Here is a 72089-nt window from a genome sequence, read left to right as displayed (position 1 = left end):
AAATAAATAAATAAATCCCAAAACAAAAATGAAGTAAGCATGACAGAATGTTCCAGAAGCCGCACATCCTTCAGATCCCGTCGGCTAAGATGGCTGCTCTCTATCCAGCTAAATTTGTGGCCCCTCTGGGATTGAGGGAAATGAGTCCCTGCACACAAAGTGTAATATGTCTGGATGAACTACAATCATATGACACAACATTAAATTACTCCTTCCTCTCGGTTTCCTTTCCCTGAACGGTAATGGATGCCAGAGTACGTCCAGGCAGACAATACTTCTTTTGAGCAAGGGTGGATTGGGTCTGGTACTCAAAGCTGTTCCAGAAGAGGAGGGAATGGGGGAAAGGGGAGGGGGAAAGGAAATTAGGCAATGTTTTTGCAATGCAACCTCAAACCCACTCTGTCTCAAAAAGAGAGAGAGAAAAGTTAAATGGTGGTTCAACATCCTGAGGTTGAGAGGCATTGCATGACCCACCTGGCAAGCAATTCAAAGAAGGGGAGATGAAATGCCACCTCTCGTTTTAAGAAAAGAATTATTTCAGCCCTGTATCTATCACAAGACACAAGTCCACAGGGGAAGTATGATCCAGTGGTTTTCCTTACTTGCTCACTTTTCTCTACTGTCTTCTGGATTGTCCATTAGAGGAGTGTTTCAGTGAGTTGCTTTTGAAAGCACTTGATCTATGCAGTCCTGGTCAGCAAAACAGATCTCATTACCCTGCACAGTTTTGGTGCAAACGAAAATAGGAACACGGGTGTTTTTCACTACTTGGCAATGAAACCCACTGGGGGACCTTGGGGAAGTCACACACTCAGCCTCAGGGGAAGGCAATGGCAAACCTCCTTTAAACAACTCTTGTCAAGAGAAACCCATAATAGGCTCAGGGTCGCCATAAGTTGGAACCAACATGAAGGCACACAAGAACAACAACAACCTTCATACCTATATCAGCTGAGGTAATAGGTGGGCATAGCTCCATGACCCCCACCCCTAAAACAGCCAAACCTCATGGTGGTCACGCTAAAGCCATTAAATGGCTCTGAAAGGGAACATGGTGGATGGGAAGCAAATGAGAAATGGGGACTGCCTCTTGTCCACCTGCATTTCATGCATGAGAAAAGCAGAGGAATGTAGTTGTAATTTTTCCTCTGTCTTTTTCTACCCATATCTTACAGACAGGGGCCCTTTCACACTACACAATTACATTACAGTTGGCCCTTCTTATACATGGATTTTTTATACACGGATTCAAGCATCCATGGTTTGAAAATGTTCCAAAAAAGTATAAATTTCAAGTATCAAATCTTGATTTTCCATTTTTTTTTTAATAAGGGACACCATTTTGCTATGTTATTATATTTAATGGGACTTGAGCATCCATGGATTTTGTTATACAAGGGGGATCTTGGAACCAAACCCCAGTGTATAACAAGGGCCCACTGTATTTTGATTCCATTTTAATTGCCATGGTTATGTCCTATAGAATCCTGGGACCTGCAGTTTAGGGAGATGTATTTAGACTTCTGAGCCACTGAACTCTAGTGTCTTGACAAACTACAAACCCTAGGATCCCAAAGAATGTTCCCATGGTAACTAAAGTGGAATGTATGTGTTATGTACCTTCAAGTCATTTCTGACCTATGGCAATGCTAAAGCAAACCTATCATGTAGTTTTCTTGGCAAGATTTGGTCAGAGGAGGTTTGCCATTGCTGAGGCTGAGAGCATGTAACTTGCACAAGGTCACCCAGTGGGTTTCGTGGCCGAATGGGAATCAAACCCTGGTTTCCAGAGTTGTAGTCCAATGCTCAAACTACTACGTTATGCTGGCTGTCCTATAGAGTGCTATAAAGGTAAAGTGTGAAAGGGCCCAGGATTCCAGCCATAAACGTACTCTTTGGCACTCTTTCACGCTACATAACAGCACTATATTCCATTTTAACTGCCATGGCCATATTCTGTGGAATCCTGGGGTATGTAGTTTGATGTGCAAGTTGTTGTTTTTAGAAAGAAATATAGCATGAACCACAGAAGATGGCTGATCATGGTCCAGAGATCACAGTAGTCATGGGGGAAGACAGAATTGGACCTTTTACTCCTCAACATGAAACTGAAAACCTCAAATGTGAAAAGAAAATAAATTTACATATTGATCCATCCCTATCTGAAAGAGTGGTGTAGTGGTTTGAGCAATGGACTATGACTCTGGAAGACTAGGGATCAAATCCCCTCTGGAGCATAAAAACTGGGTGACACTGGGCAAGTCACACTCTCTCAGCCGCAGGGGATGGTAATGGCAAACCCCCACGGAAGAAACTTGCCAAGGAAACACCATGATAAGGTCACTTTAGGGTTGCCGTAAGTCAGAAACGACTTAGAGATGCACAAGAACAACAACAAGAAGTGCAAATTAGATAAGTTTGCATCGAAATACAAATCAAACAAAATGCTTCTCCATAACTAGCTGAAGCATACAGTCTCTCCCTGGGTTTACAGAAAGTTGCTGAGCACAGGGATGGATTGTGCCTTTTGAACCAAATCTGACAACTTCAACCTGCAGCAAGAGTTCATTTGAGCAGCCAGAGTCTCTCTTGCTGATGTCACTGGAAAGACTAAACTCTCCCTTCTCCCCTCCCTTCCCCTTAGATATGAATCTGTCTTATCCTATGACTGTCAAAGGCTAATGTTTAGTTAAGGAGGGCAAAGGTTAATGTGCAACAGGTGCCTGCATATTTCTAGAGAGAACTGATCTGCTCCAAGCATGCAAGGCTCAAAGTCCAGGGCAAATATTAGTTCTTCACTTGAAAAAGCGGAAGCCCCTCGCTACAACTGAGAAGGGGTGACCAGCTCCAAGACCTCGCGAGCCACATCCATCATCTGTTTCATCTATCATGACACTGGTTTTCTTTCCCTCTTTTGTTGTTGTTATTGTGCTCTTTCAAGTTATTTCTGACTTACGGTGACCCTAAAGTGAACCTATCATGGGATCTTTAAAGCAGAATTTGTTGCCCTTGCTGTCCTCTGAGGCTGAGAGAGTGTGACTTGTTACTTGTCACTCAGTTGGCTTCCATGGCCAAGCGGTGATTTGAACCCTGGTCTCCCAGTGTCCTCAAACCACTCAAGCCACTATACTACGCTGGCTCCTTTGCCTCCTAAGGAGGGTTTTTTCTTTTAAAAATGAAAAAGAAGCTTTTCAGTATTCTTTTTGATCCATGCCCATGTTACAAACTTAAGCAGGGAACAGAACTAACCTAAGATATTTTGGACTTTATCACACCAGCCTGCCCTGCTGCTATCGTGCTAGTTTAATAATGGAAGCATACCGGTTTAGCATCTTTTCTTATCACACTTTTCCTAACAGAATAACATTTGGGTGATCCATGGTTGTGTGATCTGTTTTCTGCACTGCAAAATGCCACCTTCAGCATAATGGGAGTACAAATGATCCTGGCTGCCAACTGCCTCCTGAAGCTGTCTGTTGTGTGAATGTGCATACAGCAGACAGCTTTGAGAAGGCATTGGCACCCACAATTGTTGTGAAGGGGAGGAGGGTGAGGAGCAGACTCATGCTCACTCACACTATGTGACTGCCTGAGAAGTGGAACTGCAGCAGAAGGGACCTATCGCACAAAGGCAGTAACGGAATAGCAGCAAGATTGAGGGCCTATTGACTGGTTTTGCCCATCAATGAAAAGGTGCACTACAGTAACAAATGGAATGCAAGGCAGCAGAAGGATGAACATGATGCCCTGTGATAAGTAAAGTGTTGACACTTTTGTCCTGTTAAAATTCTGCTTTTCCAGCGAATGTGAAAAGGTCCTAGGTACCCCACCATACTACACACCCAAGGATGTCATAATTTTGTGTGTGTGTGTGTTGTGTGCCTTCAAGTAATTTCCAGTTTATGGCAACAGTAAAGTGAACCTGTCATAGAGTTTTCCTGGCAAGATTTGTTCAGAGAAGGTTTGTTGTTGCACTCTCTTGAAGCTGAAAGTATGCCATTTGCCCAAGGTTACCCAGCGGGTTTCATGGCCAAACTGGGAAATGAATCCTGGTCTCCAGAGTCATAGTCCAACACTAAGCCATGTTGGCTCCCCAAAAATTAGCTTTTTCAAACTCTGGCATAATCTGACACCATTAACCATTGTGATCCTCTTAGTATACCAATGTCACCCCCATCACTCAGATACTGAAGGTAATCTCTAGCTCCAGTTTTATGGAACAATGGGCCACATCCAGAGCAGACTGGGAGTACACGCCAGTGAAAGTCTCCAGAGGTCATGCTCCAGCCAGAGATACTAAACCTTGGACATTCCTCTGTGCCAGGCATGGACTTCATTATGGTTATGTGTCCACCTGTCTCCTCTCCCTGTCACCCCCATGGCAGGGAAGTGGGTGCCATGTAGAACCAGTGCACCTGTGTGCAAGGCCATCAACCTGCCCACATCTACCATATGTGAGTAGGCTGCCCCATTTCCTTAGGAAACAGAATACCCTCTCGCCTAGGCATCAGGTGCCACCATCACGCGCTGCCTATGCGAGGCCTGCTTTCAGCAGTATGAGCTCATCTGAGACCTAGCAATGCCCCCTCTTTTGAATCAGATACCTTTGGGGGTGTCAGTGGAACTTTGCACAACAACTCCTAAAAATATTAACATTGCAAAGAGAGAGCACCTTGCCCACCCCAGAGCTTTCATTTCATTGCTCCTCTGTCTGGCCCTTCTTTAATATGATATTACCTCAACTACTAAATCATACTGGGAATAATTTCTAGCCGTGTGTAAGGGGGTCAGGTGGGAGGCGGGAAGGTGAGACCCCCCTTGAGAAATATTAGCCATTTTCCTCCATGAGCCAAGCAGCACTGGCTGAGATCTAGCCTATAGCCCCCATGGAAGAGACAGGAAATTCCTTTCTCGTCCTTCTTTTTTGCAGCTCCACCAGCCGAGGGGCTTCTGTCTGACTCAAACTTGCTCGGGGGTTTTGGAAAAGGATCCCCTCTCCTGCTTTCCTGCCTCCGGACAGCTGCCTTGTGGGTGAGATGTCTGAATCGAGATGAAGCTCTTCACAGTATCCATTGCAATAGCTGAGCAAAGGCAGGTGCAAGTTAAGCTGTATGGTTTCCTTTCCTCACACAGGGGCACATTGTTTTAATTTCTCTATTTAAAAAAAGAAAAGAAATGTAAAGTAAAGTAAAAAGATGCAGTCATAACTTCTCCTTTCCTTCCCCTCAACCTTCCCTCCTAGTGTGACCTGTGTTACAGACTATGCTCCTCTCCCTGAAGGATGCTGAAGGATAGTCCTGTATTTGAAGCTGTCCTTTATTTCAGGAGTGGACAACTTCAGATGTATTTGGACTGCAGTTATGACCCCTAACCAACTTAGCCAAGGTAAAGGAAGCTGTGAATTGCAGTCCAGCTGTATTGGAGGCCCACATGTTGCTCACTTTTGCTCTTTTGGAAGGAATTCTCCACATTTGGGGTTTGAAATAAACAATGTTAGAAGGGGAAGTAGCTCAATACCTTGAAGTGGATGATAGAGCAGATAGAGATGTTGCCTGGTCACAGTCTTCCTCTTTATGGTGAGGTAGATGGGTTACCCTTTTTAAAATTATGGCAATTATTTCCAAGTGAACCAGTATGGCATAGTAGTTTGAGTGTTGGATTAGAACTCTGGAGGTCAGGGTTCAATTCCCAGCTTGGCCATGAAACCCACTGGGTGACCTTGGGCAAGTCACACTCTCTCAGCCTCTGTGGAAGGCAAAGGCAAACCTCCCCTGAACAAATCTTGCCAAGAAAACTCCAAGAAAACTTAGGGTCACCATTAGCCGGAAATGACTTTAAGGCACAAAACAACAACAACAACAACAATTTCCAAATGTGTACATCTATATCAGCCAATATCAATCAATATCTATAATAATAAAAATATAATAATATTTATTTCTTACCCACTTCTCCCCATGGATCAAAGTGGGGAACAGCAACAATTAATAGACAAACATCATCAATTAAAAAGACATCCATTAAAACACACATCAATTTAAAAGGACAAATAAGATGTATAACAAATATTAAAACAATCCACACTAAAATTCATTATTTACAATTCACAATTTAAAATTTTTATCTCAATGTGGGATTATATATATATATATATATATATATATATATATATATATATATCTCAAGCCATTATGTTCATGCATCACGTTCGCTCACATTTTGTTAGCCATGGTCTGTTGCTTCTGTAGTATTTCCGGTTACTTTGGGTGGTTGTGAAAGCTAGACAGTGAGGAAAGCTGATAGGAAGAAAATGAACTGGTTTGAAATGTAGCGCTGGAGGAGAGTTTTGTGGATACTGTGAGCTGCCCAAAAGACAAATAAATGGATCCAAAAGCAAAACAAGCATGAACTCTCCTAAGAAGCCAAAATGACTAAAGTGAGGCTAGTCTACATGTTTCAGAAAAGATTAAATCTGTCGGCAAAGTGGAGTGCAGTAGGATGAACAAATTAAAGGTAGTAGGGCTGTTAATAACAGGGTGCTTGGGAGGTCTCCCATTCACAGGATCACTATAAATCGATATAAACATGATGGCAATTAACAACAACAACAATTGCTATAGCCATGAATTGTGTGCCAGATGACCAAATAAACTCAATGTTTCCCCTGTTCCTTGTCTGTTTCTCCAACTTTGCTTTTGAACCTTATCAGACCCATTTTCTCCATAATTTGAGTTGGCAGGTCAGGAATTGATGATTTGTGTTGTCCCATGGGATGGACCATGTTGTTATAAAGAGTGGACCTTGGTTATGTCATTAAGAGCGATACAGTTAAGATTCAACCACAGATGATCAGAGTATGCCATTCAAATTAAAATATGTACAGTTCGCCCTCAGTATCCATGGATTCAACCATCCAGAACTGGAAAATATTTTTAAATAGATATATTCCAAGAAACAAACCTTGATTTTGCCAGTTTATGTAAGAGACATCATTTCACCATGCCATTGTATTTAATGTGACTTAAACATCCACAGATTTTGATATCCATTGGAAGTCTTCAAACCAAACTGGGGATCCATAAAGATAATGTTGTCCAGAATCCTGTTGGGGATTTACACACAGCAGAAACACTGTAGATTATGGCAGGGGCATCTCTAAGGAATGTGGGCATGTAGACTACACTGGGTGACACCTCAAAGGGGGTTTCTGCCTTTTGATGTGGTGTGAACTTCCAAAAACTTGAGGGTCCTAGGAAGTAACCACACACTGTTCACACACTGGAGTGATAAGGAGACCAACCAGGACACTGTTGGCACACCACAATGAGATCTTGGCTCCCTCTCCTGTTGCCAAATGGTGGCTAGACCCCTTTGGGACTTAGTAACCTGAGAGACAGACAGGCTGGGTGTCCCAGTCCACCAAGCACTGGTAGTGAGTAAACTGGAGCCTTTCTCTTTCATAGCAGCCTGATCTACTCCTGAGGGACCATTGGCCTAGTGGCTGTGAGCCTGAGTTACCACACTGAGGTTACATCAACTCTAGTGACAACACTGGTTTATGCTGCAGTGCAGTGAACCCAGTTCTGATCCTGCCAATTTCCATTTACTGTTGTGATTCATGGGGTTGAGGCCAACAGCCAGTTGCTTCCCAAAAAGAGGAATAAACTCCTGTTGATTGCAGAGGTTGCTTCCTGACAAGTGGGGACTTTCCTGATCCCTATGCAGTTTCTAAACTAAGGTCTATGTAAAAAGTGTGTAACTCTAGCTAGGTTCTGCGTTCGTACCTGACCAACTTGATTTATCTTCATCATCATCACCATAATCTAATAATAATAATAATAATAATAATAATAATAATAATAATAATACCAGCAACAATATTCTGCCTTAGATAGAGTGACATACATAAATAAATCTGCACCCTAAATGTTGATGTTAAGGGAACAGCTGAGTTTACTTAGTTGGGAGGGATAGGTCCCCAAAAAGGTTCACAGCAGGCCCAAAATGAATTTGAGAAAAATTCTCAAGGCTGCTCTCCTGTCTCAAAATTTGCTTGCTAGATTATGTCTTCTGATACCAATTGTGGATACTCTTGGATTTAAACTGAAATGTATAGCCTCTTCTTTTCGGTAAAGGATATGTTTGCATTTAGGACCTTTAGGGGGGAAAAGTCCTTAAAAACACACACCCCCCCCTTAAAACTTGAATTCTGTAACTAGATGTTATTTCCTTAGTGAAGAGTTTGTTTTTAAGTGAAAAATTTTATTTGGATATAAAAAGTTTCAAAGTATTTTTTAAAATGAGTCTGCAGTCTTGCCAGAATTCAAACTGCAATGGAAATTTTTCTTTAGCTGAGAAGCACACTGTTAAAAAAATTTAAGCCTTTCAAATATGCTTGTGTTAAAAAGGGATGAAATGAAGGCTGTGTGTCTTCTTGTACATTAAGGAAGTTCTAATCTCTGCTAGTCACACACATGGAAATAGCAGATGCTCTGGAAAACCACAGCTCTTGGACATGGATGCCGGATTCTGGAGCAGCTCCGTCTCCAGATGTTCACGGGTGCTGTTTGTTGCTTTGCCATCTCTTACACATGCCAGGAAAAAAGAGAGAGAAAAGAAAGAAAAGATGTAATGTAGCACTTGGAAAACAGCATCAGGTTTATAGCACTGGATTTGGGGATGGAATGAACCCAGGAAGAACTTGGCAAAAAAAATCACTTTCCTATCCCAGACACCTCAAGGGGCACAATTCTAGCAGGGAGCAAAAATTTAGCCTGCTCTCTTCTGAAGAAATAAAACTAGGGCTGCATCTGCACGGCAGAAATAATCCAGTTCGACACTGCTTTAACTGCCATGGCTCAATGCTATGGAATTCTTGGAATTATAGTTTTGTGAGACATTTAACCTTTTCTGTCAGGAAGCTCTGGTGCCATGACAAAACTACAGTCCCCAGAATTCTATAGCACTGAGCAATGCTATTTTATATAAATTCTTACAACATTAAAGGAGCCCTTGAAGACTGAACTCACAATGTTGTGGCTGCAGTACTGGCATTTAACCACTGCGTTACCAGGGCTCCTATAGGATGAGAGACATCTGCCTTGACAACAGTACAGGTGAAAGGCATCTAGGAGTCCTAGTAGACCACAGGCTGAACATGAAACAACAGTGTGATGTAGCAGTAAAAAAAAATAAGCCAATGCAAGGGTACATCAATAGAAGTATAGTGTCTAGATTGAGGGAAGGAATATTACCACTCTATTCTGCGTTGGTTAGGCCTCACCAGGAATACTGTGTCCAGTTCTAGGCCCCACAATTAAAAAAAAATGTTGACAAGCTGGAGTGTACTCAGAAGAGCACAACCAAAATGGTGAAAGGCTGGACACTATGCCCTATGAGGAGAGACACAGGGGCTCAACAGACCGCCCCAAAAAGGTGGGCTGAAGCTGTCTGTTTTTCCTCTGGAGGGACACCGCAGCAGCCAAATTGCACATCATCCCTCTGGACCAAAAAGAACCTGGAAAAACTGGGTTCTTTTCAGTCCACACGGCAGATGTCACAAGTGCGCAATTGGCGCACTGTGGTGCCTCTGTGACTCAAGTGTGGCACCAAGATGTGTGGATGCAGTGCTGCATTATGTCATGGACGCACGCCCCGTGCAGTTGTTGCACACTCCAGAACCCTAGAATCGGCACCGGCACGCCCGTTCTCACCCATCTGTCTCAGGCCTTAGGGAGCTGGGTATGTTTAACCTGGGGATGAGAAGGTGAAAAGGTGACAGGATAGTGATGCTTAAATATTTGCAAAGATGTCATACTGAAAATGAAGCAAGCTTGTTTTCTACTGCTCCAGGACCTGGAGCAATGGATTCAAACTACAGGGAAAGAGATTTCACCTAAACATTACGAAGAACTTTCTTATAGTAAGAGCTGTTCGACAGTGGGATAAGCTGCCTTGAAGTGGGATGGAGTCTCCTTCCTTTGAGGTTTTTAAACAGAGGCTGAATGGCCATCTGTTGGGAGTGCTTTGGTTGTGTATCCCGGCATGTCAGGGGGTTGGATTGGATGGCCCTTGAGGTCTCTTCCAACTCTAGTGGCATCACTGGGGGGTGGGGTGGGTGACAACTCCTCCTGCCCTGTCCTTGTGCAAGCACCTACCCCGTGCCATCCTTGTGTCATCCCACATGTGCTCTCACCCCACCATACTGTTCCTGTTCTCCCCTGCGCACTCCCACCCTTTCCTGCCCCCGGAAGCCCCCACACCTACTGGGTGACACTCGGTTCAGGGATGCTTTTCAAACCAAATCCAGAACTGTTAGAATGGCATAGCAGATGAACAGACATTGCTGCATATTGACAAAGATATACTAGATTTCTATTGAAATAAATTGAAGCTCTTTTTCAATTTGCATCTATACCTATGAGCTAGAGTGTACAAATCTGAGGCAACGGATGTCCTCTGGTGATGCTATATATGATCATGCATTAGGAAGCCATGTCTTATGAGGAATGACTTAGGGAACTAGGTATGTTTAGCTTGGAGAAGACTGAGGCATGACATGAAACCTATATTTAAATATCTCAAGGGATATTTTGTAGAAGATTGAGCCAGCTTGTTTTTTGCTGCTTCAGAAAACACAAACAAATGCTTACTTGCTAATTAGCTTATTTGCTGTTCACCGCTATGATCCTTGGAATAGCGGTATATAAATAAAACAAATTATTATTATTATTATTAAATGGATTCAGATTACATTAGAAGACATTCCACCTAAATATTCAGAAAGGTTTCTTGATCCTAGGAGCTGTTCAGTGGAATAAACTACCTCTGAGGGCAGTGGACTCTCTATCTTTGGAGGTCTTTAGCTGGATGGGTATCTTTGAGGGTTGCTATAGTAGTATATTTCTACATGGCAGGGGGTTGGATTAGATAGCCCTTGGGCTCTCTTCCAGCTCTATAACTCTATATGGCAATAACTACTGTGGTAGTCTTTCTCCCTCATCAGAGACTGATTAAGTCTTCCCTCCCTTGTTTGAAATCTGACTTCCTGCCTTTGTCTTTGGTTTGGCCTCATCCCCTTCATAGTTCTTATTCTAGACAGTATTGTTTTGGAACAAAAGCAAGGACTGACTTTCCAAGAACTGAGCTTACAAGCATGGCATGCCTGAAAGCCACTCAATTCCATTCCAAAACAAGCCTAGGAGAAATCGAGCTCTCAGCTCAGGGCATTAGCTCATTTGCAAATTAGCGAAGAGTCCTTTTGCAAGGTCATTTCTATTACCTGAAATCCAAAACCAGCACCTGGGCCAAATCTCAGCTGTTGCCATTGACCGGTGCTGCCAAAAGGAACACAATTCATTTTTTCCCCTCCCTGGCAAATTGGCATGATTCACATTCCAGCCCCCTGGACTGGCTAAATGCCTCATTGTTGTTCCCACTAATGCCATCTCAAAGTCATCACGTCTTGTACTAACTTTATTATATATATGTATATCCATACCTATATCTCTTTTTGGTGGGGGCTGGCTCACAGTCATCATAAATCTGGCACCGGAAAAGTTGGGGTGAGCTATATTTTTCCATAGGAAAAAAAGAGCAATATGTGGTCTGCATTGCTTTGAACTGGAAGTAATTTTCTTCTCCCTCCCCCATCTTTTTCTTTTCTCTTTTTATTCTTTTTTGTGTGGAAACTGTGTGTAACAGTATCCCCATATGATTCAATCAAAGGAGTGAAGCTGAATGCTGCCAGATAAGCATGCATGCATGTGTGTGTTAGTGTGTGTGTAGAATTAAGATTGGGACAATGTATGTGTTTGTGTATAGTGTGTGTGTGTCTATGTAAAACCTATGTGTGAGTCCACATATAGAATGGAATAATCCAGGTTAACACCACTTTACTTGCCATGAGTCAATGCTATGGAATTCTAGGAACTGTAGTTTTGTGAAACATTTAAGCCTTCTCTGTTGAGAGCTCTGGTGCTCTCAAAACTACAATTCCCAGAAATCCATTGCATTGAGCCATGACAGTCAAAGTGGTGTCAACTGGGATTATTTCTGCAGTGTTGATGCAGCCCTAGTTTATATTCTGTAACTTTACACATACTTAGCGGTGTAGCAGAGGTATTAAGGAATGGCACTCCGTAGCTAGTGTTCTGATACACACAGGGTCCCATTCTGCTTTAGTCATGTTGTGCATCAGTCCCAATGCACAACAGTTACTTTGTTGGCTCCCCTGCATGGTAATGTAACAGAAGCCCCTTGCTGAATATAGACAATGCAAATCTGCTCAGTTCTGTTTCCTACAGATGTAAGTCCACTCACATAGACATAAATCCCCAAAGGAATTTTGGCCTTTGTGAAAGAGATGGAGATGGAGATAGTTAGGAGCCAGCATTGCGCAGTGGTTTGAGTGTTGGACTACGACTTTAGAGACCAGGGTTTGATTCTCCACTCAGCCATGGAAACCCACTCGGTGATCTGTGGTGAGTCACATACTCTTAGCCTCTGAAAACCCCATGATAGGTTCACCTTGGAAACTCCATAAGCCGAAAATGTTTTGAAGACACAACAACAACAGATATCTAATGTACATACTCATGTATAAGTCTAGAAATTTAGGTTAAAAAATTGACCAAAAAAATTCTGAGTCGATTTATCCACGGGTCAATATAAGTACTGTACTTTAATTCTTATTTTAAAAAGGAACCATCCCTTGCTGAAAGGCAAGAGTGTAATTTGTACTGGAAGTACTAACCCCTCTCTATTCTCTCAACCATCCAGCCTTTAGGGTCAGCATAAACAGTTACGACTGACGCATCCTTTGGCTCACTTGTTACATGCTCCTAGGCTTTACCCTTGATTTAACCATGGGTCATATCAAAATCCTTAATTTTGACCCCCAAACCTGCCCTTGATTTATACATGAGGTCGACTTATAGTCGAGTATAAATAGTATCTATCTATCTATCTATCTATCTATCTATCTATCTATGGGGCTGAGCATTAAAAGGTCCAGATACTGAATATGCTGATTGCTGCTTAAAGCAGAGAGAGCTTGGAAAAACTGCCTTTTAAAGACTTCAGCTCCCACAGTACATCTTGGAAACTATTGTCTTCCAACAGTAATTTTTCCAGGCCCTGGTCTGGGATGATCAGGGATCACACATAGCTAAGCAGTGGGACTCCAATAAAAGATTTAATGATGAGGAAAAGCCTTTTGGTGCTCTTCAAAAGTGAGCCAGCTTGAGAAGCACAAACAGAGGCCTCCCCCTGGCTTCAGTCCCAGCAGCTTCCATCCTCCCTCCCCTTCCATCACCACATGCAAAATCTCTACAGTCCACCTTTCCTGTTGGATTCCAGATGGATGACATTTTCCTGGCTGGAGACTCCTGGCAGCAGCAATAGTAGTAGAAGCAGTAGCTGTTTTTCCTCTGCATCATCGCTTGAGGACTGACTGACTGACATCTGCAACTCAAAGACTGAGACTTGCACCTCTGGCTGCCGAGTTCCTTTAGAAAACAAAGAAGGTTGCATTTACTGCACTGAGCCTACCTGATTTCCTCTGATTTTGAAAGACTTATTGGAACCCATGGATCCCAGAAAGGGATGGTTAGGGGGCTTGAACCCTACCCAAGAATACTTTTTGGAGAGGCTGAGTCCACCTGAAATTACTTAGCAAAACCACTAAAACTCCTATGTTGTTGAATGTCCTCAGGTACGATTTACCTGAAGTATCCTGAACTATCAGGCACTGCAGAATATTATAACAGTTATTCTTGTTGAACCCTGCCTGGAATTATAAAGGCTGCCTGCTATCTAGCCTTTCTGCACTTACTGTATATACTCATGCATTAGTCTAGAAATTTTAATCAAAAATTGATCCCCAAAACCTGGGTTGACTTATACACGGGTCAGTGTATACAAGTATAAATGTATGTACATACTGTACTTTAACTTTCTCTCTCTCTCTCTTTTTAAGGAACCATCCCATTCTCTGAGTGGCAAAAGGCAAGAGCTTAGTCTGTCTTGAGAGCACCTAAAAGAAGCAATGACTTCCTGCTACTATCTCTTCCATCCAGCCTTTAGAGTGAACACAAACAGTTATGGCTGCCAGAATTTTGCAAGTTCTTTGGTATCATTTCCCTTTACTTCATTGTTTTCATCCTTTGCTACAGGCCCCTAAGTTTTACCCTTGACTTATCCATGGGTCATATCAAAATCCATAATTTTGGCGTGGTACAGACCGCCCCAATGTGCCGTGCTGGTACCGATTTTAGCATGGCATGGTGGCGTCTCATGTACACAGGCACCGCCATTGTGACGTAAGCATTGTGTGACATCCGCAAGGCACCACATGGTGCTTATGTCACGAGTGCGCCATTGGCACACTCATGACGTCTGCCCTGTGGCACAAAAAGAACCTGGTTTTTCCGAGTTCTTTTTCTTCTGGAGGGAAGTCACACAGTTTGGCGGCTGTGGCTTTCCTCCGGAGGGAATTAGGCCGCCGGCAGGATGCCCTTTTGGGGCGGTCTGTCCTACACCTTTGACTCCAAAACCTGCCCTTGACTTATATATGATGAGGATTTATAGTTGAGTATGTACAGTGCATAGGAGTAAGATACAAGGAACACAAGGAGGACACTAGTATGTTATACACTGTGCTTGCAAGAGTCTTCATAATTGTGTGCGTATGTACCTTCATGTTACCCATTGACTTATGGCAACCTCGTCAATTTCATAGGCGGTTTTGCCAGTTCCTTTCTCTGAAATTCTGGGCAGGGTAATTCCTTTGCAACACTTCGGGATATCTGAATACTGGAATGAAATAATCCAAGATTCTCTCTGTTTATTATTTCTCCTGGCAGGGTTTCCAGACTGCTGTTTTTCCACCGAGGAATGAATAGTTGCCTCCTTATTAACAGGTTGCTAATAAACAACTTCTAAGTAGCTGGGCTCTCTAAAAATTTAAAATGAAAGCATGCCTGTAGAACTTCTGTTCCCTGTAATAAATCCCAAGCTGCAACCACAGTGGGAGATGGACCCCTCTCTTATTCCCAGCAAGTCATCTGCTGATTAGTCCATCTGGTCTGTTTTTATAACTCCTTCCAATTCACCCCATGGCCCAGCTCAGCTCAGCAGGCAGGGAGCCTGTTTGTTCAGCTGCTGGCCCAGAGTGGCCATGCCCCCGGGGTCATTCATCATGTTAGGATTTTGCTCTCAAGAGAACAGGAAAAACTCTAGGGAAAACCACCCCTCAGCCATCCATGTATATTCACATGTGTGTGCGCCTTCAAATTGCCTGTCGAGTGGTGACCCCATGAATTTCATAGGAATACTCAGAGGGGTTTTTGCCAGTTCCTTTCACCCGCAGCACCTGGTATTTGTTGGTAATCAGGATTGACCCAGCTTAGCTTCCAAGATCGGATGGGATCTGGTGCCTTTAAGATTTCACAGGTACCTCAGAGTGGCACTCAAAACTAGGGCATAAAGCCTTACAAGAAATGAGTTACTTGCAATTAATCCCTTTCCACAGCATCAAAAGCATAACATAAGTGACATTATGGTTGGAATGTCATGAGGAATAGCTTTTTGTGGTGTAATTCTGTGAGGTAATTATTGTGGTGTGATTTTTATGTTATTTATAAAGCATCAAGGAGTGTGTGGCTTGTTTTGTACCACAGCCCATTGGTCTGTAGCATTCTGATTTTTTAAGTGACTAAACTTAACTGCTTTAGTTACTCTTGAATAAGGGAAAAAAAACTCCTTCTAAAAATTGCAACTGTAAAGTAATTAACATTTGGGGCCTTGGTGCTGTAACTGTAACTAATTGCCATATACTGTATTTTGTATGCACAATTATTTTTAAGTGCAATTAAACAAACTATAGACTTAACATTAATTAAAGGACGGAGGATAAAATTTAATGAGACATCACATCATTAAAAGCCCATGTTAGTCAATGTCAAAGCCTGAGATGGGCTTAGGATAGGAGAGAACTATCCTAACTTCCCCAGGGAGGAAGTTACAAAGTCTGAGAGCAGCCACCAAGGAGGCCCTCTCCTTGTCCCCACCAAACATGCCTGGGATTGGTAAGATTGAGAGGAAGGCTTCCCTTGAAGGCTTTAGAGCTTGAGTGATCTCATATAGGGAGATACAGTCCTTCAAGTAGCTTGGACCCAAGCTGTATAGGGTTTTATAGGGCTAGAAAGGAAGCATCAGATCCTTATTGATACGTATGTACCATTAGGTACATTTAGGTCCCTTACCCATAAATATTTTTACAGACGATCTGATGCCTGCTCCTGTTTCAAATGCTGCCACCTACTGGGAAAGGAACACATTGTCTGTACCATAACACATAATGTGACCCCCTGTCTAAGGAGTTTATCACACTGGGCCTGATTTCAACATAAAAGAGAGATTAAAGCACCTTTAAAGCATCCCACAAATGAAGCAGAAATGATGAGTAATTGCACAAATGATTATCACATGCACACATGAGCAGTTTGCCAGTGGCTATGGTAGTAGTAACAATAATTGTTTGTGCTTTATATTTTCCAAATCCTCCTCTGATCCTACTGATTGCAATCAAACACCCATAAGAATTTATCAAGAATTCAATACTATTTCTTATGGCTTGAACAGAGACTAGAGGTTTTTTTTATCTATGAATCGCAACCTGTTGGTGACATGTGTGCAAGTGTGGCTTATGGACATGTCATCTTGCCTGGAACATAGGACTATTCTCTAGTCCTTTGCACTCTGTCCATAACCAACCCCCAAGCAGGTATCAATCTCCTGAAACTTTGGACTAGAGTCAGCTCTGTCATGAAGCAGAGTCAGGCAGCCACCTCAGGTAGCAGAGTCTGGGGATTATGAGAAGCTGTTGTTGTTGTTGTTGTTATATGCCTTCAATTCAGTTCGTGATTATGGTGTCCTTAAGGTGAATCTATCATGGGGTTTTCTTGGTAAGATTTATTCAGAAAAGGTTTCCCATGCATTCTCTGAGGCTGCAGGAGTGTGATTTGCCCAAGGCTTTCCACAGTGGGGTCTCCAGAGTTATAGTCCAATACTCAGTCCAATACACCATGATGGCTTTCCCATGACAAGGTAGCAATCTGTTATTATTTGTTGTTGAAGTATTTTTACTGCTAGGGAGGAGAGAGGTGGGTTTGGGGTTTTGTTGCCACAGGTACCAAAATAACTTGAGTGACTTGAATACTACAGACCACGAATTTGGGAGGAACAGCTGATATTTGTTGCTTTGTCCCAGGCAGAAAAATATCTTGGGACAGCTCCCCTTGTGGGCACCGAATCTTTCCCATGTAGTTTTAATGACTGGATTGCCCAGAGGACCAAAGATATCACTAGGAGTCTCTTCACTTTGGCATTTGGCTGACGTGTTTCTTCCAGAGAAAGGGAAGAAGGAAAGAGATTGGAAAAATTACGTTTTTGAAAAGCTACCAGTGGCACAATGGCGTGTGTGTGTGTGTGTGTGTGTGTGTAGTTTTTGACATTGCAGTTCAAAAAAAGTAATATTCACAAGTTCTGAGAACTAGAAAAGTCTGCTATCCAGTCCCCTGAGTAGCACTCAAAGGCTTGTGGTTGCTGCTCTTGACTGGCAGGCCAACTGGCATGCTTGCCTTGTGTGTCATGGCACCATCCTTAAGTCATTGACTGATCAAATGCTTTCCCATGAAGCCTCTTTTAAAACTGGGATGGGAACCACTGTGGCAGCTATGGTGTTCACATGGTACAGGTCATCCTGAACCATGAAAGTTTGCTGCATCATAGAGTGAAGATGCATAGTAGCCTACTTTAGTAGATTTATTTTGGCATCTCAGGCAATAAATCTCATAGGTTCCTTCATACCCCTCAACTGTCCCAATTTGGGAAAGTTATCCTCCTCCTGCTCCCTCCCCTCCTTTGTTTCTGACTTATTTCAATTGCTGCAAACTGAGTTCAAAGTGCAAATGTAGGGCCCGAACAGACAGGCCAAAATAAAGCTGTTTCAGGTCACTTTGGAGGTATGCTATTTAAATGATGCCGGAATCTGTGGATACAGGAGGCCCACTGTAACATTATGAAAGGAGTGGTGTTCTCCTTTGTTATGTTAAATGACACATGCATCTGAAGAGGCCGGAAGCCGTGCCAAAGCCATGGTTGCAGCTTTGGCACAGCTTCTGGCCTCTTCAGATCCATGCATCACGTAAACAGCATACCTCCAAAGTGACCCGAAGCAGCTTTATTTTGGCCTGTCTACTTGGCCTGTAGTTTGCAGAAAATTAACTCAGCAGGTGGAGAGAAGATGGGAGATTAGAGTCTTGCCCTTCCCGGTAGGCTCAAGAAAAGGAAAGTGCTGCAGCCTTTCCAAACGTGTGTTTTCCTTCTCATTAATGACTTCTGCCATCTTGACTACACTCTTGCTTGGCCATAAGCATTCCAGTTTTAATTTATGAATTGGTGGGAGGGTTTGGCACCTGTTCCACTTCCTGGCATTGGGGGGAAAAGCCAACAGGGCTTGTGGATATTGTAATGCTTTCAGAACACAACCTGAACTTGCCCTGCTTCTGCCTTCCCAATGATTCCATTCCAGCCTGAATTCTATTCCCTCCTTTCCTCTGAAAAGAGAGCAATGGGAAGCCATAACCATTGGGACAGTGCCCTCTTGTGGGGAAGATCTAGGATTACTGTACCCTGTAGATTCAGTCATGCAGCACATGCATTTGATCATATTTTCTTACTCTCACCTGGACTAGGAAAAGTGGTCAGACAGCCAGGGTGGTTCTGGGAGTCAAAGTCCAAAACATAACAAAGGAGAACATCACTCCTTTCATAGTGTTATAGTTGGTCCTCTGTATCCACAGATTCTTTATCTACAGATTCAACTATACACAGCTTGAAAATACTTAAAAAATACTTAAATCCCCAAAAGCAAACCTCAGTTTTGCTATTTTATATAAGGGACAACATCTTACTATACCATTGTATATAATGGGACTTGAATATCCATGGATTTTGGTAACCACAGGGGCTCCTGGAACCAAACCCCAGTGATTACCAGGGATCCACTGTACAGTTACCCCTCCGTTTTTGTGGGGGATCCGTTCCGGACACTCCTGTAAAAACAGAAACCAATATTCAAGTCCCATTGGCTTGAATGGCAGTGTGCCTCTATGGACACCTGCGGGCACGCACCCTGGGCACGTGCCCCATTTTATGTCCCTCCATTTGCACCTTGTGCATAATCGAGGAATGCGGATTCAAGGTCTGTACACACGGAGGGATGACTGTACTTTTATAATTACAGGGTGGATGGAACCCACTTAGATGTGCTTTGTACTACTGATCAGTGGCTTGTAGCATTTTAAAAAATATATAATTGAAGTAACTATTTTAATGAGTTTTGAATGTCAGAAAGGATTGGGTTATTTCTTTCAAAGTATAATAATCATGGTACCAAGTGAATGAGAGGACCTTGGTGTGTTAAGTAATTTTTGTTGTGGTGGCAGTGTGCCTGGTGCAAGTTAATTCTAACTTATGGCAACCCTATCATGCGGTTTTCTTGGCAAGGTTTGTTCAGAGGAGGTTTGCCATTGCCTTCTCCTGTGGCTGAGAGAGTGTGACTTGCCCAAGGTCACCCAGTGAGTTTCATGGCTGAGCTGGGAATCAAACCTTGGTCTCCAGAGTCATAGTCTAACACACTACACTGTATTGGTTTGTGTCTTGTTGCTAGCCAGCAAAGCCATTAGGAAAGGATAATGGGAACTGCAGCTTTCTTGCAACATCTGCCCATTTCCCCCTTTCATCACAAAAAAGAATTTGGTTCTTTTCACTGTTCAAATTTTACAAAAGTTGTATATTTCTTCATAAATGAAACAGAAAGAACTTAAAACCCAATACCACTGGGTCTGGGAGAAAGTATATTCTGTACAGTACCTCCATAAAAGCAAAGGGGTTTGAGTACTTAGCTCTTAAAAGTCATCACCGATATTCTACATTGGTCTAATCCACACTGCAGAAATAATCAATGTTGACACTACTTTAACTGCCCTAGATCAATGCTAGGAAATTTTAGGAACTGTAGTTTTGTGAGACCTTTAGTCTTCTCTCTCAGAGAGCTCTGGTGGTGTCACAATAAACGACTATTCCCAGGATTCCATAGCACTGAGCCACGGCAGTTAAAGCAGCCACAAACTGGATTATTTCTGCAGTATGTTCTGGACCTAAGTGACCAATGTAGAATATTGGTAATAGACCTTGATGAACTAAGTACTCAGTGCCTTTTGCTCTGATGGCAGTATCTATCACGTTCATTTGTCTGCATCTCCCTGTGTAGATACCTCAGGGTATCTAAACAGTCTTACAGTAAGAATGTGTAGTCTTAATGAATATGGAATAGTTACAGATCTGCAACTCTAAATTAAAAACTGCAGTCCAGAATGCCAACCTATGTATTCAGTGCTGAACATTGATCCCTCATCTTTAAAAGTGCACAACAGCATGTTCCTCTCCATCCTGAGAATCACGACACCTATTAAATACATTCAAGTTCAGATGGCTGAGAATTCTGTTCAGCTCTTTTATAAAGGAGGAATTTACCCAAACTGGCAAGATCTTTATAAAAGGGATAGATAAAACCTTTCAGATTTTTTGTTCAATACGTGCATCAGAGTTGGGGGAAAAACTGGTAGATTTGTCCATCTCCAGCCAAAGTCATGGAATGAGTTGAAAGAACCCCTCAGGCAAGATTGCAGAATGTGTCACCCTTCAGATATTCATGGATTCCAGCTCTCACCATCCCTCACCATTAGCTGTGCTGGCTAGGGATGGTGGGAGTTGTAGTCCAACAACATCTGATTCCCACTCCACTGTTGCACTAAGGGGAGATTTGTGGTTTTCCTGCTGTTGGATTCAGACTCCTTTCAACCCCAGCCTGTGTAGACAATTATCAGGGATTGTGGGAGTTGTAGTACCATAACATCAGGGTGTGACATCCCATATTCCCCATTCCTGCCCTTACAGTATAATTTTATTTAGCCCCCAAAATAATCTTATGCTGCACTTCCTCAAGGGCACTATGGAATGGTCTAGAAATAGGAATGATGCCCTTGTGTGTCATGGCACCATCCTTAAGTCAATGACTGATCAAATGATTTCCCATGAAGCCTCTTTTAAAGCCTCATTCTCGCTTGCCCAGCAGCTGTGCCAGCCCCACCAGTCCAGTCAGTATTTATGCATATATTTATGTATGAATATATATTCATATAATATATGACATTGCTATTTAATCACCTATATATACAGTCAGCCCTTTGTATCTACTGATTCAAGCAATAGTGTCATTGGGAGGTGCGGGGAGTGTGGACTGCACCAAATGATACCCAAGAGGAGGGGTGACACCCAGCCGAGCTCCTTCTCCGCACCTATTTACTTCAAAGTAAACTTCAGAGTAAACTGGTGCATGGCAGAGAGGGAGGGGGCTCTGGACTCTGGGCACTCCTCCCTCCCTGCCGTACGCTGGTTTACTCACGAGTAAAATGGCACGGAAGGGAGGAAAGGGATGTACCCTTTGGCTTTGCCTCCCACCTCCTACACCGGGTGATACCTGCTGGAGGAACACCATTGAATTCAAGTATCCATGGATGGATAATATTTTTAAAAATATATAAATTCCAAAAAAGCAAACCTTGATTTTGACATTTTATATAAAGGACACCATTTTATTGTACCACTGTATGCAATGGGACTTGAGCATCCACAGATTTTGGTATCTACAGGGGTCCAGGAACCAAACCCCAGCAGATACCAAAGGTCCACTGTATATGATAAATAACATATAATATGAAATCTAATATTATTCATATATGAATGTATTTTATTATAATAAGGGCCAGTGTGGTTTAGTGATTTGAGAGTTGGACTATGACCCTGGAGACCAAGGTTCGATTCCCCACTTAGCTATGGAAACCCACAGGGAGACCTTGTGCAAGGCATACACTCTCAGCCCTAGAAAACTCCATGATAGGTTTGCCTTAAGGTTTCCATAAGTCAGAAGGAACTTGATGGCCCACAACAAATTATAACACATACAAAATATTTAATATTTATAATGAATGTATAACATATATAACATAATATACAAATATATATTATATTATATACATAAATCATACATATATTATACTTATATATAATACATATGCTATGTATATAACATAATATATATTCATATGTAAATGAGGTGTATAATGCACGTTGACACCACTTTAACTGCCATGGCTCCATCCCACAGAATCCTGGGATTTGTAGGTTTGTGAGGCACCAACATTCGTTGGCAGAGAAGGGTCAAGACCTTGTAAAACTACAAATCGTAGGATTACATAGAGTGGAGCTACAGCACTTAAAGTGGTGTCAAACGGTATCATTTCTGCAGCGTAGATGTGCCCTTAGCTAGGAATGAAAGATGAGGTAAAGTTGGTGCTCTAAAAGGGGACAGAATAAAAGGAGAGTTGGGAATCTGTAAATTATTTTGGACTATAACTCTCATAATCTCCTGATAGCAGTCATGTTGCTGGCGGTTCTGGAACTTGCAGTCCAAAAGAGTAATTTCTCAGAGTTCTGGGACACCAGCATCTCTTGTGCCATCCATCTTTGTGGCAGAGAGAGTTAAAAGCCTGCTGCACACAAATTCAGTGGCTCCTTTCCAAAAGGAGGTTGCTGTTAAACCAAAGGTCCCCCCACTGTTCACTCTCGTTAATAGATTTTTCCCATTGATTCCTCCCTTTTATTGACTATCACTTCCTTTTTCTGCAGGGGAGCTATTAGCTGGGTCACTGATCCATTGCAACTTAAAAGGCGGCCCCATGATCAGGTTTTATTGGTGGCTCCTCCAAAGCAGGCCGGGAGGGGGGAACTTCACTAGCAACCGACTACTCATGGAGCCTGCCAAGATAATTTTTTCTCCCTACTGGGCTGCCCAGTTATCCTTCTTTAGAGGGGGGCAGTCCTCTAGTAGAAGGGCTGCCAATGCCAGAAAACCTCTGCTTTTGAATGCATATCCTGTTCTAAAGGACTCCCCAGTCTAGATTTGGCTTAAAAACAAAGACATACCCTTCAACATTTCACAGACTAAGAATAGGGATGAGTGTAGGTCCAGCAACCCCAGAGTTTGGTCAAGATGGCACATGTTATTAATGAGGAAGAATGCACAAGCTAGGAGGGGCTGCAGCAGTTTGCTTTTGCCTAAGCTTACTGGGAAGGGCAAGATTCAATCCGCTCCTCTCCTCTCCTCCTTGTTGAGTTAGAAAAGCAGAAACCACTTTTGCACTCAAACTCCATTTGCAGCGATTGAAATACGCTGAGGACAAAGAAAGGAGAAAAGAAGAACTGGGGCATTTTAAAAGCAGTTGGAAATGTTGGATGATAGAGGATTAATTGAGACTCTTTCTGGCAAATCAGGATAGTTGGGAGGTATATAATGACCTAAGAAGGAGTGGACCATGAAGCAGAATATGGGGACACTGAGATCCAAAATATTAGTGGTTTTATAGATGCAATTGCCCCACGCTTCTTATTAGCTAAGAGCTCAGTGATGAAGAGGAGAAAGTGTCACTTTTTTCCTCTTCTGCAGTAGTCAATTCTTGAATCTCCTGCATTGTTGATCTGATACAATCCAACTTTACCTCTGTCATCCATCTTTTCCAGCTGCTTTTAAAATGTCCCACTTTCTCTCTCCTCCTCCCATGTTTCCTCTTTGTCCTCAATTTACATCAATTGCTACAAACTGAGTTAAAAGTATTAAAGTAGCTTGTACTCAATTAACTCAGCAGAGGATGGAATCTTGCCCTTCCCAGGAAGCTTAGGCAGAAGCAAACTGCTGCAGCTTCTCCTAGCTTGTGCTTTCTTCCTCACTAATAGCTTTTGTCATCTTGACAATGCTGTGATGTCGTGTGGTCAAACGTGTCCCAGGTTGCCTCTGTGAAATACTGGAGGGTTTGTCTTTTATTTCATTTCTACCATTGTTGTTGTCTGCCTTCAAATCATTTCCGACTCATGGCAACCCTATCATGGGATTTTCTTGGCAAGTTTCTTCACATTTATAAATATACATATAGAAATATGCTCCATTGAGAATCAGTATGGTCCCTTCACCTAAAAAGGAGTAATAGGTAGAGGGGAAGTAGTAAATCACATCTCTGTAAGTGTGTTGACACTACAGTGTTATAGCAATTTAATACTGAGTTCATTGCCATAGTTTCTGTGGAATCCTGGGATTTCTAGTTTGCTGGAATCCTTAGGTTCCTCTGCTAGTAAGTTCTAGCACTAGCTAGAGTCCCTTGAACTAAATAATTAGAGCCCACTAGCAGAGAATTCCGGACACTAATCAGCCTACAAATCCCAGGATTCCACAGGATGGAGCAAAATCATTTAAACTGGCATGAAACTACTATAATTGTCCACTTTGGGTACAAAGAGTGTCTTGCCTTAGAGATGGGGGGAAATTGTTACTCTGCATTCAATATTTTTAAATGTTTCCCATCCTGAATTTCAAGACATTTGAGAACTTTGCTAAATTCTTCCAAAACAGAGACAAAATTCTCGTCGATTTGACCTGTCCAAATGCAATAGGTATGGCTATGCTATTTCCAGTATGGAACTGTTGTTGTACCTGCCTGCCATAGAGGTGATAAAGATGACAAGCCCCTCAGAAAAAATAATAACAATAAAAGGAGGGGGGAAATGTGTGGGCGGGAGAAAAATCTAGCAGCCTCTTTGAGATTAACTGCTCTGTTGTAGTGTGAGCATTAATCCACTTCTTCAGGTGTACTAATAGAGTGAAATTAAAGCCACAGAATGAAATAGAGATGGCAACCCTAATTCAGTCCCAGCATAGTGCTTCAAACCCAGACTTTTAAGAATGAAAGATTCAAGATCTCAGGTCTGATAGATAGATCCCTGTCTTCTACACTGAAATATGTTTTATTTCTAGTTTTTCCTATTGTATGAAAAAAAGTGAATTTAGAAAATTGCATTTTACACATTTTTGAAAATGTTCATCACCCATGAAAAGAAACAAAAGTCTCACTCAGCTGATGAAACTCTTCATCCCCGAGTGGAATTCTAAACATGTTGCTTATGGTCCTTTGGGTCTGTTAGGATTTCACTGAATTCTACAAATTAAAAAATGGGGCTTGACAATCTGCCACAAATCATCACATCATGTTATTTATGAGACAAACCTTCCTTCCGCCACTTCCTATCCTCACGTTTCAAGAGTAATTTGCAAACCTGCAAGATTGGAAATAAGTGTGTGGAAAAGGCTTACAAGTTGAAAAGAATGGATCTTTTGCCATCCTCCTATGCCCCATCTCCACCAGATGGGCAATGATCCGAGAGGTTATTTTTCTAAAGTTGCCATATTGGTTCAATTTCCTCTTGTCATTAGGCAGTGAGGATCTGGGCAGGGCTTATTTCAGCGGGGCCTCTGCTCAGGAATCCTTAATTTCAACACAAGAGTCATATCACAGTCCTGAAATTGTGTTTTGTTACTAGTTGGAACATTTCCCTCCACCACCAACCCGTCCTAGGCAGATTCTCTTTAAAACTGTTCTATAGCAAGGGATACATTGTTGATGTTGTGTGGCTTCAAGTTGTGTCCAGCTTAGGTGACCCTAAGGACCCTATCATGGGCTTTCTTGGCAAGACTGGTTCAGAGGAGGTTGCCCTGGCCTCCTCTGAGGCTGAGAGCTTGTGATTGGCCAAGGCACTCATGGTTTACATAACCAAGGTGGGGTTCGAAACCTGGTCTCAGGGTTGTAGTCCAACGCTCAAACTGCTGCACCACATTGGGATGCTACTTGGATGTTAAGTTTCTTTGAACAGCAACAGAATAAAGAAAGATTCCTTTCTGGACTTCAGTTCCCGTATCCCCCAGAGATTGTTATCCAGGTCTGGACATTGTGTAACTTCCATGGGAGTAGACCTACACAGAATTGCATTGAAGGCTAAATAATAATCTAATTAAATCGAACAAAGTATGTTGACCTAGAAGGAAGGTACCCTGTCCATATCTCCCAATTGTTCCAATTGGCAGGGCCGATCCCAATTAATTCTCTGTCATCCCATTTTTCAGTTGCACCCTCTCATAGCTTTGCCTGAGCCATCTGGGAAGGCAAGATACCACCTCCTCCTTTCCTTCCTTTCCTCACCGGAGCAACTAAGAGCAAACTGCTTTTGCATTTTGAACTCACTTAAGGACAGAAGTAAGCTGAGGACCGAGGGTCAAGTGAGATAGAGGGAAAGTAGGACATTTTAAAAGCAGCTGAAAAAAGGGTCTACAAGGATTAATTGGGACTGTCCCATCCATATCAGGAGAAGTGAAGCATATGCGTGTGGATCAGAATTCACAGATTGCAAAGAACAATTGCTCAATCTTTTTTGGGGCAGTAGTTTTTTTTTAAACAGACGGCCCCCTCCTCCAGGGTGGACACCCTTTTGGAGACACTGGTGCATCCACACGCCGAAATAATCCAGTTTGGCACCGCTTAATTGCCCTGGCTCAATGCTATGGAATTCTTGGAATTGTAGTTTGTGGTGGCCCCAGAGCGGAGCCCGCTCTGGGGCCACCACAAACTACAATTCCAAGAATCCCATAGCATTGAGCCAGCAATTAAAGTGAGCCAAACTGGATTTTCGGAGTGTAGATGCAGACATTCTCCCACCCTCCTCCCTCCCTCCGCACACACCGCCACCCCAACACCAGTCAGCCAAGCTTTTTCACACTTCCTGAGCCATTGTCATTTACTGCTCCACTGCCACCATCCCCAGTTCAATCTTACAAGATGGCAATCAATTAACTGCGCACTCCATCACAATAAAACCATTGCCCACCCTTAGATAACTCTTTTTAATTGTTTTCTTACATTATAACATTTTGCAGAAACTCCAACAGCCGTAAGTTATGGCATTTAATCTCTCAAAGTGCTAAGACATTTAATGGCTTCCTTCCTGCATGGAAAGTGCCCCACACGACACCCTTCTTTTCCACTCAGGAAAATTATAAGAAAAGGGCTGGTAAGGAATACCAAGAGGTGATGATGATGCCCTCCATGGAAAGGTTTAGGTTGGGTTGGGCAGGAGGCCACAGGATTAGGAAGCAACATGGGCAAACTGAAGTTGTGGGCAAAAAGCTTGCCACCCTTAGGAGTGCCAGCTTTTGTGTGAAGAGTTGTTCCTTGCCTTGACTTGAGGACAGAGGTAAATAGAATTGAAAGAATTTTCAAAAATGTTTTTAAAATGGTCAAAATCATGTTTTTTGACCATTGAGAAACCCTATAAAGAATCCTGGACTGATGAGAAGCTTTGCACTTCGGGATGTAATCTGCAGAAAATTTGCTCATTGCTGTTTTGCAAAGAAAACAGCATTTTCTGAACAGAAAAGAATATTTTAATGCAGAAAATAATACTCCTGTGCAGAAATATAATTTCCTGTGCAGAAAATGCTGCAGAGAGACTGCTGTACTGTAATTATAACTGTGATTTAATCTGCGCAAAATTCGCACATGTTTGATTTGTACAGAAGGAAACTGCATTTGCAGAAAATGCTGTTCTCTGTGCAAAACAACCACATGTGAACTTTGTGCAGAACAAGACCTGATTTGCAAATAAGGTTTGAAAGCTGCATGGTTTCTGAAAAATTCCTCACACCAAGAAGATAATTGCTAAAGTTACTTGTTCCTTTGAGAAGAAACTTAGAATTTTATCACACTGGGGCTAATTTTGGCATTAAAGAGAGATTAAAGTACATTTAAAGCATCCCGCAAATAAAGCAAAAGTGGCGAGTAATTTCCCAAATAATTATCACACACAATTGTGCAAATAAAGTGATATTGGAAATGCATTATTGCTGCAATCCCGAAAGTAAAAAGATGCATGTTAATGCTTCTTTGTGACCACTTTAATGACGGGTTTCATGCAACATCATGTGAAATTGTTGCGTGTAATTATGCAATTTTTCTGGGCTATTAACGGGATAAACTCCCAATCTCCCTCATGTGATAAACTTCTTAGTGAAGAAGTACATTCCTAAATAGAGGAGGGATGCTTGAGTCCAGTGGAAGCATGTGGGCTTGCCAACACTGCAAGTAAGGCCAGCAAAGACTTCACCTGAAGCAGTGGTGGTTGGTGGCTCTCGTGTCACTGGAGCAGCAAACCTACTCCAGGGTTTGGTCCCAACTTTAAAGGGCATCACCTTGGCTAGTGCCTTTAACTTTCGGATTAAACACCAGGGTAGATTCACTGCGGTCCTGATATGGAAGCCACCAGTCATTGCTGTCTGCCAGGCATTGTAGAGCAGGAATGGGAGAATTTTTTGGGCGGTAGTTGTGGTCCAACAGAGTTAACTCTTTCCAAATTCCGGGTTCAGCCAGACTCAGGCCTCATTCACACTATGGTTTAAACTGGATTGTGATTCGGAAAGATCCAGTTTAAACCACCATGGTTCCCATTTAATTTGAATTGCTGAAGCGATTAGAAAAGGGGGGCATGGTTTTTACCCATTTAACCCATGTTAAAAAGATGCTGGTAGGCCTAATTCCCACTTACCTCTTGATTCGATTCCTGAACTGATTCCTGAAACCAGTTCAGCAAACACAGTAGTTCCCACTATGTTTGCGCTGGTTTCAAGAACCAGCAGGAAGTGACAGCCACGGCTTCCCTGCCATGCCTCTTTCCGTCCCCTGGCCATACCAGTAGTCTGGGGGCGATGGAGAGGCCGGGGCAGAAGAAGAGAGGCAAGCGGGAGAACTGAGGCACACCGGGGCAGAAGGAGAGAGGGAGAACGGAGGACTGAGGACAGAGCAGGCATGGAGGTATGGCTGGGAGGCCAGGGAAGCTGCTGCCAGTGGGAACCAGCGGGATTCGAATTTGATTCGAATACACTCTGGTTCCCACTGGGCTGAATCAATTTATTTCCAAATAAATTGATACAGCCCAAAAAGCACTTCATTTTACAGTGCACCCACATTATACAATGCGCCCTGCAGAGAGCGCACGGGGCGCTGCGTCCCATTCAAATGAATGGGCGCCCCGCACGCTCCCGCCCCATTCAAATGAATGGGGCTCCAGCATACATGGAATTAGCCTTACGGGGGGTGGTCCGGAATGGATCCCCCGCATAAGGCAAGGGCCCACTGTACCAGCATCTTTTTGACGTGGGTTAAATGGGTAAAAACCATGGCCCCCATGGTGGTTTAAACCAGATCTTTTTGAATCACAATCCGGTTTAAACCATAGTGGGAATGAGGCCACTTTTTTCTGGGCTGAATCAATTTATTTGGATATAACTTGATTCAGACCAGTGGGAACCAGGGCAGATTCAAATCAGATTGGCTCTCCATGGAATCCTTAGCACACTTCTCCAGCACCACATTTCGAATGAGTCAATTTGTCTCCTATCTTCCTTCTTAACTGTCTAGCTCTCACATCCATACATGGTAATAGGGAATGCAATGGCTTGCACCATTCAAACTTTTGTGCTCAGTGCCTCTAAATAAAACCATTCTCTTTTAGACATTTGTAGACAGATTTGTAGATACTGAAAACAATTGTACACTCATCCCTCCATATTTGTGGCTTTGATATTTGCGGATTTGATTATTCACAGATTTGATTTATATGTTCTCTCTCGGAATATCTAGGTCCTCCTGTGCAACTGTAACCAAAAGTTGCACTGAAAGACCTAGAAATTCCTAGAGAGAATACTCTGCTAGGCATTTGTAGCTCCTCCAGGGCAGTTCTATGGTCAGTGTCTGTCTGACGTTGACCATGGAGTTGCCCTGGAGAACCTAAAGATTCCTAGAGAGGTGTCCTCTCAAGTAAAAACATGGTGTTTTTGTTATTTGCGGTTTTTCCATATTCACAGGGGTCTTTTGTCCTTAACCCTAGCGAATATGGAGGGATAAGTGTAATAATAATAATAATAATAATAATAATAATAATAAATTTATATCCCGCTCCTCCAAATTATCAAAGCGGCTTACATTAAAAGAAACCAATAAAATATAATAACAATATAATAACATTATAACCATACCCCTCTCTAACCTTCCCACCAATAATAAAAAAATACAATTAAATTATTAAAAACATAATTAACAATGGTAGACACTGATTTGTAGACACTGAAAACCAAAACAGAAAACAAGCCAAAATATCCCCACCATCCCCACCAACCACCTTGAATCCCATTTTGGGGAGAAAGGTGGGACATAAAATCCCTTAAAATAAAATAATGGAAGAGGAGATAATAATAATAATAATAATAATAATAATAATAATAATAATAATAATAACAACAACAACAACACACCTTTGTTAATGTAGCAACATAACCAGATGGAGGTCTTTTAAACTTAAATTTCTACATTTTTAAATTTTAAAAATATTAGTGGTTTTAAACGAAGGGATGAGGGGATATGTAATTTTAGTTATGTATGTGTTACGTATTTATTTATGTCTCCCATTGTAACCTGCCTTGATCATTCTGGAAAGGTGGGATATAAATAAAATCTATTATTATTATTATTATTATTATTATTATTATTACAATCATCATCACCATCATCATTGAGTTTGTAAATGTAGCAGCATAACCAGTTGGAGGTCTTTTAAATTAATGTTAAAAATGTAATTTTAAACTAAGGGATAAGGAAATACAGTACGTAGTTTTAGTTATGTATTATTTATTTATATATCCTATCGTAACCTGCCTTTATCCTTCTGGAATGGCGGGATACAAAAATAAAATCTATTATTATTATTATTATTACAATAATAATAATAATAATAATTTATTTTTATCCCTCCTCTCCAGTAAGATCGAGGCAGCTTACAGCAGTAATAAAATTCAAACCGTACAATATAAAAATAAATCCCGCCATCCCCTACTTCCTTAAATAAACAACATAATAATTTCAACCTAACATAATAAAATACAATTTAAATCATTAAAACATTATAACAATCATCATCATCATCATCATCATGGCCTTTGTAAACGTAGCAACATAAACCAGTTGGAGTGAGACCTGAGCCCAAGCCCCTTGTATTCCACAACCCTCCCTCAGAAGCCTTTTATGAATGAACCCTTCTCTCTCCTTGTGTGTGTGTGTGTTTTTTGTGAATGGAACTCCCAGCCGTGAATGAATCTCCGAACGCCCCGCGCTGATTGGCCCTGGGCTCCCCGGCCACGCCTCCTCGGGCCAGAGCGAACGCCACGCCGAGCCTTGATTGGCTGGGCGTGTCCCGGCCCGCCGAGGGAATTCCCCCCTCCCTCCCCGCGCGCTCCTCTTTGCCTCCATTCACAAAAAAAGTCAATGAAACAAAGAAGAAACAGAATAGCGGCTGTTTGGAGGGGAAAAGAGGAAACGAGTCTGGGCTGGAGGCGGGAGCAATCCTGCCCCAGAGAAGCAGCCAACGCAGTCGGTTAAAGTGGCATCAGGGTTTTCAGAGGCCAGCCTGGAAGATCTGGATTAAATCCAACCCCTTCCCCATATCTCCAGCCTTCCCAGGTGAGGAAAGAGAAGTTCTTCTATTGGAAAGAGGGTTCTAAGAAGGGTTGCAAAAGTCATGCAAAGGGGAGGGAAGGACCTTAGGCATGGCTATGGGGCCTAGATCTGGCATCTGGGGGAAGCTGATGCTGAGTTGAGAGGGTGCCAAGGGCAAGAAAGAGAGGGCAGAAGGGCCAAGGATGAGGTTAGATGGGGTTTTCCCCCTCCTCTTGGGATGGGGGAGATTAAGGTTCAAAAATGATCCACTTTCAGACCGCTTTAACTGCCCTGACTCAGTGCAAGGGAAGCTTGGGAGTTGTAGTTTGTTATGGCACCAGAGCTCTTTCTGACAGAGAAGGCTCAATGTTTTCTATGATTCTGTGCATTATAGGAATGCACATAATGCATTCCTATAAAGGTGCATTATAGCAGATTAGGTGGGAAGGAGGGGGGAGATCTCTATAACCCAGTCCTGTTTAAGGATTCAAGGTCCAGAACTACACTGCAGAAATAATCCAGTTTGAGACCGCTTTAACTGCCCTGGCTCAGTGCTAGAGAATTCTGGGGAACTGTAGTTTTGTGAGATATTTAGCCTTCTTTGTCAGAGAGAGCTCTGGTGCCACAATCAACTACAATTCCCAGGATTCCCTAGCACTAAGCCAGGGCAGTTAAAGCAGTCTTAAACTGGATTGTTTTCTGCAGTGTGTTTTGGGCCCAAGTCTACTGGAACCAGGGTTGCAGGCTGCTGCCCACAATATATAGTTCTTTTCCCCCCATCTTGATGAAATTTTCCTTCCCAAATTTCTAGCCTTGAAGAGAGTGAGAACACTGAATATTCTTCACGGCTAGATCTCTGATATTTTTGTGCTGGGTTTGCATTCCCTGGGTCTTTGGGTGCATCTACCCTCTCTATGGTGTCCTAATAGATAAGAAAGGTTTTGGTTTCAAAAGCTACAGAGCTATAGCAGGCGACTGAAATATTGTAAAATAAAGTGTAGGTTTCTGGATTCTCCAGAGCTCTTCATCAGGCAAACTGGCCGATAGAACTGGCTAAGGAAGAAAAGCAGGCAGGAAAGGCTGGCGTATGTGGAAGTCTGGGTGTGCATCTACACTGCAGAAATAATGCAGTTTGACACCACTTTTAAGTGCTGTCACTCCACCCATGGAACCCTGGGATTTATAGTTTTGCAAGGTCTTGAGCCTTCTCTGCCAAGAGAGTGCTGGTGGCTCACTAAATTACAAACCCCAGAATTCCACAGCATTGAGCCATGGCAGTTAAAGTGGGATCAAAGTGCATTACTTCTACAGTGTAGGTGCACCCTTTGCATGCCCCATTTCTTGGGAAGTGTGTGGCTTGTCAATTTATGGTTCTCTCTTGAATTTCATAGGATTTTCTTAGGCAAGGAGTACTTGGGATGCCTCAACTCTCCTTCTGTATGCTCAGCTGAAAGTTTAAGGGGCTGCAGTGTCCCAGATTTGGAGGCTGGAGGAAGCTTTGGAGGGGAGCATTTTTATTTGGAGACCCACATGCAAACTCACACACAAACAAACCCATAGCTCCAAAGTAAGTCTTCTTGAACCAGATTGGACTTAACTCTAAGGCAAATATGTATAGGATTGCTGCCATAGCTGGGGCAAAGTACAAATTGAAGTGGAGAGATAAGCAAAGGCAGATTTGGGATAAGGGGCAAGTCAGGCAGAGGCTGGTGAAAAACATGAGACAACTGGGCTTAGCAGGGTGTAAACACTAGTAGAGGGCACAAAGGCCGAGGAAAGGGGGAAATTGCAAAGGTGAGACCCAGGAGAGGGTGAAGCCAAATCTAGAAGGAAGGAGAAGCTTGCAGGAAAATAGAGGTGGAAGGGTAAACTTGGTAAGGGGTATACAAGAACCAGGAGAGGATGCCAAGGAAGGGAGAGGCCAAGTATAGAAAGGAGGGGTGCAAGTGAAGTATTGCAGGGGGCAAGAGAATGTGAGTTTCAGGGCATGAAGCCAAGGAAGGCTATGTTTGCAAAAGAAACAGAATGTGAAGAGGAAATGGTAAAGGACAAGAAAAGGAGAGGTTTAGGTGAAGGCCCCAAAGAAGTCGGTTAAGCAGATGGGGAAGGTAGGGTGTGGTTGCCAGAGCAATTGAAAGGTAGCAGGGACCTTTTGTTGGCTTCACCTTAAAGGAGATGTGGTTTGAAGGTGGGCAAGCTTGAGGATGGGTGTGTGCAGAGGAGTTACTAATGATAGGTTCCAATTCCCACTCTTCTCTGTTAAGTATCCTTTTGCTCTTAAGGTGGCTTTGTTTTGGGCTGGATCAGAGAGACTGAGGTCCAAAACACACTGCAGAAAAAAATCCAGTTTGAGACTGCTTTTACTGCCCTGGCTGGGTGCTAGAGAATGCTAGGAACAGTAGTTTAATGTGGCACCAGAGCACTTTCTGACATAGAAGGCTAAATGTCTCACAAAACGACAGTTCCCAGTATTCCCTAGCATTGAGCCAGGGCATTTAAAGTGGTCTCAAGATGGATGATTTCTGCAGTGTGTTTTGGACCTGAGAGAGAGAGAAAGAAAAAGTACTCTCTTGGTTTGGTATAGAGGTTTGAACATTGGACTGTGATTCTGGAGAAGAGAAGTCCCTGCTTGGTGATGAAACCTAGTGAGTGACCTTGGGCAAGTTGCATTCTCTCAGCCTGAGAGGATGGCAATGGCAGTGGCAAACCTCTGTAAAAACTTGCCAAGAAAACCCTCTGACAGCGTCGTCTTAGAGTAACCATAAACTGGAAACAACTTGAATGTACACAACAACAACAACAAGTTGTTTGGAGGATGAAAGGGAGGGCCAGCAAAATGGCCTAGTGCCTTAGTTCTCTCCCATTGTGTCTTCCCTATCTCTCTCCACCAGACATCAGTCCAAGATTCTTAGGTCTCATTCTGTGTTTTGTTCAGTCACTGCTGCCAGAAAACCTTCCTCACTTATTCACCCCCGTTTCATGATTCTACTTGTAGGTTTGGCTGCCTGCTCTCTGTGTCTGTGAAGAATCTGTGCTCATGACGGATGGGAGGATGAAAGGATATTTGGATCAGCAGGTGCCTTATACTTCTGCACAGGTGAGTGGACTAAAGAGAGCCAGTCTTTGGCCCCTTTCCTCCTGACAGAGGTCAGATTTACCTTTTAGTTTTACTAGCCAAAAGTGATCTTGACAACTGGCTTTTTTTTTTTTTTTTTGGTGTGACTATTTTTTTCCAGAAACCCTCAGGACATGGGATGCTGGAGAGCCGAGTTGTGATGCCCGCACGGAGGAAATCCATGGATCCAGGTGTGCCCCACGTCCCAGACTCGGAAGGTGTGTTGAGAGGACAGGCTTTGGAGAGAGATGGGTGGGATACTTATCCAATCCAGCATCCTTCAGGTGCTTTGGACTACAATACCTAGCACTTCTGGCAGCTTGGTGTTGGGAGTTGTAGCCTGAGATATCTGGAGGCTGTCAAGTTGGGGAAGACAGGTCTATGAGGAATCATTTGAAGAGACTGTGTGTGGATCGGATTGTAGCTGAATGATTGTAGCCTGAAATGTGAGTATAATGGCATCTGAGTTTAGCCTTTGTTCCCATTTTGCAGAATGAGGAAGAGAGACTGAACTCTTTTTCCTTTTGGTCTCCTAGGTTTGCCAGTTCCTTGCCAGTGCATTATCTTGAGTTCAGTGTCCAGTACTCCACTAGACCAATGTTCCCAACCTGGTGCTCTTAAAACATTTTGGACTAAATTCCTGTCATTCCCAGGAAATTGTAATCCAACATTTGGGGAGGGCAGAAGGCTGCAGTAGACTTTATTGTAGTCTTTCCCCAGCCTGAGGCCTTCCAAGATGATGTTGGACTGTATTTCCCATGACCTCTCACCACTGACTATTAGCTGGGCCTAATGGGAAGTGTACTCTTTCTAAAACATCTCAAGGGTACCAGGTTGGGTGTGAAGGCTTCTTGCCCCCAAATAGATATTACTTGCCTTACACAGTCCACAGATCATAATGAACTCCCAGTTCTTCTGAATAAATCGACTGTCCAATCTTTTTGATAGCTAGGTTATTTTCTTTAAGTGGCTCCCTCCAAAGGTGGATGTTAGTTTTGGTTTCTGGACTAGACATGATTCTAGGTTGGATCCTGACCCCTGGGCTTCAAATACAGCAACTTCTGTCTCTTCTTATACAGTTTGATGTGCATCCATAGGAAATGCTCTTTCTGAAGCCTCCAGTCTGAATAGGCAAACTATTCCCATCTGTGGTCAGTGAAGATGACCCTTCCCAAAACAAAGAGGGAAAGTCGTTTTGGAACGGCTGTGAAAACCCAGTTTCTAGCTTCAGTGTGCGGTGTCCCTAGGGGCAGGAACCAAAGGTGTGGCATTTTGCTTAGCCATTTTTTCCCTACTCCTGAGTGCATTGTTGCCAGGGTAGCCAGCAAACTCAAAGGTTCTTCCCACTTCACCCCCGATTTTAGCTGTTTAGTCATTAGTGGTCATCATCACTGCTGAAAGAGGACTTGAACCTGGACCACCCTTGCCCTAGTAAAGCACTAGCCATTATACCACCTTGTCTCTCTACATAGGAATAAGAGCCTAACAACTGTCTTCTGTGTTCTTGGGAATGTCCTTTTTTCACAATCTGGGTAGTTTTATCAGACATATGCACTACCCACACACTTTCTTCCTCTCCCATAGAATGTTTGTGCTCTTCACTTGGTGGCCCAAAGATCACAGCAGACAGCTGTTTGTAGATGGGGCAAAGATGGAGAGAATTGCAATGATGTAAGCTAGGGGTTTGAAATCAACATGGCACCATATTTCAGGGCTAGAGAAAGAGCACTCCTCTGGATGTAGTTTGACTCTGGTTCCGATCAGCCCCAAGCTTGGGGTAAGAGATGATGGGAGCTGCAGACCAATGATCTGCGGGTGGTATGGATTTCCCACTCTTGCCGTGTGTGTGTGTGTGCGCGCGTGCGTGCGCATTTTATAGGGCGCAGGGAGAAATGTATAGGAAACAGGTTTAAAAAATCTTACTTTGGGTTTACTTTGGGTTCTGTTATTGCCCTTTAACCTGTCCCCTGTCATTCCTGCTCTCCCTATTGCTCCTGCTGCATGGTGGATCATTGTATCCTAACTCCTTGCCTTGCAGATCTCTTCCATGACCTGAACTTCTTACAGGAAACATGGCTGGCTGAAGGTAAGGCTTGCGTTTGCATCTTGTCTGTTAGCTGTTTCCTTCTAGGTTGCTTCTCACCTTGCCTCCTCTTCCTCCCCACCTTCTCCTGTTGCTTCTGGATCTTTTGCATACATAGCTCAGTCTCTGGGCTTGGGTAAACTCAGGAATATGAATCGCATCATTGTGTCGGTATTTGCTTATGAAAGGAACTTGGCATGGGGCCCCCAAAATTTCCCTTTGCAGCCTGGTGGGCTGCTGGTAACTGTTGAGACTAGGGGGAGACAGCCTCTTTTGCAAATGTGTTGATCCACTACCTACTCTGAAGTTTTTGAAAGAAGCATGATTTTTCCCCCCCCCCCCCCAAGAAGAGTTTGAGTTCCTTTCCTTGATGGTTTGCTTTGGTTCTAGTGTCTGTCTTGACTGTTTGGTTTCTGACCAAGCAGCCGCCATCAGCTCGGGAAGGAAAACCTGTTGATTCCCTGAGAGTTTAATTAATGTAAACGGCAGTTAATTGCAGTTTGGGAGTTGGTCTTGTGGTTTTGTTCTTGTAGACCTGGATCTTGGGATCTGACATTTTGAAAAGGTTAAAAAGGCTATGGGACTTGTTTACTTTAACTTGTCGAGTTACTTACGTCTGCTTGGAAAGTGGAAGAGCGTTCTGGAGCCATTGGGGAGCTAAAGTAAAGTAAAGCATCTAATCGACATGAATGGCAAATTTTAAAAACAGAAAACAGTTTATAAACTGAAAAGGGGAATTCCACTTGCATGACTCAGAGATCCATGCACATCCCAGCAGGCCTTTCATATTAGCTAGAAACATGTAGTTGCATTACATTCTCGTGTTCGTCTCTTTTAAAATGATTGGTTTCCACCTGCCATACAGTTTGGGCATCTGATAACTAGAGCTGGGAAAGTTACTTTTTCAGTTACAACTCCTACAATTCCTGGCTGGGGAATTCTGTGAGTCATAGTCCAAAAAATTAATAATTGCAAGAAGAAGTATGTACTGGGTGTTGAGGAAAATGAGTATCTTGATACATGGCTCCTTTTTTTGTTTCATTTTGAAAGCTAGCCGTTGGATCTTGTGGTTTAAGAGAAATCTATTTTCCAGTTTGTGTTTCCCTTGGGATTATTATGGAAACAGTTTTCAAAAGGTTCTAAACCTGGATCTGCATCTTAGAAACAGAACCCGTTATACAAAGTGGAACTGACACATGCAAGCATATTTAATTTATATAATGTATTCTGGCAATATACTTTCCTTTTACACGCTCAATATGGTCCAAAGAACATACCTGTCTGACTGGTAGTTTGGCACTGAGAATACAGCCTGTGTTTTGTCGGAAATATATTAATGACCATCAGGACTAGATGCTTGGCTAGGAATTCTGTATTTTAAAAAGAGAATGCTCATTTTGTCAGGAATTTAATTAGCAAATGGGAACAATTCTGTGCTCTAGGACTGACTAATAAGGTTGAGAAAAGGTTGAAGAATAATTTTTGCACCCTTGCTTTGTATTCAGTGAAAGCAGAGAGTTTCTAGTTTAGGAGAAACTATACAAGTTTAAATTCATAGCAACTTGTGGATCTTTTAGCTAAAACATATCTTACAAAGAAAGATGGAAACACGTTTTCCAGGTCTGTGGAGTTGCTGTGCCATATCTTCAACTCTCTTTTTCTAGTCATACCCCAATTCTGACTCCTTCATAAACAACAAAGATATATTAATTAATAATAAGAGCAATATTTACTGTAGTAAAATGGTAGTGCAAGGCATTTTATGATGACCATGAGAATCATCTGGCTGTTTAGATTGATAGAATATAAAATATATTTATTGGATTAAAATTTCTGAATGAGAAAAAAATTCTAAATTCCTATGAAAGTTATTATGCAACAAACTAGGCATTTAATATTATAAATTTTATTCTGAAGCCAGAATTGAAGTTAGTAAATTTCTAATAACCTCAACTGCACCCAAGATGGCTTCCAACTCAACTTTGAAAATTTGGAGACGTTTTAAAAGAATGAATATTCTTTTGCATGAAAGTACCTGAGCTTAAAATCGTGATTACTTGGTTGGATATAGTCAGCCCTCTGCATCCATGGATTTTGCACCCATGGATTCAACCATGCACAGCTTGAAACATTACAATGCAATTGTATTCAAATGGGGAGAGCCACCGTGGTGTAGTGGTCTGCGTGTTGGACTATGTCTCTGGGTGACTTTGGCCAACTTACCTGCTCTCAGCCTCAGGAGAAGGCAAATGGCAAACCTCCTCTGAAAAAATCTTGCCAAGAAAATCTATGATAGGTTTGCCTTAGGGTCGCCATAAGTGAGAAATGTCTTAAATACAAACAGCAACAACAATGGGACTGGAGCATCCATGGATTTTGGTATCCACAGGGGATCCTGGAACCTCAGCGGTTACCAAGGTCCCACTGTATTTCAAGATCCCAAACACAGAAAAACCTAAGCATGGCCTTTTCCTCCCCCTGAAACCACCAAATACTACCAAAGTAGTTCAAGGAGCCTCAAAGTGAGTCTGAATTGTGACATCCCCAAAGGATACACACTAGAAAGAGATCCTTCTAATAAATCAGCATCTAGTCTACCCAATGAAAGATGCTGGTGTGTGTGTGAGTGTGTGTGTTTATGTGCCTTCAAGTTGCCTGTTGACTTATGGTGACCCCATGAATTTCATAGTGCTATCTGAGGTAAGGAATACTCAGAGGTGGCTTTGTCAGTTCATTCCTCTGAAAGCTAGTCTACTGCACCTGGTATTCGTTGGCTATCTTCCATTGCTTCTAAGATATTGTACCAAGACTGCAATCCGTTCCATGCTTGCTCATGTAGAATTGCACAGCACAGGCAAGTGAAAGCAAGATGAAGTAGAAAACCTGCCATGTTGTTGCTGGGTAAACAAAGAGAGGTGTTTAAGGAAAGAACATAATTTCATAGACTTGTATTCTAACTTGATCGGCATCCTGTGTTGAAAGTAAATAGGGGTATCCTAAGGCATATGCTACCACCAAGGCCACCCAGCAGGTTTCCATGACTTAGTGAGTAATCATACTCTGGTTTCCAGGGTTGTAGTGCTCATACCACTACATTACACAATTTTACTCCTTCCCTCCCTGTAGTACTTATCAGTTCCATTTCAAGTTGAGAAAAATCTGATTCAGCACAGATTAAATACAGCTAGATTATTTAGTAAAATACATTACTAAATACAAGGATAGATGTGAGTCTGTGGGCATGGGCAACATATCACAATTTATGTCAACTACTTATAGTTGTGGCCGATTGAGAAACAAGAGATTTTGTGAATTAGAAGGAAGCTTAGCAATGCATTCATTTGTTAGTCTATTCCTCTGGGCACAAGTTTGCCAATGCTTATCCTCTTAGAAGAATCACTGGAAGTTCATATCCTATATTTAGTCCATCTAATGTGGTTGTTTAGAGAGCCAGCATGCTGTAGTGGTTTGCGCATTGGACAAGGACTCTGGAGAGCAGGGTTTGAATCCCACTGGTGACCTTGGTTAAGTCATACTCTCTCAGCTTCAGAGGATGGCAATGGCAAGTTGCCTCTGAATAAATTTGCCAAGAAAACCCTGTGATAGCTTCTCCTTAGGATGACCATAAATCGGAAATGACATGAAGGCACACAGCAACAACAAAATGTGATTGATTGTCGTACAACATCCTGACAGCTGTGGATAAATGTATGTGTGTGGTGTGTGAAAAATTTTCCACAGGAAAATGTAGTGTTGGAAAAAATGTAAAGTTGAAGGCTTTCATGGCCGACATCCATAGTTTTTTGTGGGTCTGTAGGGCTATGTGGCCATGTTCTAGAAGAGTTTATTCCTGATGTTTCACCAGCATCTGTGGCTGGCATCTTCAGAGAAACTGGAAAAATTTCTATCTCACATCTGTGTCCTATACATCTCTTCTCATATTTCTATGTAACAGGACACAACAGGGACAGCCTTGTAAGGTACATCTCCTCTTCTCCTCACTTAGACTTTATTTCCCTTGCTGCCATTCAAAGTTCCGGAAGAGAGAAAGAATTATGCCTGGTTAGTTCAGGGAATGCAAGGAGTCAATGGGTGACAGTTTTTAAGCTTATCTTTGAAATGCAACTCCCCTGTTTGCCTCCCAAGTTGAGCTCAGCAAGTCGCTGAGATTTTACCTCCAGGATGGGCGGCAGAATGTGAGAGAGATTTGCCCCCCTCAAAAAAAGAAAAACCCTGAGATTGTAATTGCTCATAATAACCAAAGACATCACAGAGCTGATGTCTGATTCTTGATGTGAGTGATGTGGGTGTGCCTAAGACTCTTTTGAAATTTCTTTGTGTGGCAGCCTGTGGTTTATTGCCTGTAGCAAGGAACAAGGGAAAACAGGCGCTGAAGAATACAGTAACCACCTTGTTTTGGATCAAAGACTTATTTAGCCAAGTATCTTCTGCAAACAGTGGGTAAATCACATGCCTCTGAATATTTACATGCAGGGACTGTTAGGAGAGAGCAGGTTCCCCACAATCTGCCTCTGGAATCTGGTATGTTGTCTTTTATTGTAAGGCAAGGACCTAAAAACCCCCACTTTTCCCCATTCTTATTTCTTTACATAGAAAAACAAGCTTCAACTGAAAGAAGTTGGTAGCATAAGCTTTTGTAGATTTAAGTCTACCTCATCAGATGCATGACGTGCCATACCTAGGAATAGGCCTAAGGTATTGCAAGATCTCTTTGCGTCCTGATCCAGATTAACATGGATCTTTTGATTCTACCACAAAAGTCTCTTTGGTGCCCTTCTTCACCATCCTCCTGATGCTGATGCTGCTAAAAATTCCAGCTAGTCAGAGAATGAGGAAGGAAAGGGTGCAGTGGTGAGTAGGAAGTTTTTTTGTCAGAGGCATTGTGAACCGAGGTATGCCTTTAATTAAAACAACTTAAACCTCACTTGAAAAAGATAAAATGCAATTAAAAAGATAACAAAGCAATCAAGATGATATAAAGAAATACAGAAACCTTAGCCTATTTCTTTAAAAACTAAAAAGTCTATTTTGTTTTAAAAGCCTGTTGGAATAAAAATTATGGTATTTTGCCAGGGCAGTAAGGAGAGGAGGTTTCTGGACTACCAGAGTAGGGGCAGCCACGAAGAAGGCCCTCTCTCATGGCCCAACCTATGCCTGTGATGGTGGTGGGACTGAGAAAAGGGCCTCTTCTGAGGATCTCGGGGCCTGGACAGGCTCCTACAGGGATATACAGCCTGGCAGATCACCTGGAACTGAACAATTTAACGCTTTATGGTACAATTGGCTGTCCTTATCCACGGAGTCCTTATCCATATATTCCAAATAGCAAAGCTTCAGTTTGCTATTTTATTTAAGGGACACTGTTTTACTATCGACTGTATTTAATGCGACTTCAATCTCCACAAATTTTGGTATCCACCAGGATGGTCCTGGAACCAAATCCCAGCAGATACCAAGGGCCCACTGTATACCATTTAACAGACTTCCAGATAAAAGCAACATAATAATTGAAATACAATAAAAGCATAGTAATAAAAACAACAGAAAAGGCAGCAAGAGATAACACTATGCATGTGTACACTTCAAGAGTAGGCAGCACTGGCAAGATCTGGAGTGTGCAACATACAGATTGTAGGCTACTTCCTTTTTCTTGCATCCTCCAGAACCCTGGACACTACTAAAAATCTCAGATTTTGTCTCAATGTGTGCAGGAAGCATGACCTTGCTTTAAAGGAGAATCAGCATCCCAGAACCCATTTCAATTGCTGTTGCTTCATTCTCTGGAATCTTAGGATTTGTAGTTTAGGGAAAGCGCTTAGCATTCTTTGTTAGAGAGTTCTAGTGCTATAGTTCAGTAGAACTCTAGCAGAGAAATCTGAAGTACCTCCCCAAATGGGAAAACTCAGGATTCTGTAGGATGGAATCATGCCAGTTAACATGATATCAAGCCGTTGCAATTGCGTTGTTCAGAAAAAGTCTATTCCCCCCCACACAAGAATCTGCCACTTTGCAGAAATGAAGTTCATCTAATGATCATGGTTCCATCCTGTGGAATCCTGGGATTTGTGATTTGGTGAGGTATTCATCCTGGTCTGTCAGAGCTCTCTGGGGCTTCACCAAATTACAAATCCCAGAATTATATTATTAATAACATCATTGTTAACAACAACAATAATAACAATAAGAGTCATGGCAGTTATTTTTGCAGTGTGGATATACCCATTATGCAATTTACACACTTCTCTCATGCCTTGTTATGAATGTGAAATGTATTTTTTATGTGCTATGTTGAAGAGTTAAATGTTTATGTTCTTTGTAACTGTGCTTGTCAAATAAAGATATATAAAAATGTGAACTGTATTTATTTTACCTCTGCTACCACAGTGCCCAATGTTGTGGCATTGTGTGCATGTGTATGTGGTCTTCGCCAGGTTCCAGGAGGGTTAAAAGTAATCCTTGCATAGGTGAAATTAGCTCTTGGACCCACTGAAAGTGCCTACCACTGGGTCTGATGAACAGTTTGCAATGATTATTTGGAAGCCTAACAGTTTTCTATGCTGCCACCACTGTGCCACGAACCCCTCAATTCTGTCTATTGATCCAATATCCATCCAGCTTGGATTGAGAGGGGAAAATTCTGAACGACTTGGCTGGTGGCCAACCAACCCCGGCGTATGTGAAATATATTTTCGTGGAAGATGCTCACTGTCTCTGGGAGGAACCAACAAGCTCACAGTGATCCGGCCTCATTCAAACACCCGATCTATACTGGATTAAAACGTGAGATGTATATAGCTCTCCAATCTTGGCTTAAGGATGTCCAGAGATGGTGAGTCTCTTTAATAAAATAAGCTAGTTATCTTTTTCGTTCTCTAAAGCAAAACAAAATACGGACTCAAGTTTTGATTTTAGCAGTTGGACTCTTTAAGGCTGTGATTCTTTGCCCACTTACTTGAAAGTAAACCTGCTTGAACTCTATGAGACTTACTTCTCAGTAAGCATGCATAGGCTTGTACAGGAAAAACTCTTGACTTTATGATTTTCTTAAGGGAGATCAGGGAGAAAGATAAGACTGGGGCCAGCTGTTTCCGTTGTGAGTTTGCATTTCAAAGGTCTCTTATCATGAAATGTACATCATATTAGTAGATACACCAAGATAGTCCCCGTTTCTTTTTATTTTTCAGATCTTTAGCAGTTTCTAAATAGATTTTTTAAAAAGGTTTTACAAATTAAAATGGTGATTGCAGAATATAATAAAAGGGTCCCTTGTTCTGAAAAATCAGTTCTCATTTTACGCCTCTGTTGGACTATACAGCCTTTGTCAACTCTTCCATCCATGAAATTTCAGATGTTTGGAATAACCACTTCCTTACAGGAGAGAACATTTTGATTGCATACTATTTTAATAATAATGGTACAGTAATAGTAATCTTCATAGAAAAAACATCCGTGAAAAATGCCAAAGCTGCAAGTCCATGCAAGTTTCTCTTAGAAATGGTAGCATAAATAGTATACTGAGAGCTCGCAGTCTTTTCTTTCAAGATTGTGGCTGAGAAACTGAGATAGACACTGAGGGTGGATTGTCTCCATTACTTATTTCTGTTCAGGACTCTTTCCAAACCCACAGATCCCATGGTGAAAAAAAGACTCTCCGGGAGGCCTTTTAGCAGGGATGTAGGACATTGCCTCCCCCCAAATAAGAATTCTGTACCATCAAGGAAATTTTCCTTCCCAAATTTCTAGCATTGCAGTAACTTAAAACCTAAGATGAGCATTGAGAAATACAGTCTAGGTGTCCAAAGTTAAAGGGCAAAGTTACTGAGGGAGCTTTGCAAGCACAACAAATAAGAGTTCTAGGCATGAATGATTTCCAATGACTCTCCCTCTGCAAAGCTAAACATTTGGAGACGGAAGTAAAGTTTCATTTGGAGAACAGTATATTTATGGGGAAGTAATGCTTTAATTCCTCCCCATTCTCTCATAGCCACAATTCTGGTACCCTTTTGGAACCAGGAAACATAATGTATTTTTAAGCTTTTCCTCTCTAATATAATGCATCTGAGGAAGTAGATGCATTTCTTTCTTTCAGTTAGTCTCAAAGGTGCTACAACAAGATCTCCCTATGTACTGATTCTACAGACTAACATGGCTATTATCTTTGAATCCTCACTGATATTTTTTTAGAAGAGTTAAAGATTTTTTTTTAAAAAAAGAGTTAGATTTATTCTTGAGATTCAAGGTGTTCTTCCATCATGTTTGTGGTTGGAGGCATAACTGGTTAAGGGCTGGTTTTTGTAGTTTCAAACAAAAAAGGGGAGGTAGGCTCCCAACAGTCCTAAGGGACAAGCTTAGATGCATCCTGAAACCATCACAGGAAATACAGTATATTTGGATGCCTACTTCATCTTGATAAACCGGACTACAACTCCCATCACCCACAACTATTGACCATTGAGTGGAGTGGATGGAAGTTGTAATCCCAAACATCTGGAGGGCAGCTGGGTGGGGAAGCTGATCTACTATTTTTCATTTCCTTTTATGGCTCAAGCAAACAGGAGGGTACATCTACACTGTAGACATAATGCAGTTTGTCATCACTTTAACTGTCATGCTCCATCTTGCTGATTCCTTGGATTTGTAGTTTTGTGAGGCACCAGTCTTGTAAGACTATAAATCCCAGGATTCCATAGGATAGAGCTACAGCATCATTATCATTAAAAGTGATGCTAAACTGCATTATTTCTGCAGTGTAGATGCACGCCCAAACTTCCACATAAGTCAGCCTTTCCTGCCTGCTTTTCTTCCTTAGCCAGTTGTGTTGGCCAGTTTGCCTGATGAAGAGTTCTGGAGAATCCAGAAGCCCACACTTTATTTTATGATATTTCAGTTGTCTACTATAGTTCTATGGCTTCTGAAACCAATATCTTTCTTATGGATTATTACACCATGACATTTGGCCATTGTCAGAACGATTGGTAATAATAACAACCTTTTGCTTGAGATGTTGGAGGTACAATGCTCAGGGTTTTAGAGGCTCCACATTTTATGAACTGCATGTACCTGAGCACATGTTGGTCAGAGCAAAAATGTTGGCTGCAATCCTGTATGCATGCTCTGACCTGGGGAAAAATCCCATGAGCTCAACCGGGGATTATATCTGAGCAGACTTGCAAAGGAGAGCTTTCTTTGTTTGAACATTGTTTCTGCTTGGATTATATTTGTAACATAAAGAAGCAATATAAAAGAGGTATCAGATTTCTATCCTGCTCCCCAAGTTTTAAATTAATTTTTATTTCACTTTTCCTCAAACAGGTTTAATCGTTTTCTCCCATTCTGGTTCTTCCTTTTTTTTCATGATGCTCAGGAAAGGAGTATAGAAGCTATCCTCCCCATTTTATCCTTGTAAATCACCTGTGAGATAGGTTAGTCTCCAAGAGGATGACCTGTCCCCATTCAGCAAATAAGGATCAGACTGGAGTTTGGGCTTGGGTCTCTGCAGTGTAAACATAATTCTCTGATGGTGTAGTGGAGCCTGGATCAAAGCCCCTAGGGCTTCTCCATTAGCAGTCACCCTCCCTCCTCTTAGGCTTCCCTATTACCTCTTAGTTGAGCTGCAATCCCCAGAGCTGAAAGGGGGAAAAGTAGATTTGTGTATTGCAGTGAACTATTCCTGTGCCGATGGAAGGTATTTTGTGGTGGTTTGAACTTGAGAAGACAACACTCATTTGGTTTACTAAAAAGATCTCTGATAGAAATGAAAGGCCTCTACACTAGAGGAATGCAGTGCATCTGTGGTATCAGCTGGAGTTTGTTCTAGGACCCTTGTGGATATCAAAATCTGTGGATGCTCAGGTCCCGTTAGGTACAATAGAGTAGTAAAATGATGTCCCGTATATAAAAGAGCAAAATTAAGGTTTGCTTTTTGGAATTTATATGTTATATTATTATATTATATTGTATATTATATTTTGCAGAATAATTTCATATCATCTGAAGGGGAAATACAGTGGATCCTTGTTATACGCTGGGGTTTGGTTCCAAGATCCCCCGTGTATAACAAAATCCGTGTATGCTCAAGTCCCATTAAGTGTAATGGCATAGCAAAATGGTGTCCCTTATAAAAAATGGAAAATCAAGGTAAATTTATACTTTTTTGGAACATTTTCAAACCGTGTATGCTTAAATCCGTGTATAAAAAATCTGTGTATAAGAAGGGCCGACTGTACCCTCATTCCCCCTCCCATATCTCTCTGGATTTTGTTAGTCTGGCTAGAGTAGATCCACACATAATTTGTTGAATGTGTAAGTAGATAAACCCCAATTGGTGCCCTCTCTTTGGGACTAACAAAATTCAGGTCACAGAATGCAGTTGAAGATCTCTCTCTTTTTAGAAACACTAGAATAAATGTATCTGGATTGGGACACATGGGAAAACACTAACTTGGCTATTTTAAAAAAATACTTTCACCATGGGGGGGGGGCTTAAAAAAAGAAGCCCACTGACACATCAAAATATATTACAAACAGTCATTTGCTTGGGTTTCATTTCACGTCTTTCAATCCCAGTGCCGATGCCAGCTAAGGAATCCTGGGAATTGTAGTCCAAAAAGGAACTCTTTTTTCAGGAAGCCCCCCCCCCCCCAGCTTTCCTAGTATTAAGCTTTCTCTGCTTTCTATGCCCTTGCAGCTTCCCTGCCCCCACCCCCTGAAATTGCAGCATCTGTTTTAGCTATTTTTATTTAAATAATGCTGAATTTGCATGACTTCATGCTTCCATTAAATGGTGATTATGAAGTCATCAGTTTCCTTTCACAGGCCTTCAGTGAATGGGGGGCATGGTGGGGAAATGTGGCAAACAGGTGCAGCTGCCCAAATTCAGCACTTTTTAAAAAAACAAATAAGGAAATCACCCAAGGTCTGGTAATGGAGGAAGATGTGAGAAGGTGAAGGCTGGGCAGTGTGAACCTTCTGCTCAGACCAGTTCCAGGAAGGTCAGGCTTTTTGGTGATGAAATGAATTGAGCACGAGTCAGTCTAAAACAGATCACAAGATCTTTGTATGGATTGCACCATTTACTCATGCAAATATGCAGGACATCATAAATGGCAAGACGCTGTCTAGAAAAAAAGCCACAGCGGTCACCTTGGGAAAGGTTCTTTGTCTCCATATAGCCCAAATTGCAGGATTTTTGTACGGACATGTGTACGCCACATAAGTAGAGTTGCCAATGTTTGTGGGTCATTTCCAGGTTAGAGTCAGGGATGCAATTTATCCAGTTTTGTGGGCTGCCTTCAGCTCCTAGAAAAATTGGGGCCTGCAGTGATTCTGACCTAGCAATCCTAAACAGAAGGTCTGCCTCAAAGTTGAGGGACCTCTTTCGGTGGGAAGGCTAAACTTAATTCCAGACAGTGGCGTCATCAGGGGTGTGTGCATGGGATGCAGTCTGCACTGGGTGACACTCCAGAAGAGGAGTGACACCTGGTCAGACCCTCCTCCTGTTATGCCCTTGTCAGCTTTCCCGTGGCATTGGAGGCATCAGAAGTTTGCCCGAAAGTTGTGGAACCTCTTTTAGTCTGACGGTCAAACTTAATTCCAGGCAGTGGCTTCATTAGGGGGCCGCAATCTACAGTAGGTGACATCCTAGAAGATGGCTGACACTTGGTTGGACCCTCCTCCTGCTATGCTCTCCTCAGCTTTGATGCGACAGTAGAGGCCTCCTCATGAGGAGCCCTCCACTGTCGTGGTAAAAGAGAGGGCCAAGCATGTCCTTTTAGCTTTTGAACCCCCCCCCCCCCCATGTCAGCTGCCTCCCCCCTGGGTGACACCATAATCTATGACCAAGGAAGTTGTAGTCCAAATAAACATCTTTTCCTGCCCTTCTTGGTTTGAATTGAATGGGTTAAAATGGTAGGAATGATTACAGAGAAAGATTTTTTTAAAAAAATTTGCCTTCCCAAAAGAATACCTGATTTTAATCACCCACATCCCATCCTCATGACTGCTTTTAACCAAATGAATAGATATCAGGAAATCTGGGTTCTCAAACATCAAACTTGGCCTTCCAGTCTGTTATCATTTTAAATTGCTGGAAACAGACCTGGTTGGTCAATTGGTCCCCTTTAAAATACAGTGTCCACACACACACACACTGAATTATCCAAAGGCTGGTCAAAGTAGGGCAGTATACCCATTTAATTCAACACCACATGGAAAGCATTATAAAGCACTAATTTCTTGGAGGACTTGCAAGTTCTATTTATACTACACATGCAGGAAACAAAAACATATTTTTAAAAGCATGAATGGTCCAGGGCTGGAGCTGCAGGGGAGAGGAGGAGACAGAAGGAAAGTTTTTAAATTAGGATTTCAGATGTGAATGATTTCTTTTCAAACAATCTAAGATTTCAGATGCAAGTGATTGCTAACATTTTGTTGGAGTAGGTACAATCAAAAGCTTGTGATTCAGAACTCAGGTTATTTTTATACTACAACCTCTAGAGTCATCCCCAGCGTGGCCATGCTACCTGGGGGTCCTGGGAATTATAGGCCTGTTACAGACTGCCAAAATAAAGCTGCTTTGGGTCTCTTTGGAGGTATGCTATTTAAATGATGCATGGGTCCTAAGAGTCCGGAGGTCGCACCAAAGCCACACTCCATTGCTAAGCACTGGAGTGCAGCTTTGGTGCAGCTTCCGGATTCTTAGGATGCAGCATACCTCCAAAGAGACCTGAAGCAGCTTCATTTTGGCAGTCTGTAACAGGCCATAGTCTAAAATTAACTTTTTCCAAACTCTGTGGCATTTGTTTATCCACCTGCCTGAGAATAAGACTCACTGAAGTCAACGAGGACTCAGTTTTGAATGAGACATTTATAGGGTTCTGTTGTTAACTTCCCAAAAACATAAATTGGGGAAAGCTCAACAGAAGCAAATAAGAGATCAGAGAGGAGATCCCATTTCAAGAAGGCAGCTTAGTTTTAACATCAGTTGGGTGAGAAATTCACCTCCTTTAGCACATGGATGGACTCTATAAAAGAGGTCACAGGTATGAATTTGCAGGAACTAAGTAGAGCAGTGGAGGACAAGAAATCTTGGAGATGTCTCATCTACAGGGTCACCATGGCTTGAGATTGACTTGAGGGTGGATAACAACAACAAGAGCACAAGGGAGGGGAACCTCCAGCCTCTGGATCTAGCTTATGTGATATCTTTGATCTTTGATAAATGTGTCCTTTTGTGATGTCTTTGCTAGCCCTTAGTTGTGTTCCTCTTCTGATATTCAATTAACCAAGAGTAAGACTCACTGAGTCTTACTTCTGAGTTAGGCCCCATACAGACAGGCCGAAATAAAGTTGCTTTGGGTCACTTTGGAGGTATGCTGTTTAAATGATACATGCATTTTAAGAGGTCAGAAGCTGTGCCAATGCTGCGATTTTAAGAGGTCAGAAGCTGTGCCAATGCTGCGCTCCAGTCCTTAGGATGGCTTTGGCACAGCTTCCGGACTCTTAGGCCTCATGCATCCTTTAAACAGCATACCTCCAAAGTGATCCAAAGCAGCTTTATTTTGGCCTGTCTGCATGGGACCTGACATGCCTGGAATAGTGTTGCCAGGCATCTCAGGTCCTCCAGGTCCAGGAACAGGCATCATGCAGCCCTCCAGAAGTTGCTGAACAATCAGTCCCAGCATTCTTTGTCAATGGCAGTGCTGGCTAAGACTACTGAAAGTTGGAATGCCACAACCTGAGGGTTACATGATTCCTACCTAGTCCTAGTATTTTAAATTATTCTTCTCCTGTACTGATTCTTCTGTCTGGATCTTCCTTCTTTTCAATCTCAGCCACAATCTTAAGCCAAAGAAAAGCTATGGTTAATATATAGGGAGGAGCCAAATATGGTCTCTGATCAGATAATTTTCAGTACCACCCAAAAACAGCGAATGTACTGTAGATGGATTCCTAAGGAAATAAAGGCACTGTCCATGGGTTTGTGTAAGATAGGAGGCATTCTGTCACCCTGAAAATCATTCAGAAGAGAACAACAGTGATAATGGAAAATCCTATAATACACGTTGTAAAATGACAAAGAAAGTTGTGGGTTGACTCATTTTCTCAAGCTGTTCAGGGCTGCAGGCAACCTGGCATGGGTTGCTTGCCTTTCTGCATGTTTGTGCTTAGTTATGGTCTGGATCGTTTGCCTTAAACAGTGAGGACTAGTGACATAGCCAATCTACCTTTAAAGCCCAGGTTTGCACTAGGTATGCCCTAGCTTCTAATTCCAGCTTGATTTGAAGCTTGAAGCAATTGGTACTACATGGAGAAGGAAGAAAAAATCTCTAGGTTTTTTGATGTTTCAAAGAAAAGAGAAGAGACAGCTTTGCAAATGGGCAAATCTACCAGGGAAAAGATTATGCAGAAGTAATTGTAATCCCAAAGGGAAAAAACAGCTTCAGTCTCCTGGCAGTGATCGGCTCCTGTCTCATACTGTATATAGCCAGTTTCCCCCCCTTTTTCTTTTCATTCTTTTTCTTTCTTTTAGTGCCTGGTTTTAATAAAGAATTGAATAGGATGCCAAATGTTACTTGCCCTTCTTTTTTGCACTTTGCAGCTCAGGTTCCGGACAGTGATGAACAATTTGTGCCTGACTTCCATTCAGAAAACTGTAAGTACTGCTGTAACTGGGGAGGCGCAGAGGAGGGGAAGGTATCGCTGTGGTGTAGAAAACTGGAAAAATACAAACTACTGGAATATGATGCAAATGTCTGAAACTCTAGCAGCTTGATCCCTTTCTGCTGAAATCAGCAGGCTTAATCTATTTTATATATGAAGGGTATTAGATCTTACCACAGAAATATTTTGAAAGCCTGATCCTATGCTAAACTTTAATACTCTTCAAATAACAATTTTTCCTTTATTTTGCTTGTTAATATTTCTAATTTGGTATTAATTATAACTGCTGCTGTTACAGGTACTGATTCTTTCTTTTGGAAACACCTCCTCCCCATTTTTGTTAATATTTTTTCTTTCTTTTGGAAGCATAATTGGGATCATAAAAGACGGTGGCCATGTGCCCTTTTCAAGAATAGAAGGCCCCCAGTTTGAAGGGCAACCTGAGGACAGTTCTTCTTTTTGAAGACAATAATGTCTGTGAAAGGCCATGACCAATAAAGTCTGATTTCAAGGTTTTTTTTAAAAAGGAAGGAGGTTAGTGATTTTGAAGTTGCTTGTCTACAGTGTACCACCTGGGTAGCAGACTTAGCAGGTAGGTAGATCAGCTTGTTATAGTCTTCTCCACTCAGAGGGAGATGTATTGTAATCATGCCTAAGGATAAAAGGAATTTCTAATTTTGCTTTGGAACATGTGCCTTCAAGTTGACTCTGATTTATGAGAATCTGTCATGGGTGTTTCTTGACAAGATTCATCGCAATGGGGTTTACTATTGCTTCCCTCTTAGGCTAAGAGAGTGTGTCTTACTAAGGGATTTGAGTCCTGATCTCCCAGACCACTCTACCATAGTTGCTGTCACATTGGAATATAGTAATTAGCATAAGTGGACCCTTCCCATCTATGGGGGTTCAGTTCTGTTCCTAGCTCACAGATGACAAAAACATGGAGTATCACAACTTATGGCAATTTTTTATTGGAGGTCAGAATTCTCATTTGGAGGGACAATACCATCATTTTGTGTCTCCCCCCCCCCCCCACAAGCTACATCCTTGGCTGCCTGATTCCTACTTGTACCATAGAGATTTGGGAAGCAATGCTATGATTATCTCTCACCCCATCAATTGGAATTTGCTCATTTTAGGTTGTTAACAACTCTTCCATTCAAAAACAACGTTTGCTAGCAGTGGAGCCACTTTCCCATGATTGTGTGCTCTCATTTTGCTGGAAAGCTTTCTTGTGCTTGCAGGTACATTTGGAGGGATGGAGTTGGAGGTAGTCACACTTACAGCAGATCTATTAAATTCATTGTAACTTACATTAGTTATGGGTCTACTGCAGGATTGAGAGTGCTGTTTCTAGCTGCATTGGATTACAGATCCAGCAACATCCAGAAGCTCATCAGTCCCACCTCTGCTACTGTAAGTCTCAACATAAGAAGAGCCCTGGGCTTTATCCACATGCACAAGTATAGAAGTTTGATCCCACTTTTAAGGGCCATAACAAAATGCAACATAACTATGGAATTTGTAGTTTGTTAGTACTAAGAATTCTCTACCAGAGAGTCTCATCCATTCCCTTGACCTGCAAAAGCATGGTTTTCTGGCAGAAAATTCTAGTCTTGCCAACCTGCAAATCCCAAGATTTCACAGGACAGAACTGCAGAGGTGAATGGCATCAAAGTGCCACAGTTATGCAGTGTGGATCTACCCTGCTCGCGAGACCAAAGGCCTGTCAGTCCAGCATTCTGTTCATGCAGTGCCAACAGATTGCCTCTGTGAAGCTACAAACAGGACATAACTCTCTTTCCCTCTTGTGATCTTCAACTATGGATCCTTAAAGGTTTATTGCTTCTGTAAGCCTGTCAGAATCAGTTGCTGAGGGTTGGTGGGATGGGGCTTGAGGAGAACACTGTTGTCCTCATGTTCTGGTTATGGACTTTCAGAGATGTCTGCCAGAGAGCCCTGGTTCTGTAGTTCAGAGAAATGGATGAGAAATCTCTAGCAGGAATCTGAGTACCTAATCAAACTACAAATTCCACAATGATGTTGTATTTTGCTACGGCAGTTAAAATTGGGGTCATAGTCCCACACCTGTGTATTGTGGATAAAGCCCAGGGCTTTACTTATGTTGAGCCTCCAGTAGCCCAGAGGTAGGACTGATGCAGGCTTCTGGATGTTGCTGGGATCTGTTAATCCAATAGCAGCTGAAAGCAGCAACTTCTCAATGCAGTAGACCCATAACTAATGTAAGTTAGTTAGGACTGAAGGAGGCCTCTGGATGTTGCTCAGAGATGCCTGGTTAGTCAATGTAGGAATATTGAGATGCCTTTGGTCTGGTCCTCCTGGTTCTCCTTAAGTCCAGATCATTCTCCTCCAATTCCTTACTTCCACCTTCCAGCATCTGCTGCCCAAAATCAATGCCTCCCTTTCCCTAATCGTAGGCCTGGCCCCGAACTTAGCTCATACAAACTTATGTACGTACATGAAACTGATCTGTCTTGATAACTTCATTTTTGTTCCCCCTTTCCCAGTAGCCCTCCATAGCCCCCCAGCGAAGATAAAAAAGGAACCCAAGAGCCCGTGTTCGGAAGCCTCTGCATCCTGCAGACACAGGCAACCTTTTCAGTACCGCCATGGAGAGCAATGCCTTTATGCCAGGTACCTTTTCATATTATCTCCCATCATCTTCTTTGTGTCCAACCACTTCACCAGGCTCCCTTTTTAGCCAGTCTTGCCTTTATCTTGGATTCTTCCAACTCTGATGAATACATGGAAGAATCTTTCACCCAGCCATTTAGTTTCCCCCTGCATAGCAACGGCAAAAAAATCTGGCCCTTCCTGTCTGTCCACTCACTTAGACTCCTTTGTGGTCTTGCCATTCCTTTGCCTTGCTTGTTGGCTGCACCTTTCTTTTCTCCAGTCTTGTCACTCTTCAGTGTTCCCATTTCTGGCCAAATGTCTTACAAAATCCTTCCTTTTTTTACAATGCTTAGAATGTACAATGCCCTCATATTCCTATACTGATTTGATTTATTTATTTGTTGAATATATATTCTGCTTTTCCTTTGATGAGTTTAAGTTGGCATGCATCTTTCTCCTCCTCTTTATCTTCACACACAACACCCTTGTGAGGTAGGCTCAGATGAGAAATATAATCTAACCTAGAGTCACTGACTGAGCATCATAGCTGAATGGGGATTTGAAGTCTGGTCCTCACCACTATAATACATAGCTTTCCATCCATTCAACATTTTAAAAAAATAATTCAGAATTAACCCACTGCTCATCCACACTTTCTTTTTGTCCTTGCTTCCTTATACATGCTTATCTTTGACATTCTTCAGCTTGTCTCTTCCAACTCTATCTCCTCACCACCCATTTCCTTGGCTAAGTCTTATGGTGTATCTATACTGTAGAGATAATGCAGTTTGACAACACTTTAACTGCCATGGCTTCATGCTACAGACTGCTTGAATTTGTAGTTTGGTGAGGCAACAGGATTTGCAGTTTGGTGTAAGACAGGGGATTGTCCATATCCTTTATGAAATCTGTAAAGCACTGACTAAAGAGTCAGTGTTTTACAGATCACATAAGGGATCTACAACCAAGCTGCTGTCATTGTTGTCGTCCTCCTCCTCCTCATCATCATTATCATCCTATTGTATGGGAGATACCGTTTTGGTTCCTAAGGGCCCATGCTAAAAATATGGGTTCATTATTAATATATATCTGATGATGGGGATGCTACTAACAGCAGGTAAATAGCCACTGCAGACGTCTTCTATCACTATGCATCAAGATTTTACTGGTTTAAAATGTAGATGAGAGTAAGGAAGCTGTATACGCTACTACAACTGATGCTTACACATTTTTTTAGGCAAGATTCCAACTTTGTAAATCCCTCCGTCCCATCCCAGGCTGCATCCAGTCGGGCATACCTTATGGAACACAGGTGAGCCTCTGCATGGCAGAAGTCCAGTTTTGAAATGTGTCTGTTGCTCTGCCCACTCTTCCCCCACTGTAATTTTGGAAGCCTGAGGCAGGTTAATATGTTAATTTAAAAATGGGATTTGTCTTCCCTTGTGCAATTTGCCCCTCAGGCATTGCCTATAATGTAGGTAGGACTCCTCTGGAGACTTGAATGCTTCTTCTGTAACATATGCTCAAGCCAAGGCTCTGGTGAAACTCTGCAGAGGAAGGTACTACAAATGTTGTGCACTTGTTGCGATCAGCTCTGGAGTCAATAATGATCAGCGGGTGTAGCAAATAAGAGAGATTCACTTCATTTCAGCCTGTACAGCATCCCAACACACCTTCCCCAATTTTTGGACTTAGAAGGGCCCTTCACTAGTCTCTAGTATGCTTTATGATGGAATTAAGAGGTAAGAAACCCATAACCTCATATTTTATAGTAGGCTAGGGCACTCCAGAGTCTCACTGGGGTGGTGGGAGCTGTAGTCCAACCTATATTGCCCAATATCTCACCTTCTTGGCATAGTCCAACACATACTGGCCAAGATTTCACATCTTTTCAGCATAGTTAAATATCCACCAGCAGAGACATGCTATGCTGGCACTATACAATGTGTATATGGAATACCACTGTACAGCAATGTATGAGAAACAGTGAAAGCATTAAGCTGTATGAAGTGTGGAGTGCATACTGAAACACTACTCACTACTCACTATTGTGCATCTTCAGAGGTTTTGCATGGGTCACTCCACTCTCACCACCACTAGCTGGATATATTTGTTTTATATTGGCTTTTTTTTAAAATCACTGCATGCACAGTGTGACTTATGCCTGGGTATGTTGCCAACAGGATTCTGGCCGTTGTGTTTGTTGGGCGTGCCTTTCCTTTTTCCCCTCCTGCTCTCTCCCCAATGCAAAATTGTCCCCTCCTTAGTGTAACTTGCAAGACAGACTGTCTCATTTATTAGTTATGTTTCTATAATGGTTTTCCTTAAGTGAGTTCATAATGGCTTCTGTCTCCTCCTTCCTAGCCCTGTGAGGCAGATAAGTTTGAGAGGGAATGCTGCAGGGCTATCCAGTGACAATTCATGTCTAAGTGGGAAACTGAACCTGGATCTCCTGCAACCCAGGGTGTATCCACACTGCAGAATTAAAGCAGTTTGACACCATTTTGTCATGATTCCATCCAACAGTATCCTCGGAATTGTGGTTTGGTGAGATATTCAGACTGGTCTGTCTTTGATGCCTCAGATAATTACAAATCCTAGTCCATGGCAGTCCAGTAGTCTAACCACGATACCACACTGTCCTGACCCAAAAGCCCTACTGGGGAAAAGGATATCAGCTCTAACCCATACGTCTCACTTTTTTGTTTGGAGGAATGACCAGGCTTCTGTGCATTTCTCCCCTGAAACATCACTGTCTGTTTATACTCTCTTCCTAGTTCATACCAGCTGCATCCTGAAACGGGCCAGCCCTTCTCTGCCTCCCAGGCCTCAGCACCAAACACTTCATCTACTTATCAGCGCCCGTTTTCTGCCCCATGCCTGCCTTACCCTCCTCAGGGCTTCAAGCAGGAATTCCACGACCCCATGTATGAGCAAGCAAACACACTGGGAGCTACGGGGAGCTCCCAGTACACAGCTGGAGTGGTGATCAAACAAGAGCAGATGGACTATGCTTTTGAAACAGGTAGGGCATGACAGGGTCATGTGGATGATGGTGATGGATGGTATATTTATTATGAGAGGGGACCGCAGCAGGTGACACCCTGAGGGGATGATACCACTGCTCTCCAAACATCTGCGTTTGGGCATAAATGGCCTGTGTCACTTGCCTGTGTCTCTTTAAAATGCTGAAAAGATGGTGTGAATGAGACGAGGCTCAGTGGGAAGAGAAAGGAAAGGCCCCATGTTTTTTTTTAATTTAAAATTTAAATTTAAGTGTTTTTTAAACAATTTTTTTCAGTTCTTTAAAACATTTCTTTAAAAACTTCGCATCTTACCAAATGTTCACTCTACATGAAATGATGTACATGTAAATACATTTAGTCTGTGCATATGATACTGTAATTGAAAGGTATACTTTTGATTTTGCTGGTTGTTTATGTCACAACTATTGCTACTGCATTCAGTGATGTACAGAATTTACAATTTTTGTGTAACTTTGGTACAAAAAACATCACTAAAGATTCTGTATGGTGTGGTATGGGGGGAGGTCAGTGGAGGGGGTGACACCATGACATATCACACAGGGTGATGCCAACCCTAGTGATGCCACCTTTGGGGGGGTATCAAATTCATTTAAAAAAATCTACCAACATCTGCCAATACCATTTGGGATAGCAAGCATTTTGGGGAGGAAACTGATGGATTTGTCAGGCCTAAGATTTTTGCATCTTTGAACTCTGGGTTTGAATCCCTGTGCATTTCCTTGTTTGGGCTGTTTGCAGTGGCCAGAAAAAATGTCATGGAAGCATGAGGGTTTTGGGGATCTTTTACAGGGACTTTAAGAGATGCATGGAGCCCATAGGGTAGGACACATTTTCCCCATCCAGGTTTACACCTTCCGCTGCCCAGAAGCCCCAGCCGCTACCAAAGATTTGCTCAGTCTTTTCTCCATGGCTTTGACATGCCTGCAATTGGTTAGAGATTTCTTTTCGGATGCACAGTTTCCTTCCAATCTACCCCTTCCATGAGTTGCACTTTTTCTTTTCTGCCCCATAGCCTCTCAGAATTGGAGTCAGGCATTCTGCCATGGGGATGATAGTGGGAGTTTTGCACATTCAGTGACCTTGAGATGCAAAGAGAGAGAGAAAGAGAAGAGGAGTTTTGTTTGGCTCCCCAGGGCCGGACCTGGTATTGCATAACCTTGAACCTCCGCCCTCCCTGCTGTTTTGGCACTGAGCCTGCCTGTTGCTGAATGAAGCAGAAAGGAATTTCATTCACAAAATGGAGGCACAGGAACCAGCCCCCTGGGCTGAAAGGAGGTGGGCTAGGGCGGGTTTTGGATTACATTGCTCACGCTTTCTCCTTGTGGGACAGCTGACATCAGCATATGCAGGCTGTTAACCAGACAGCCAAGCCTTGGCTTGCAGCCCAGAGACAAAATCAGGACATGCAGAGAAAGTGAGAGCTCCCAAACTGGAGTTGGAGGGGTGTCAAAATAACCAGCTATTGGAACCAGATTTCCTCTAGATTGCCAAGCAGCCACCCCAGTCCACTCCAAGCACTCACCCAATCGACGATTATTAAAAGATTTTTCCTGGCCTGCCTCATCCACTCTAAAGAACCTCAAAAGTGCCTGTCTCCTTTGGGAAAGACATTGAGATACAGGGGAAAGATGTAAGCTGCCATGTTGGCTGGGAATTGCAGTCCTCGAAGGTGACTTTTGCCAAGCTTGGTTCCTGGCCTCCCCCATTCCTTTACAGCGAATCTCATAAATATTCTGCTGCTTTGAGGAAAAGTCAGGCTATCCTTGACGCATCTGCCAAAATCGAGCAGGGCTTGCGAAAGTTACTTTTTAAGGCTAGGGGATTCTGGGAGTTGTAGTCCCAGTGAGTCACTTTTTGAACATCCATATTCTGTTAATATGGAATAATTGTCCATTTGCTTCCATACTGGGAGCTTATGAGTGAAAATGTGGATGAGGTGGTGAAGCTTTTTTGGTGAATAGAGCTTTTGCTTTTTTGGGCATTGACTTGTGTGTCTAAGGGAGTTCTCAATGGGAAGGAAATGGAGACCTCCCTCCTCCGGTATGCTACCATTATTTTTATTTATTTCAATTAGCTTTAAAACAAATAGGCCAGTGGCAGCTTACGGACCAGGATGACAGTGCCTGGTCTGCTCAGTCCTCAAGCTGCCCATGACCCCACATGACTTCTGAATGTGTGTGTGTGTGTTGTTTTGTTTTGTCATAAGCGGCTTGCATGAAGAATCCAAGATGACAAAATTCTAAAGCCATTCCAAACACTTGCAAAAGAAGAAATGATGACAAAGCCTTACCCCTCTGTTTAGCCTAAATGCAAAAATCATAAAGCTGGAAATGATCCCATGGATCCCTGCCATGCAGGAAGATGCATGTAAAGTAGTCCCATGAAATGGGTATCCAATCTGTTTAAACCCCCGCCCCCAAACGAAGGAGATTCTACCACCTTACAAGAGGGTTTATTCTTATGTCAGATAGCTCTTAACATTAGAAAATTCATCCTAATGTTTTGGTGGAATCTCCTTTCTTACATTTTGAATCTGTTGGTTTCTGTTCTACACTCTGGAGCAATGGAAAACAAGCTCCCACTGTCTTCTGCCTTCAGATATTTAACGATGGATCTCATATCACTTCTTAATCTTCTGCTGGACAAGCTTAGGCTATCAATAATAATCAAATAACATGTATCAAACAGATATCACAGGAAATGCTATGGCTTAAAAATCTAGAGACAGCAAAACTGCCACCATCACAACCAAGATCAGCTATAAGTTGCCTTCTGAGACTGTACCTTTTGGGAATCTATCTAAAATTGTTGATAAGAAGAAATGAAAGATTCCTGTGTGTGACAAGTTCCAGAACTGTATTGCCTTCACCTTTTAGCCTTTATGGCTTTGGAGAGAGAAGGCAATCCTGTTTTGCCATCTGTTTTGTCTCTGCTTTGCAGATATTCCAAGCTGCCATTCAATGTATATGAACATAGAGGGATTCCCAGGTCATTCCAATCCTGATGGCACGTTAGGTGAGGAAGCCCATGTGAGAATCTTCTTTTATTTGCACACATCTCTTGGGGTGATCTGCTTCACTCTTTCAGTGTGGGCTATTTTGATACCAGTAAAATAAGGGGTGGTTGGCAGCTCACATGTTAAGGGGGTTGTGAATCCGCTCTACTTTTGGTCCAAACTATCCAAGGTCCTGAAGTTATTTGGGGTCTAAGTTCAGCAACTAATTTAGGATGATCATCAGGTAGCACTGCCATCCCCATCTTGATTGCATGCGTATGACTCCAGAAACTTTTTTAAGGGTCAGACGTTGTTATGTGGCCAGTTCTATTCAGGACAGAAAATTAGAAGAAGCAGTTTTCACATAACCAGTCCTAGCCAACCTAGAACTTGGGGAAGGGATAATTTTGGAAGCTGAATGCCAGGACAGTTTACTTGATCACCAACAGGGATCTTAAAATGTTTGTTTTGCAGTGCAGATCACTGATTTATTTTCATTTTTTATTTTATTTTTTCATTTTTGCAGGATACAGTTATGAGAAACAGATGCGGCCATTCAATGAGGATGTTTGTGTTGTCCCTGAGAAGCTTGAAGGTCTGTAGTACTCTCTTCCAGCATCACATTTCAAATGAGTTGATTCCCTTCCCATCAGCTTTCTTCACTGTCTGGCTTTCATGACTATACCTAGAAAGTGGAAATACTGTTAGCAGGAGCAATAATAAAGGAACTGTCTTTGGAGGATGTGGGGATGGCCTTTCCTTCACAACTGAATGGGAAGCAAAGGGCAGAAAATAGCGGCTTTGGTTTCACAGCAAGTAAATTTGGGGAGTATGGTGAGGAGTGAGATAGGGGGAAGGAGATGACAGTTGGTAGGAGTGCTGTGTGCACTATGGGTTGTAGTCTGAACTTTTAATGGAAATCTCCAAATTGCTGTACTCCAGCTTCAAAAATAGGTTTAGCACCTTTGATACTTTTTTGGACTAAAAGGTAAAATAGGTTCACCACCTCCCTGACGTGGAAAAGGGATCATCTGCACTGGCCGTAATACTCCAGGCTGCTTCCAGGAGTGCCTTGGATTTCCCTCATTTCTTCCACACTCCAGTGATGCCAGGTGGCTGCCTACCTACATATCGCACTGTGTTGCACATCATTGCCACAACTGGCCTCTCAGGGCAGAAACAATGTGCCCAGCTGGGCACCTCATTGTGATCTCAGAGGGAGCAACTTGTGTCAGCAATGGTGGTGCCATGAAGCACAGCAGAGCATATGTGTAGACAGTTGCCTGGCATCACTATAGACTACTGCAGACTTTCCTGCAAAATCAGGAGCAAATGGTGAGGTATTTTTCACACTGGTTTGCGAGGGATAGGGCAATTTCAGTGTGGGACTAGCCTCACACCATGAAGACAGTCCACATTCAAATCAGGGATTTAGTCCTGCATTGTGTAGACAGATTGCAGTGAAGGCAGGGGAAAATCAATTTAATTGGCCCATGTAGATATGCCCCATAAGAGAAATTGAGACAAGAGGGGGTTTCTCTTTCTTTGTATTTGCTGTACTTGCCAGGAGACATCAAGCAAGAAAGTAGCGGGTACCGTGAAGGTCCTCCTTACCAACGGCGGGGGTCTCTGCAGCTTTGGCAGTTCTTGGTGGCCTTATTGGATGACCCCAGCAATTCCCACTTTATTGCCTGGACAGGCCGAGGGATGGAGTTCAAACTCATTGAACCAGAGGAGGTGAGACCTTCCATTTCTTCTTTTATTTAAAATACATTTGTGCCACTCTTCCTTATTTCACAATAAAGAAAATAATCTTGACTCCGTCCTTTTGAAAGCCACCTCTAGAACCCCATAAATGTGTGACTGGACATAGCTGTAAAGTAGGGGGTGGGCAAAGGATAGTGTTCTAGATGTTACTAAAGTGCAACATCTAGAACACATTAGTTATGCTGGCTAAAGATGGTGGGAGGTACAGTCCAACTATATCTTTAGCATTGTACTTTACTTGTATGTGTACGTGCCTTCAAGTTGCCTGTCAACCCATGGTGCCCACATGAATTTCATAGGGTTTTCTTAGGCAAGGAATACTCAGAGGTCTTTTGCCAGTTCCTTCCTCTGAAAGATGCCTACAGCATTTGGTATTCATTGGCAATCTCCCACCCAAGTACTAACAGAGCTGAACCTGTTTAAATCAGACAGGACCTGGTGTCTTTAGGTGCCTACCTCTGGTGTAAAGGGAAGGGAATTCTGCCCATTCTTGGAGACTATAACTTTGATAGCTTAACCACCTATCTTACAGGTCCTGAAAAAAAGCAACCCTTTTAGATGCTGGCCAAATGAGGGCCATTATATTGTAATGAAAGAGGTAGCTATGATAGTCTCTCATTCAGTCCCCCCAAACTCTACTTTTTTCAGCCACTGTCCCCTGAAACTGGCTATTTCCTGGTTGGTGGAAGATGGAGGGAGCAGCAGACGAGCATCCAGCTGTTTCACTACAGCTGAGGTGCTGAGATCTTGACATGGCTGCCTCCTGTTTTTCAAAGGAAACAAACTTGTGTGATGTTACAAGTGTATCCGTTAAAAGGGAAATACTTTTAACCAACTACAGGTTAATTAGCTGAGAAACAGCCTTGGACTTTGCTGGTCTGAAACCTCTCTCTCTCTCTCTCTCTCTCTCTTTCTCTCTCTCTCTCTCTCTCCCCTCCCCAACTCCTTCCCTTTTCTACCTTGGTACTGCAGGTGGCACGACTTTGGGGTATCCAAAAGAACCGCCCTGCCATGAACTATGACAAGCTGAGCCGCTCTCTACGTTACTACTATGAAAAAGGGATTATGCAAAAGGTGGCTTTTGCCAATCAGAACTAGGATTTAAAGCTGGAGTGTGATTTGAATTTGAGAGGTGGTGTTTACATTGTGGAGCAGCCACACAGCCCAAGACATCTCCTTTCCAGCCTATAGGGCACAGATGGGGATCATAACATCTCTCCCTGCCTCTGTAGTCCTGCCATGCAGGAATGCACAACTAAAGCACTCCCAAAAGATGACCATCCAGCCTCTGTTTAAAGACCTCCAGAGGAGAGTATACCACCCTGTAAGGCTATCTGTTCTTACTATCAGGAAGCTTTTCTTAATGTTAATTTAGAAATTTTTCTTTTGTAATCAATCAGTTGGTTCATGTCCTAGTAATAGAGGGGGGAGGGGGAAGCTTGCTTCATCCGTTCACATATTGAAAGATGGCTATCCTGTCAGCTCTCCTGTTTCTGTAACATACCCAGCTCTCTAAATTGTTCTTCATAGGGCTTGGTTTTCAGATTTTTTACCATCTTGATCGCTCTCCTCTGGATATATTGCAGTGTGTCAATATCCTCCTTGAATTGTTGGCAGCCAGTTTTGGAAAGTAGCAACCCTAACTACTTTTCTCTAGAGCCTCTAGGTGGGAATCATGCAACCCTACAGGCGTTGTCAGACTGTGGATCCTAGCAGCCTTATCCAGAATAGCCAGTGGTGTAGAATGCTGGAATTTGCAGACTGAATGAGATTGGGAAGACCCCATTATTTCCATCTCATATAGAAGGACTTTGTAACCCAGTAACAGAATGCATACTTTGCATGTAGAAGGTCCTAGGTTCTGTCATTGGCACCTCCTTGCCATCTGCCCAGTTTGGAAGCTCCAAGACTGGAATTATTCAAAACATCAAGAAAAAAGCAATCAGCTGTTGATAGAGATGTATATTCTATGCCACAGAAAAGTGGAGTCAGCACTATGTATTTGTATAGCATTCTGTATATTGGAGAATTTGCTCTGCCATATTTGGGCATGAGGAAGAGTCAAGAATTAAGCAAAACTCTCCAGTTCTGCTTTGTAATTGTTAAATGTTATATAGTAGGTGTTATGACTTGCATAGCGCCATGAAGGGAGGGGATAGGATTGATAAAGGCAGAAACTTGTTTCACTTGAGGTTTTGGCCCTGTTCAGGGAGAGGCACCATTTTAGGATCTGGTTCCCATAGCAAAATGTTTATGCCCAAAAGTTGTGCTGCCCAGAGAATATTTTCAGATGAAAAAAGCATGCCATTGTGGTATGTTTGGAAAAGAAAAGCATGGGGTGGTGGTTGATACAACAAGAGGTAAGTACCACGCAGGAATCCTCTCCCAAGGGTCACCCCATGATTCCCATTCCTGGTTTAGCATCTGGCAATCCACTTATTGTCTATTGGGTACATTCCACCCTCCTCAATGTCTATCTTTCCAGTTCTTAAGAACTAGAAACTTGCCTTCAGTACCATTTCTGTGCTTATGTAAGCCAATGATCTAGAGCAGTGGGTCCCAAACCTTGGTCCAAAACATGCTGCAGAAATAATCCAGTTTGAGACCACTAACTACCCTAGGTCAGTGCTAGGTTCTGTGTATGGTTCCCAGAATCCCCTAGCAATGAGCCAAAGCAGTTAAAGTGGTCTCAAACTATATTACTTCTGCAGTGTGTTTTGGACCTTTGGTCCTCCAGATGTTTTGGACTTCAGCTTGCAGAATTCCTGAGTGTTGGCCAAGTTGACTAGGGCTTCTGGGAGCCGAAGTTCAAAATACCTGGAGGACTAAAGTTTGGGAATCACTGTTCTAGAGTACACATAATCCTAATTCTGGGTGGCATCCAAGTAGGTTTTGCCCAATTTCTACCTGTTGTAATTGCTTGTGTTTCCTCCCTTTTGCAGGTGGCTGGTGAACGCTATGTGTACAAGTTTGTCTGTGAGCCTGAAGCCTTGTTCTCCCTCGCCTTCCCCGACAATCAGCGCCCATCCGTGAAGGCCGAGTTCGAGTGGCATGTCAGTGAGGAAGACACTGTGCCTCTCTCCCATCTAGATGAAAGTGTTGCCTACTTGCAAGACATGGGAGCCCAGCCTTATGGGAAAAGCTACACATATTGACTGGCAAAAAAAAGGGGACACGGATCAGATATGGGCATTTTGTACATATATGGAGATGTTTGTCAGTAATCCCCAATGTAGAGTGTGGCCTTGGCTCTCCTAGGTCTGAATTTGAAAGCAGTGAACTGCCTTACGGAAAGGCAGCACTGTGTTCCAGGAACTAGAGAGCAATGCTTGGATGTGGGTTCAAATCCCAACTTAGCCGTGGCCTCTCTGGGTGAACTGTGAACAACTTGCTTATTTTTCAGCATCCATTCTCAAGGAATAATGAGTCATGGCCTACCTCACAGGGATGTTGTGAGGACAAAAAAAAGAGAGATAAAGATTGTAAAATGCTTCGTACATTTTGTTTCTTGAAAATGCTGTCTTGGTGATTAACTGACTGTAATAGATTGGAACCAAGGAGAGGCAAGATCTGTCTAAGTAGGGACAGATTAGAGCTGTTGGAATATGCAGATTTCACATTTAAAACAGCTTAACTTTTAAAATTTAGCTTTGCAGTTTAATTTTGTCTATAAAAATATACATTAACAACACAAATATTTTGACATTCAAGGGCAGTAATGTGTAAATGGTCAGTTGACCAAATTCAGTACTTCTCAGCTGAACAGTTTGCATAATGAAAGAATGTAGGGAGTTTTTACAAAAAGAATTTTCTTTCAAGTTTGAATTTTTCCATATGTGTTTCAGCTTTTATCCCTCCCAGTCCTTAAAAAATATGGTCTTGTATTCCTATTTCCAAGCCAAAGGCTGTATTAATTGGAATATATTGTAAGAGATAGTGCTGTAAACCTGGGCTAAGCAAATGTTAACCTTCAGATATTGTTGAACTGTCATTCCCATTCCTCACCACTGGCTATTTGGCCAGGGCTGGTAGGAACTGGCCTATTGTTAAGGAGCTTCATGTTCTTTTAAAGTAGTCTGAGATTAGGCATAAATCCTACTCTGTTAGAGAGATGAGTATTTATGTTCACCAGTTTAAAATCCCTCAGCATCTGCTGGAATTTGGTCCCAGGACTCCTCTTGGATACCAAAATCCATGGATATTGAAGTCCCATTTTTATATATATAATAGCAAAATAAAAAGGCATCCCTTTTGAGGGCAATATTTACAAGCTGTAGTCAGAGGAGTCTGTGCATATAGAACCCATGGATACAGAGGGCCAACTGTATCGCACAGAGGAAGGTCACAGGTTGTCCACCTATTTGGGACAATGTGTGTTACCCCTGTGCTGACCATTCAAGAACAGGAAGGTTTTCCCCCCTGCAGAAGGACAGTGATGCCACGTTTGTGCTGCTCCCTGTTTGAGTGCAAGAAGCCATGTTGCCCAGTGGCTACCATTATTGGTGGTCAATTACCCAGTGTGGTGAACCGCTGAACTGCAGGCATCAGCTTTTCAGGCTCTTAACTGTTTCTGCCCACCCAAGTGACTATTGGATTTTCCTAGATGGAATTATAAAAGGTTTTCCTGTGCTAGTTGCTGCATTGCTGTATATTTGGCATATGGTTGATCTTGGCCTTTCTCCTTGCCTCTTGGGTCTGTTTGCTGGTTTTGACTTCCTCATTGATTCCCTCTGGCTTCTTGCTCATGAGATTCTTTTCCTTCTCAGATTCTGGTGTGTGTGTGTGTGTGTGTGTGTGTGTGTATTCCTCTTTCTTGGTTGGACTATTTGTTCTTACTTGCTCTTTGATCTTCTGATAACTTACCTTGTTAGACTGTTCCTGATTCTTGGCAGAGCATGAAAGAGTCAATAGACCTGCTCTAAATAGAAGCTGCAACTGGATTTAGATTTTGGATTGCTTGTCTCAGAATCCCTCAGCCAGCATGATCATGGCCTGAGGGATTTTTAAGTTTCTTGTCCAAAAAAACAAACCAAAACCCCAAATTCCGGTTTTTCATTCAGCCCAAGACTGTTGCCCAAGGCCCAGCCTTGATGTTAAGGAACTTCAAATTTTACCAAAATATATATTTTGGAAAAAAGATCTTTTTAAAAAGTACTGGCAAATAAATACAATGGGCCCTTGGTATTCGTTGGGGTTTGGTTCCAGAATCCCCCGTGGATACCAAAATCCGTGGATGCTTAGGTCCATTTATATTCAGTGACATAGTAAAATGGTGCCCCTTATCTGAAGTGGCAGAATCAAGCTTTACTCTTTGGACTTTATATATTTATTTAATATTTTCAAGATGTGGGTGGTTGAATCCGACGATAAAGAGGGCCATCTGTAGTGGAAAATCATGTTTGAAGCAATGGCGGTGTACGGAGGTGCCCTGTGAAAAAGGAAAAGGGCTTTATTGGAACAAACTTTAGAGGTTATAGTATTGAATTTGCAATCCTGTATGCATACGTACACACTTGGAAGAACAGCTCCCCTAAACTGGGACACTTACTGCTTAGAAAGGATGCAGGGGAATGAACTGCCAATTTCCATCCTTCAAGAAGTCTCACTTTCAATATTGTTATGTGCCTTCAGATCCACTCCAGCTTAAAGTGATCCTATCATAGCAAGATTTATTCAAAATAAGTTTGTCACTGCCTTCCTCTAAGGCTGAGTAAGTGACGTGCCCAAGGTCATCCAGCAGGTTTCAATGGCTGAGCAAGGATTTGAACCCTGGTCTCTCAGAGTACTAGTCCAATAGTCAAATTACTATACCTTTACTCTTTTATAAGTGATGGCAAGAGAGCCAACATGGTGTAGTGTTGAGACCAGGTTTCGAATCCCTATTCAGCCATAGAAACCCATGGGCAATCTTGGGCAAGTCGCATCTTAGTCTCAGAGTAAGGCAAGGGCAAACTCCCTCTGAACCAATTCTGCCCACAAAAAACAAAAACAAACAAACCCTTAGAAATAACTTGAAGGGACACAACAATAAAGAAATGGTACAGTTTGTCTTGTTTATTGAGTGGACTAAAACTGAACAAATTGACTCAGTAAACAAGATGAACAGCGACGAATTCCTTTTTCCCATCTTCGAAGAGCTAACTGGCCAGTTGTTCCATTGAAAAACAGGATTGAAATAGAACAAATCACAATGTCAGGTTGGCAAGATGAAGAGGAGAAAAATTGCAACACAGAATGACATAATAAGTTAAATGAGGCATGCTTGTTTTCTGTTGCTCTTCAGATTAGTATATGAAACAGTAAAGAAAGAGAGTCCACCTAAACATCAAGAAGGTAAGAACTGTTTGACAGTGGACAAAGCTCTCTTGAAAAGTAGTGGATGCTCTTTCATTGGTGATTTTTAACCAGGTTGGATGGCCACCTCTCAGGGGTGCTTTAAAAAACTAAATGGCCTTTGGGGTTCCTTCTAACTATGATGTATCTTTTATACTACACAATTTGATGGTCCTTTGATATTATTTTAACTTCGATGTCTGTATGCATTAGGGTTTCCATGAACAAAACAAGCCATGGGAAAGGAAATACGTACTTTTCTTATAATTTCATATTCCTGTTTGATATCATTTATCAATGCAGCTGCTTTGGTCATGCCACACTTATCCCAGGGTTTAGACAGCTGATCATGTCTGGATTACATGCCACGTTGCTGCCAAACTGATATTGACCAAAGCTGGCTATGCCCATTGATTTTGGCCGCTTGTCAGTTAACAGCAGTAACACCAGGAAAGTCTCTCATGCTAACATCTTTGATTTTTCCCACTGCCGTCCTTCACCCAAACTTTCTAATTTTTAGCAAGGAAACAGATGTGGTGCAAATGAGGACTACATCCTCAGTATGACCTTTTACTGGTCTCTTGCAAAATCAACTGGAGAGCTACTAGCTACATCTGTACTGCAGAAATAATGCAGGTTGACAACATTTCAACTGCCGGCTCCATGCTATGGGATCATGGAATTTGTAGCACCAGAGCTCTTTGACAGAGGGCTAAAAATCTCACAAAAGTACAAATCCAGAATCACTTATTATGGAACTGTAGCAGTTATATAAGTCTATAATATATAAGCCATGGTAAGTATACTTAGACACCTAGACACCTACCGGTGATTCCTTTGAGTCTGCAATTTTCATTTTGGGTCTGATTTCAACTTTAGACTTTGCGGTCACTACATCTTGCATAACATAGGTATTATAATTTTCTTGTTCTCTTCCTCCAATCCCTACTTTTTTATATCACCAATTCTGACAAAGTTCTGGAGAGCCCAAATTTTGCACACTTCTGTGGTATTCTGTGATACAGTCCAACTACGTATTTTACATATACTTCTTCCTGGACCAACATGGCTAGTTTGCTGGGGGTTTGGTTGGTTAAATAAACATTTACACCTTGTTGTTTTCTAGCTTGTTACTCATTATATGCACATTTTCATGTGGGCATGACTAGTGCAACACTGTGCATTCCCATTCGGGGAATTGATTTGGGAAAGGGAAACATAAAATGGAGGAATGATGGGATTGTTGACATTCACCCCTCTTCTAGCTAGCATGTTGACTTTTGCACATGATGTTGGTGTTGTAGCAATGCATTTGTAGATGTAGATGGACATGTCTCTGCCTAATGGAGATCAGAGATGGGATATGTTCCTTTTTTGGGACTATAATTCCCAGACTCCTTCTAACAAGCATAGCTACTGTGTCAAGATCTGGTGGTGATTATGGGTCTTGGTTTCATGACAAGGTGGAAAGGAGGAAACTGAACTACCCAAGCAGTTTCTGATGGGGCACCCTATACCTATTCATGACAGGAATTCTTGTCAGCTGTGCTAGACTACCTGGCATCTTCTTGAATGCTGTCATTATAGTGTTAATTGATAGTTTTTGTAGAATTAATTGTTAAGATACTGTATTAATTATTGCCATAATATTACCAATGTCTGTGTATGGTATGTATGGCTGGGCAGTAAAGAAAATGGACAGGAAGAAAATCCATACCTTTGAAATGTGGTGTTTGAGGAGAATATGAGAGATATCACGGACTACCAAGGCTGAATCTACAGAGGCAAAATAATAAATCCTTACCTCAATCCCATTCCTTTGGGACAAATAACATTCCTCTCCTGATGTAAAACCATTTTTTCCTGCTTGACGGCTTTAAGGTGATTTTGAAAAACAACAACATTACTCCACTGTTTTTGGAAAGAACTAGATCCCACCCCATTATATTTTATTAACTTTTAAACTCATGTTAAAAACAACATCAGTTTACATCACAACATATATATAGACATATATACAAATATACAAACAACAAACCATACAAAACTTCCTTCAGCTATCTGATTCTATGACTCAATATGCTCTCTATTCTTGTCTTTGGTTTCACCAAAAAACATATCTCAAACAGTATCACAATGATGAACCTCACCATATTTTTTTTGTCTTTATGTCCTACAAAATTCCATATCTGTCCAAAATTCCAAAATTGTAGCCCAATCCTTATCTACTTTTTCTACATCTTTATGGTTTCACCAGCATGTTAATTTATCCAGTTGATTCATGTCCACCATCAGGATATGAAGAACTGGATTTTTAAAATGTGTAGTTTGGCCCCCAAATTGGGATCATGGTAGAATCGGATGAGAAAAGACTGTGAGAGTGTGATTTGCCCAACATCATCCAATAGGTTTCCATGTCTGAGCTGGGATTTGAACCCTGGTCTCCAAAGTCATAGTCCAACGTTCAAACCACTGTACCACACTAGAAGTACCCAAGCTTTGAGGTCTTCCACCTTGTACCTTAATCCCGATGTGGTTACTTGGATTTGTACATTATGGTTTTATTGTGCTATGTTGAATAGCTTTATTGGCTGTAGGCCTAGTGAAATGGAATGGATTAGAAATATTTTAATATCTGTGTTCAGAATCTACTGGGAGTGCATACACACAGCATATGAGATAGCTAGCAACTTGCTGCCATTTCATGGAACCCCAAATCTGCTTTCTTGTTCTGCCTAATGGTAGAGATGGCTCTGTTGAAACACATTCTGCAGGGCTGAGGTCACTAATGAAATCCTGATACTCAGGAGAAATGGTACTGATTCTCTCTGCTGTCTCATTGTGTGTTTGCATGTTTCCTAAAGGAGGCTTCTATTTATACCTCACAGCTAGGGCACCAGGTTCCTCTCCCCATTAACCTTGGAAGTTTCCACCAAAAAAACCCAACTTGGCAGCAATGAGAGGACATTTTGTGATAACTGCATAGTGGAAACTGTAGTGATAAATGCTCTTTTCTCAGCCTTCATAGAGATAACGTGCACAGGGCCATGACTATAAAGATGCTCATCTGGACTGAGGGCCCCATTTGGAGGTCACCATGGATCGCTGGGGCTTCCTTTGCTTGGCTGTTGCTTTCTGCCTGGGTACAGCAAGGGCTGCAAAGGTAGCTAAGGAAGACCTTGGCCTGCATAGGAGGAATGAGGCTACTGGATTTAGAAAAGACACATTGGTGCAGTGGGCTGAAAGTGGACAAGGAACAGGGAGCCAATGGTGCATCTACACTGTAGAAATAATGCAGTTTGGCACAACTTTAACTGCCATAGTGCCATCCTACAGAATCATAGGATTTGTAGTTTAGTGAGGCATCTTTTTGGCAGAGAGAGGGCTAAAGACCTTGTAAAATTACAGATCCTAGGATTCCATAGGATGGAGCTACAGCACTTAAAGTGGTACTGCATTATTTTTACAGTGCAGATGCACCCCAAGACTGGTACAGCTGATTCCATCAGTTCAAGGGAATTAGTTTTGTTCATTTTGTTTTGTCTTAAAAAAATTAAAGAAAACCAAAAGTGCTAGCACTTTCTCTGTGTTACATAGCAGACTGATCTAAGGAAGTTTTAAAACCAGTTCCTGGTGGATCTGGGGTGTAGGAGGGAGCATGCAGCTGTTCAAAGAGAAGTTCATACTTCACCTAGGTTCATGATGGATTTAGCTGTGCACAAACTAGGTTGTTGGATGTCAAAGGTAATGCTGAAATACTGACTTTCTTCATGTGCAGTGGGCTGAGAATCCTCAGCCAAGCTATCTCCTCAAGGGACAGGTTGAGAAAAAATATCTCTCTCTATAGATATAGTATATATATTTGGTGTCTCCTTAAAAT

General features: G+C 42.3%; 1 protein-coding gene across 3 annotated transcripts; it reads left to right on the top strand.

Annotated features, from left to right (window-relative positions):
- The first annotated feature begins 31334 nt into the window (after positions 1-31334).
- Positions 31335-65447, top strand: ETV4 (ETS variant transcription factor 4). 3 transcript variants are annotated; one of them, XM_042477279.1, is made up of 14 exons: positions 31335-31571; positions 32939-33114; positions 34543-34644; positions 34784-34880; positions 36701-36748; positions 51369-51422; positions 53959-54085; positions 55305-55379; positions 56845-57092; positions 60055-60129; positions 60636-60704; positions 61677-61846; positions 62849-62950; positions 64819-65446. In XM_042477279.1, exons 3-14 carry the CDS (start codon positions 34585-34587, stop codon positions 65029-65031), a joined length of 1338 nt encoding a protein of 445 aa, XP_042333213.1. In that variant the 5' UTR covers positions 31335-31571; positions 32939-33114; positions 34543-34584; the 3' UTR covers positions 65032-65446. The 3 variants fall into 3 exon arrangements, with proteins under 3 accessions (XP_042333213.1, XP_042333214.1, XP_042333215.1); XM_042477281.1 differs by lacking the exon at positions 32939-33114 and having other exon boundaries at positions 31529-31571; XM_042477280.1 differs by lacking the exons at positions 32939-33114; positions 60055-60129 and having other exon boundaries at positions 64819-65447.
- Positions 65448-72089: the final 6642 nt, after the last annotated feature.

The sequence above is a fragment of the Sceloporus undulatus genome, chromosome 6 (assembly GCF_019175285.1).
Source record: "Sceloporus undulatus isolate JIND9_A2432 ecotype Alabama chromosome 6, SceUnd_v1.1, whole genome shotgun sequence".
NCBI classification, from domain to species: Eukaryota; Metazoa; Chordata; class Lepidosauria; order Squamata; family Phrynosomatidae; genus Sceloporus; species Sceloporus undulatus.
Note: the sequence above shows the minus strand (reverse complement) of the source record. Positions and strands in the feature narration are given on the sequence as shown.

Coding starts and splice junctions, on each gene's coding strand:
- ETV4 (XM_042477279.1), top strand. CDS start 34,585: ATGACGGATGGGAGGATGAAAGGATATTTGGATCAGCAGGTGCCTTAT. Junction 34,645..34,783: donor TGCCTTATACTTCTGCACAG/GTGAGTGGACTA, acceptor ATTTTTTTCCAG/AAACCCTCAGGACATGGGAT. Junction 51,423..53,958: donor TGACTTCCATTCAGAAAACT/GTAAGTACTGCT, acceptor CCCCTTTCCCAG/TAGCCCTCCATAGCCCCCCA.